The sequence below is a fragment of the Benincasa hispida genome, chromosome 9, assembly GCF_009727055.1.
Source record: "Benincasa hispida cultivar B227 chromosome 9, ASM972705v1, whole genome shotgun sequence".
Classification (NCBI taxonomy): Eukaryota; Viridiplantae; Streptophyta; class Magnoliopsida; order Cucurbitales; family Cucurbitaceae; genus Benincasa; species Benincasa hispida.
Window position 1 is genome coordinate 11,301,792 of NC_052357.1, and position 72,089 is coordinate 11,373,880.

Here is a 72,089-nt window from a genome sequence, read left to right on the forward strand (position 1 = left end):
TACAATGTATGGTTCGAAATATATCCGCGCCATAATAGCCTTGCCATTAGTGTCACTTATAAATATAATTGCCTCAATTGTTTATCTAATAATAATGAGCATATCTCAATTGACATAGTATTTACGTTATCAATTTTTAAATTGAGGTTTGATTTATCCACTCCACATATTATAAAATAATTATAATAGTAAATAAATAAAATAAAAATAGGTGCCCCAATAATCACAATAATTAAATGTTATGATTAAATATGAGAAATGATTGTAAGGGATAGTTGCAAATATAGCAATCAAATCTAAAGAGTGTACAGATATAACAAAATTTAGAGTTTACTTTTGAAGTCTATCGGTGATAGACCATATTGTTAGTATGGGTCTATCAGTGATAGATTTTACTTTATAGCAATTTTAAAAAAAATGTTGTTATATACTTAATTATTATCCCTAATAGTGTTATCTGATATAGCTATTCAATTTTTTATATATGTAATTTTCCGTTTCTTCTCCTTTTCATTTTTCACTGTTTTTCTGTTACTATTTTATTATCTCTCTCTTGTTTGTTATTGATCTCCTATCAGTGTGTGACAAATGGCATATATACATTAATAAATATTGGCACAGTGGCTCCAATCACTGTGGTCAAGCCTTTTCGTTTTTCATAGACCTTTCTTCTTCCTTTTTCTTTCTTACATGGTATCAGAGCTATAAGCATCCTCCTCCCCTTCGCTTCCATGGCATCAAGCTCAGGAACGTCAGAAGAAGACTCCACTCAGCCGGTGACGTCGATTCCAGGTATTCAATCGACCAACCCACCTCCAACTAATACCTCTATATCCTCACCGTCGTTCACTCCACCAGTTACTCAACGAATCCCACCCCCTCCTATTCGAAATCCAATCTTCCCTCCCCAATATGGTCCTCCACCACCACATTTTTATCCATAGTACACCGGTTTTCCTGCCCATCACTCTTTTCCAACTCAAGTACCACAGAATCCCTTCTCTACCCTCTCATCCCCGCAGTCACCGGTAGCAAACTTTCCTCATATGTCCCAATCCCTCACTGTCAAACTCAACGATTCCAACTACCTCCTCTAGAAAAACCAGCTTCTCAATTTGATCATTGGCTACGGCCTTGAAAACTTCATTGACGGCATCTATCCTCAACCTCCAAAGTATCTCGACCCTCAGCAAACACACATAAACCCTCACTTCTCTTATTGGCAGACATGCAACCGCACCATTATGAGCTGGTTCTACTCCTCACTGAATGAAGATAAAATGACGAAATCATTGGCTACGAATAAGCATTGGAAATTTGGGAAGCTCTTCGTACGGTCTACGAATCATCCTTAATAGCTCAAATCATGGGACTCAGATCTCAACTGCAAAGAATAAAGAAGGATGGCGTTACCGTGTCCCAGTACCTAGCTCAAATCAAAGACGTTTCTGATAAGTTTGCTGCCATCGGTGAACCTCTGTCTTAACGCGATCACCTCGGCTATATCCTTGAAGGACTAGGTAACAAATACAATCCTTTTGTAAATTCTATTCAAAATAGAACCGACCGCCCTTCTATTTTTTATGTTCGTAGCCTCCTCGTTGCATATGACTCTCGTTTGGAAAAACAAACTGCCATAGATCAGCTCCAACTTGTCCAAGCTAATGTCGTCCACCTTTCTCTTCACTCTAAGACTCGACATCCACAGTGGCAACAAAACAAAAGACCACCTTTCAGCCCCCCTCTCTCCCAGGTATTCTCCCCAATCTACCCTTTTCCCCTGTTACTGTTGATTATACTCCCACTCGACCCCCTGCTTGAAATCAACAATCATCTCCTAACCAACCACCCAACTTCTCCAATCGCCCTCAATGCCAAATTTGCAATAAACTCGATCATACAGCCTTAGCTTGTTACAACATTGACAACCCCAAATACAGGACTATTCACCCTCCCCAAGATAATCTCACTCAAACCGTTCCAACCATCACCCAACCTTTGTCCTATGTCACCTTATGCCCTACACCCAAAACCAACCATCCCGATGAAGGCTGGTACATGGATTCCGAAGCTACTCATCACATGACCCCCGATCTGTCCAACATACAACAGTCTTTCCATATTATGGCGGTGAACAAGTTGTGATAGGCAATGGTAAGTCCCTTCCTATTTCTCACACTGGCTCTTCCCGTTTCCTTTCCCCCCTCTCCAATACCCCTGTATATCTCCACTCTGGCCTTTACACTCATTCTATCTCTCGAAACCTTATTCGCATTGGTCGTTTATGTTATGACAATCATGCCTATGTCAAATTTTTCCATGACTCATTTGTTGTAAAGGATCTTCGAACCAAGAATCCACTCCTCCGAGGTACACTTGATCGTGGACTCTACTAACTCTCTATCAATCCAACTGTTCCAAATTCATCCAATTCCCCCTTCCATCCCATAGCTCTTGTTTCAACATTCACTGATGTCTCACTGTGGCATCGCCGCCTGGGGCACCCTTCCATTCCAATCATTCAATCAATTTTGTCTAAATGTAGTCTGAAGTACAAAAATAACACTACTATGTCTGTTTACGAACACTGTCAAATGGCCAAAAGCCATCGTTTACCATTTTATGCATCTACCTCTCGTCCCTCCTCCCCCTTTGAAATTGTGTATGCTGATGTATGGGGCCCTTCCCCTGTAAGTTCAGTGAATTCCTTCTGTTTATTGATGCTTTCTCTCGTTTCACTTGGATATACACACTAAAAGCAAAATCTGAAGTCCTCCTCTATTTCAATAAGTTTCAAGCTATGGTATCTAACCAATTTTCTACCCCAATAAAAGTAATTCAAACTGATGGAGGAGGTGAATTCTAAGCTCTCTCAGCTGTCCTAGACACCCTCGGCATCCTCCATCGTTTATCCTACCCCTACACCCCCTAACAAAATGGTAATGTTGAAAAAAAGAACCGACATGTTGTCGAGGTAGGATTGTCGATACTAGCTCACTCCTCTGTCCCACACACATTTTGGCTTTCCACACATCCACCTATCTTATAAACCGCACACCTACATCTGTTCTTGAAAATAATTCTCTCTATGAAGTCCTCTATAATAAACTCCCAAATTACCATCTTCTTAAAATTTTGTGTTGTACTTGTTTCCCCTTTTTTCGTCCGTTTAATGATAATAAGCTTCAATACTGATCCCACGGATGCATCTTCTTAGGTTACACTTATTTATACAAAGGCTATCTTTGTCTTCACCCAACCTCTGGTCACATCTATGTGTCTAGGCATGTTATATTCAATGAATCTGTTTTTTCCTTTGCTGCCAATTCTTAACATAAACTCCTTCACAATTGTCCTCCCCTTCAGTCATTTCCATTCTTGTCACAATCACCCATCCCTTCTCTTCCCCATTTAGTCCTTCTACTATCAGCCCTCATCACAATGATGTTCATCACCATGATTCCCCCCATCCATCTTCCATTCTCCCACTCTCCAACCCTTCCTCCCCCCTCCCCCCTCCCTACCAACCTACACACTGCCCTTGATATCCTTTCCCCTGCTTCTGCCACACACTCACCTAATTCCCCTATTCCCTTACCTCCACCAATACTAACCCCTACTTCTGCCACCTCAACTTACTCTCCTTCACCATCACCAACTGTCTCCAACATTCCCGACCTACCACACCCTCTCCCCCTCGCCACCAATGCCTATCCTATGATCACATGCTCCAAAATGGGTATCTTCAAACTAAAAGCATGGCTTTCTGTTGTCACTGACTTGGACAAGGCATAACCACACTCTTACAAGGAAGCTCTCCTTCATCCCAAATGGCGTCGTGCTATGCTTGAGGAGTATGAGGCACTCATTCACAACAACACATGGTCTTTGACACCTCTTCCCCAGGATTGTAAGGTCATTGGTAGTAAATGGGTGTTTCGACTTAAACAAAACCAGACAGGTGAGATTGATAGTTTTAAAGCCCGTTTAATCACTCAAGGGTTTAGCCAAGACTATGGTGTAGATTACTTTGAAACATTTAGCCCGGTTGTAAAGCCTACCACCATCACGATTGTCCTATCCATTGCCTTATCAAACAATTGGGTCATTTGACAACTTGACGTGTCCAATGCTTTTCTCAATGGTGACCTATCTGAAGAAGTATACATCAAGCAACCATCGGGCTTTATCAATGATCAATATCCGGATCATGTCCTGCTCCTTCAAAAAGCATTATATGGTTTCAAACAAAGCCCCCGTGCGTGGTTCTCTAAGCAGCACATGTTTGATGCAATGAAGTTTCTCAAATGCAAAATTTGATACGTCCATGTTCATCTTCCGCAGTAATCATTACTTAATCATCTTTCTTATCTATGTTGATGATATTTTTGTAACCGGCAACAACCCTTACCTCACTCAATACTTTATCAGATGTTTACATACTTAGATTGCACTCAAGGACCTTAGTGATCTCTTCTTCTTTCTTGGCATTCAGGTAACCCGCTCATCCAATCTTTTACACTTATCTCAAACCAAATACATTCACAGCCTGTTGGATCGTGCAAGCCTCTCCGACTGTAAGCCCATTCATTCCTTCATGGCCGTTAATACTACCTTTTCTCTCACTGATGGACTCCTTCTGGACAATCCCTCTGAATACAGAAGTTTGGTAGGAGCCCTCCAATACTGCACTCTAACCAGGCCTAATATCAGCTTCAGTGTCAACAAGCTATGCCAGTTCATGCACGCCCCGACTTCCTCACACCTTTAAGCAGCAAAAAGGCTTCTTCGTTACCTCAAAAGCACTACCAATCATGGTATCCTTCTGTCAAAATCCCCTATTTTAGCCTTAACCTGCTACACTATTGCTGATTGGGCCAGCTGCCCGGACGACCGACGAAGCACAAGTGGCTTCTGTTTCTTCTTAGGTTCAAGCCTCATCTCATGATGCTCCTCCAAGCAAAAGGTGGTCTCCCGATCCAGTGCTGAATCATAGTACCGTGGCCTCTCCAATGCTGCTTCGAAGTGCTCTGGATCCAATCAGTCCTAACTGAAATTGGCATTGGTCCAATCTCAATACCTCTTCTGCTTTGTGACAATCTGAGTGCCACCTACATGTCTGCCAACCCTGTATTACACAATCGCACCAAACACCTTGAGATTGACCTGCACTTCCTTAGAGAAAAGGTGGCTACTAAACAACTTTCGGTCAGATTTCTTCCCTCCGAAGACCAACTTGCAGACATCATGACCAAGGCCTTACCAAGTCCCCGCTTTCTCAGTCTCAAGACCAAGCTCACAGTTGCAGCAGCTCCTTGTTCGCTTGCGAGGGATGATAAAATAGTTATTTAATTTTTTATATATGTAATTTTCCGTTTCTTCTCCTTTTCATTTTTCACTGTTTTTCTATTACTATTTTATTGTCTCTCTCTTGTTTGTTATTGGTCTCCTATCAGTGTGTGACAAATGGCATATATACATTAATAAATATTGGTACAGTGGCTCCAATCACTGTGGTTGAGCCTTTCCGTTTTCCATAGACCTTTCTTCTTCTTTTTTTCTTTCTTACATTATCCAATGCAATTATCCTTTAAATAAATTACGTTCGATACTATTTATTTAGATATTTGGAAGAAAAAAATAGTAAAGCGTTTGCCAATGTAACCTACCTCAATTAATAAATATTTACTTTCAAATTAAATGAAACTCAACAATTAAGTTAGGCTACGTTTGGCATTACGTTAACTATGTCAAAATGTCCTTCAGAAAAAATCACTTTTTAAACCAAGTTAATTTCACGTTGACTTTAAAAACAATATCCTTTTAGCTTTTAGATTCTCATAAAATCAGGTAGAATTTTTAATTAATATTTAGTTTTCAATTTTATACTTTAAAAATAAATTTTATTTTATATATTTATCTATTTCTCACATAATCAAATCTATTTTCTATTTTTCCTCGAGTTAAATGCATCATTTTTTTTAAAAAGTACACCATATTCATTTTTTTAAAATAAACCTATTTTCTTTAATATTTAAAAATTAATCAGTAACAAAAAAAATTATCGTACTAAAAAATTATTTAAAATTTTAAATTACAAAAAAAAAAATTGATTATAAGTCTATTTTAATTATTATATCTAAAATAACATATTTTTGTTTTTATTTACTAAACATTCTAACCTACTTTTTCCAGTTTAATCTAAAATTTACCCAATATTATTTTATTTCAATTCATAGCTGATTTTTCTAAAAGCACAACTATCAACAATTATTTTAAAAGCTACAATATTCCTAAATGGAGCCTTAGATTTTTATAAAAAGAAAAAGAAAATAGTTTCTTTCTTTCTTTTTATTATTACAACAATATCACCTTGAAGAATGACATAATATTTATCTAGAAGTATACTCATTTTGACATTATCTTTCTATTTAAAACGATACCATATCACAAATTAACTTGAGTCAATGAGTTAAAATATCATGATTTAAAACTTCTATTATTAAATAAAAAACAAGAAATTATACTACCAAATTAATTTAAATACTGCAATCTCGATCATGCCCTTATCAAATGAGAATGTATATAATAATATTGTCTATACTAACTCTTGTTTGTCATAAACAAATATTTGAAAATTATATGATTTATGAATTAAAGTAAGGAATTTTCAAAAATATAAAAATAAGAAAAATTATTTACACAAAATAGTAAAATTTTAATCTTTTTTAATAGATGTTGATAAAAGTCTACGATAAAAATCGATAGAAATTTATTATTGATAACACTGATTGAAATTTATTAATAATTATCAATATTTTTTTACTATTTATATAAATAATTTGACATTTTTTTATCTGTTAAAATTTTATATAATATTTAATAACACGTTATAACATGAGTAAAATGTACTCTCATCAGACCCATCACTATCCAAATGCAAGTTGATCAATTGTAAAATTTGTTGTAAACGCAATGCTTCCACGTCTATATCCCCTCTGTCGTTTGCGGGTCCCACCTACTCCACTGTTTCAACCCTACACCTAAAAAAATTATTTTCAAACAAAATAAAAACAATAATTTCTCTTCTCTACTTTTAATATATATTGAATTTATTTTTTCTTTTAACAAAATTAGTGGAATAAAATTCCAGTGCAATAAAATACTATATATTATGAGTGTTTGTGGGTTAGATTGAGTTGGATTTAGGGATATTTTAGCCAACTCTATAGTTCGATTTGTTATTTTTTTAATTCAAATTAACCTTGTTAAATTATGAACCCGGAACAAGCTAACCCATAAAAAATGGGTTGGTTGGTTCAATTCCATTGGTTTCCTTAAAAAAAACTTGGAATCACCAATAAAAAAACACATAAGATTTCACAATTCACAAGAAAAATATCCAAAATCTATTATAACAAAATAAGTCTCCAAAATTCATAAGAAATACCATAATAGCATTTGAAACACTATTCGAAATTAAACAAAAACAAGTCATTTATTTAAAATTTTATTTTAAAAAAAGTAAAACGTAAATATGTAAAAGTCTAATTTAATTATTTTCATATATTAAATTAAGATTAATGACTCAATTTCAATTTATATAGTTAATTTTTTCTAAAGTGTAAATAAACTACTTCTAAGAGTTGTTGAAGAATAAATTATTCAAAAAAATATTGGAATTAAAATCAATATATGTATAAGTAATTGTGTTATAAGTAAGAAAAAAATATATTTTAAAGTTAATAATAAATTCGAGTTGGTTCGGGATGGTTTGGGTTATATTAGGTAAACCCATGAACCAGTCCAATTTATAAAATTTTCATTTATTTGAACCGCATCCAACCCAAATGAGTTGATAACCCAACCCAAACCGCACGGGTTGATTGGGTTGATCGGTGTTTTCGGTTATCAGGTTTTGTACACCCCTACTATATATTTCAAATATAATAAAATAGTTTTGAAAAAACCAATCATAAACTAGAAGTAGGGCCTAAATTTAAAATTTAGATTTAAATTCTACTTTTCCCTAATTTTGTTTTAGTTCATTTATATCTTTATACTTTTAAAATGTTTATTTAATTTCTATACATTAAATTTTGGTTTATTTTTTATCTCTACGTTTGTAACATGTTCATTTCAATCCTCATGCTTTCAATTTTGGCTCATTTTTATTATTAAATTTTCAAAAAGTGACCATTTTAATCATTTAATAATAAAATAAAAATCTAAATGAAGAAAAATAAATGATCACGTTTTAAAAGTATAAAAATAAAAATGAATCAATATTAAAAATATAAGGATTTGAATGAAACTTTTAAAATATATGAATCAAAATGAAACAAAAGTAGTATTTAAATCTAAAATTCAATTAAAGAAAAAAAAGAGTAGATAAACTAAATTTAGAAGTTTAAAAATGCAATAATTAAATTTAATTACGGAGCGAAATATACTCAAACTAAAAAAAGTGCTTATGTGGAGCATAAACGCAGCGTTTTGAAGTGGGTGCGGTGTTAGGTTGCTGTCTTACCAACTCCTGCGGTATGTATTTCTCTCCACAGAAAACCCGCATATGCAAAAGAAGGACACGTGTCGGTCGACCAAACGGCTTTTCTGGTGATTGTGGTAGGTGGATCACCGTGCCTCCCGTTTCCCCTCTCTCTTATTTATACGGTTCCTTCATTTGGTACGATCTTCAGGGCGATTTCATTTCTCCCTGAAAATACTGGTAATTCACTCCATTTTTCTCCTTCAATTTTCCCTTCCATTTTCTTCTTCATCATCAATTTCATTCCCACCCGATTCACCGATCGATCAAGATGATTATTACCGTGAAGGATTCGACTATGGTGACTCCGGCGGAGGAGACGCCGCATCGGAGCCTCTGGAATTCCAGCATCGATCTCGTGATTCCAAGTATGCACACGCCGAGTGTCTACTTCTACCGACCTACCGGCGCCTCTAATTTCTTCGACGCTCAAGTTCTAAAGGAAGGTCTAAGCAAGGCGCTGGTTCCGTTTTATCCAATGGCTGGACGGTTGAGACGCGATGAAGACGGTCGAATCGAGATCGACTGTAGTGCCGAAGGTGTGCTTTTTGTTGAGGCTGAGACCACGGCGGTTATTGATGATTTTGGTGATTTTGCGCCGACGTTGCAGCTCCGGCAGCTTATTCCGGCCGTCGATTACTCCGGTGGAATTGAGTCGTATCCGTTGCTGGTGTTACAGGTATACAATACAATCCTTGCCTGAAGTTTAATTTCTTTTTTTTATTGAAAATATTAAATTAGAATATTATTGATTAGTTTGGTGAGAGTTAAATAAAATGGTTGAGATAAAAGTAGTCTGCGGAGGTGTAGTTTGTGGTCTGTCCTCTCTTATTAAACTTCGGCAAGGACACTACTTTTCTTTTTTTTTCTTCTTCTTTCTTTCTTTCTTTCTTTCTTTTTTTTTTTTTTTTTTTTGGTTGTATTCTTTTTCATTTTTCCTCATTTTAATATTTTCTTGTCTAAATAGTTATAATTTTTTTCAAGCATGAATAGAAATCTTAGTTAAATAAATTATTTATAATACACTTGAAAAATAGTTAATTTAGAGATACCAATTATTATAATAATCACATTTTCTAAATATTATTTTGTAGTCTCTAATTAGATTTACTACGGTATTTACTATTTATTATCGTGTTTACTATTTTACATTCATTTTCTTTTTAATTCTTTGCTACAGTTTACTATTTTCTTTTCAAACCAAAATACTTTACCCCTCAAACACATACTATTATAATCCAAACTAAAATAATCTACACTCAAACACAAATAATTATAATCCAAACATAATAATCTAGAACTACAATAACTAACTCCTTACCCCGAATGTCCCCGAAGTTTGTGTCTTACTAAGTTATAGTTTAGTGACCATCCAAAATTTTAAATATTTACACATCTATTAAACATGAAAATGAAAGTTTAAATTTCCATTTATTTCTATAATATTGAATTTATCGAGAATGGTTCACATAAATTGAGAAGTTTAAGCATCGTTTGGTTTTGGATTTTCGATTCTTTTAAATTAAACATATTTACTCTCATTTTTTTTACCATGGTTTACATCTTCCTTTATGTAGAAAAGTTGAATTATTAGTCATATTCTAAAAATAAAATATCACATAAGCTATCTTTTTTTAAGTTTTCAAATTGATTTGATTTTTTTAAATTGATAACAAAACAAGAAATTTAGAAATAGAATAAGTGTTTATAAACTTAAATTTTAAAATTAAAAATCAAACGAGTATCTTAAGATTTCACTGGACAAAGAATTTAAAGTTTAAAGAACTTTTTAAAGACTTTTGAGAGTTTATAAACTAAATGGGCACAGTCATCAAAATTAGGGGGTAAATTTGTAATTTAACTAAAAAATGGTCATTATGTTTGCGGGCGTGAATAAAGGGTATTTTCTGTTGACTTAAAAGACAAAACAAAGAGAGAAGTTTCTATTGACTCGGTATAGAGTACAAGCTAGCTAATGATTTGTGAATAAATTAATTTGATTTTGTTTAAAAATTTTGCAATGAGTCGTCCACTGACAAGGATATTATATGGATGGAATGCTAAAATACAGATAAAGTTAGATCCAAGAAACCAAATAGCAAGACTTTTTGTTTTTAATTGTTGTAATGATTCAGTTTTTACAATTTTAAATTTGTTTTCATTTCCAAACTTTAACTAACATTTATTTCCATATGCCATGTTTGGTTCGATGGTATTGAATGAGGAGAGTCCATATGTTAACTATCGATTTCATGATTTATTGATTGTTGTCCCATGGCCACACAATTAATTAAACAACTCTTCATAGGAAACAACTTTACTCTTTTGTCCCAATGATTAGAGGTTAGAAGGAGATTATATTTTTTTTGTCTAATATGAGTTGAAAACCTATTCTAGTACTACAATAGTATCTATATCTATTTGTTATTTGTTCGCAATAAAATAAGTATTTAAAACTGATGCAGGGGGTTAAAATAAGCATAATTCAATAATAATTGATATTTACTTCTTTCTTTGAGGTCAAAGATTTCAAATCTTTATACTCCACTTATTTTTTAAAAATAATGGTGTTGGAGTGTGTAAATTATCATTTAATTACATGTTAAATGTAATTAAATCACATAAATCATAAGCGCACATAAATAGGTTAATAGATTATTTCAATAATAAAATTTACTTTTAGTTCAATTTGGTTTATCTCCTTTATTGACACGGAATCACGGCGGCTTTTATCACTACCCTTATAACTAAACCTTCCTTGATCATCAATTCCAATACATTCAATGACATAGATCAAGTATGGATGGATAGCATGGAAACTATATGCAAAGTGACTTAGATCATGTCTGTTTCCAACTGGTCCAAATTTCTTAGTGAGATCATTCTTAAAAACTTTATGCCAAACCGTATTTGCAAAACGTATTGTTAGAACTCCATAGATAACAATTATAAAAAACATGCATACCTGTCACGACAAGAGCTCTGACCTCAATTGTGACAACACATCAGAACTTGATTATGTAGCTAATTGATGCTAATAAGATTGATAATAAGCCCTTCAACTAACATTACATCATTAAATGGTGGAAGACATGGATAATTAAGTTCCCTTTCTCATTGATCTTACCACAATTACCATCTCCATAAAAGAAACCTTTCCTGAGTTGGTTCAACAAAAGAAAAGTTCTACAAGTTAATGAAAAGTGGATGTATAGTGTTGAAATTTTCCCCACACCAACTCCATTTAAGTATTAATTTTTTATTTTTTATTTTTTTTTAAAAAAAACTCTTGGAGGGAAAACTGATTTTTTTAACAAAATCAATTTATCACATAAACAAGGTATAATTTTTCAATTTTACCATTAAAGGTAAATAAGGTCAAAACAACCTAACGTGGTCCATTTAATTTTTTTTTTTTTTCCACTTGCGCAATTATTCATTTCATTATTAAATTTTTGTTGTCTCAAAAAGTCATATCCACATGATGATAACATGCGATATTCAGAACTAATTTCTTAAGCAAACTTACTACTACTTTTCTTCTAGAAATCAAAACACTACAATAAATTCCATTAAATGGTAGAATTTATGGTTTCGTACTATGAAATAATAAAATATTATATTATGTAATATACAAAATAGTGAAACTTCTATTTATTTCTGTGTCAATGTTAGCCAATTACCTTATCTTATAAATATAGGTGTTATCTGAGATATACTTAAAGTATTTTTCTTTTAGATTGATTATTCTAAATTTGTTTCCTTTTTGTTGTGATCAGGTGACACACTTCAAATGCGGCGGTGTTTCGCTCGGCGTTGGAATGCAGCACCATGTGGCGGACGGCTTCTCCGGTCTCCACTTCGTCAACACTTGGTCCGACATGTCGCGTGGCCTCGACCTCAAAGTCCAGCCTTACATCGACCGGACCCTCCTCCGCGCACGGGACCCACCTCAACCGACCTTCCGACACGTCGAATATGAACCGGCCCCATCCATGAAAAGCCCGGTCCAACCCGACCCGGAAGGAACCACAGTCTCCATTTTCAAATTCACCCGGGAGCAGCTTAATTTACTCAAAGCCAAATCCAAAGAAAACGGCAACACCACCAACTACAGCTCCTACGAGATGCTCTCCGGCCACGTATGGCGGTGCACGTGCAAGGCGCGTGACCTTCCAGAGGATCAAGACACTAAGCTCTACGTCGCCACCGATGGCCGTGCCCGGTTGCGCCCGCCGCTCCCTAACGGCTACTTCGGCAACGTCATTTTCACAGCGACGCCGCTCACCGTCGCCGGCGAACTAATGTCGAATCCGACGTGGTTCGCCGCTGGCAAGATCCACGACGCGTTGATTCGGATGGACAACGATTATTTGAGATCGGCTTTGGATTATCTCGAGGTTCAGCCGAACATATCGGCGTTGGTCCGTGGTGCTCATACTTACCGGTGCCCTAATTTGGGGATCACGAGCTGGGTCCGGCTGCCGATTCACGACGCCGATTTTGGGTGGGGCCGGCCGATTTTTATGGGCCCTGGCGGAATCGCATTCGAGGGATTGTCGTTTATAATCCCGAGTGCTTCCGACGATGGCAGCTTGTCGGTGGCGATTTCGCTGCAAAATCAACATATGAAGGTGTTTGAGAAGCTGTTCTTTGATATTTGAGGAAGTTGGGTGACGGAGTGTAACAGAGATCGGTGGTTTTTTTCCCGGCACGGCCGAGGAAGTTTGCCGGGATGGTCTTTTTTTTTCCTCTCCCCTATCTCCTTTATTTTTTTCGTACTTTTTACTTTTTACTTTTTCTTTTTCTATGTTCTTTTGGGCTTTTTCAGTTGTAGTTTAATCAAATATCGTTTCTTCCAGATACGTGTAGTTGTTTAATTGTAAAGACCTTCCAGTTAAGTAATGATATACCGTGAATGCAGATGTGGAATTAATTTAGTCCTTAAATTATAAAATTTGTATTTATTTAGTCTTTAAGTTAAATTTTCAAAAGTGTTTATTAGAGTGGATAATTCAATCAAAGAATTCTTAGATTCTTAGGGTGATTATTCAACTTCAAGTTTTGTGTTTAATATATTTAAATAGTTGAAAAAAAATTTAACTACTTTATCCATCTCGTATTTAATATAATTTTAAAATTTTAAATTGGTAAGATCAATGATTTAAAAGAAAATACATATTAAAGTGATGCTTGTTTTATTACAACATAATTGTCATTTAAGAATCCCATAAATTGACACAAATTTCAAAAATTATATTACAACAATAAAATAGAGAATAATAGAATCACTTCAAAACTCTAGAACTTACATATTTCAACAAGGTTATACGATAAGTAGTTGAGTGTACGTTAATAACCAAATAAGTCATTTTTTATTTGGTTATTTATCGTTTGGGTAATTTGGGTAATTTTTATAGAGAGATTTTGATTTTAGAAATTTTGTGAGATTTTATGCATTTTCTTGAAGTTTTGATTGATGTTTTGTTGTTGTGGTGTAAGATTTGGACAAATGAAAAAAAGGAATGTATACATAAAAAAAGAGAGAATTAAATAAAACTTCAAACAAATTAAACACTATACCAATGATAGGAACATTCATTTTTAAACTTTACTATTGTTATTATTTTGTACGGTTGGATACTGATGCAAGATTTGAAAGTTTAATGGGAAAATAACAAAAATAACCTTTTAAGTTTTTACATTACAAAATTAGCACTTTTTGAAAATTCGTTATAATAGTTTTTCTCGGTCCATTTTGCTCGAGATCGACCATCGAGATTTAGTTTTAAAAAATATATATTCTAACTTATGGATTGTTTTGGGCTTTTTCGGTACATTTCACCACCGAGATTCGTTAATTTTGTATGTAATCTTCCAAAATCTTATATGATTTCAAATTTCTCCAAATTTGGTTATCTTTACTAAATATTATATCAAATTATTTCGTGCTTTTTCAAATTTTTAGCATAATTTATGTTTTCACGATTGCATGAATTTCTAAAATTCCAAATGAGTTTTCCAATTATCAAAATAGATTTTCCAAATTGATTCAAGATGATTGCACCATGATTTTTAAATTTTAAGAAATATCAAATTTTGCGAAAATTAGATAAGATTTGGGATATATATTGAATCTCGGTCTTAATCCGGCACAAGATTCTATCGAGAAAACTCAAATATATCGAATTTCAATGTTAATTATGCTCGAGTTTCACCAAGAAAGCCCAAATATATAGAATATCAATGTTATTTTGTCTGGAATTAATACCAAGATCTAAATAATTACACGAATTTCTAAATTGATTTACTGTTATCTAAATAATTTACCAATTATCTTTTCAAATTTCTCCAAGTTGTGTAATATTTGGTAGTGTGATTTCTTAATTTTGGAAATATTTGAGAAGATTACATAACATTTGGAAAAGTTAGCAAATCTCGATGTGTAATTCTTGCGAGATGTATCGAGAAGGCTGAAACAATCAATAAGTTGGAAAAAATTATTTTTTTAACATATCTCAGTGGTCGATCTCGGGTGATGGACCGAGAAAAACGATTTTATCACTTTTTCAAAAAGCGTGCTATGCTAGTTTTATAAGTAAAAACTTAAACGTGTTATTTCTGATAATTTCCCAAGTTTAATGATACTTTTAAATGAGTGTTAACCGTTTATGTTAATATACAAACAATAGAGTATCTTTTAAGTTTTTTTTTTTGAAAAAAAAAATAAAATTTAACGTATTTTTTAAACTTTTGAAAGTTAGAAGAATATTTTTGAAAAATATTAACAATTTTCATGAAAAATTAATGGTAGAGATATTTTTCATACAAAGTACAAATATTAAGAATATATTTTGTAGTTTAGCTAAAATCTAAGGTTACTTTAGTAACCATTTTGTTTTTTATTTTTGTTTTTAAAAATCAAGCTTATTTATCTCGAAAATTCTTTTTTTTGTTATTTACTTTTTACCAATCATTTAAAAAATCAAGTCAGATTTTATAAACTAAAAAATAGCTTTTAAAAGTTATGTTTGTTTTTGGAATTTATCTAAAAGTTTTATCATTATACGTAATAAAGTTACAAATTATTGTAAAAAAATTGAGAAAAAATAGATTTAATCTTTTTTAAAAAAATTAGAAAAAAAAAAACAAACAAAAACAAAAACAAACAAACAAAAGGGTTACCGGACATAATAGTTTAAGTTTTTTTTTTTTTAACCATTTAATTTGAAACATATTTGGAGGGTGGAGACCGAATTTTGAAAGGCAAGGCAAGAGAGGTTTAATCCTTATCTATTTGAATAGGCATTTTTAACTTTTATGTTCTATATAACTTTCATGTCATAATAACCTTCAAGTATTTCGTATCTTGTTCTATGATTAATTTTGTATACAATATATTTTTTTAAAAAAAATTTAAAATTCACTTCCGAAAACATATGAGAAACTATTTTTACCATTCCAATTAAAAATTTCATTAAACCATTAAACAAATTTTTAATTTATTGAAGAATTCAAGTACTTGTGACGTCAAATGCTTATCCATTAATAATTTGATTAGGTAAAGAATTAAAGAAAAGAACTGTTTAACTAATGTTGATGCGAAAATATGAACATTAAAGAAAGAATTTGATGTTCTTATCCCAACAACTATCAATTTATTTAAATAAGAGAGGATGCAACTTATAAGACAAAATTTATACACGGAATATTGTGGAAGTTCAGAGAACCGGAGAACTCTCTTAGAGAATGAAGAAACTCTCGAACTAATAATTCGAATATGGAGAATTCACTTATTTCCCTTTAAATTATAGTGGTATATTTATAGGAGCAATTAACATTGATTCTCTCAGATAGAGTTTAAGAATCAATCTTGAATATTTTCTGATTTCCCTTGGGTCAATGCATGCCCCACGCACATCTTGCCAAGTTCAACCTCAATTGAGCAACTTCTCTTGGGCTTCGACCTAAATTCTCTCCTTTTCCTAGGCTCCTTTTGGTCATAGGGTGTTACTTCTGACCCAAACTTCACCTCGAGTCAATTTTACTCTTATCTACTAAATTATTCGCAAACAATATTATTGGTTTCCCGTGTGAGAGTCAAAATAATATATTAAAAATTAATGAAAAATAATTTAAAATATTTTCTTCCAATCAGAAAAGGAAAAAAAATAATAAACATGCTAGATTATTGTTTAATTTTCTCTCGAACAATATTATCATCATGATTCAAGCTGATTTTGAAAAGGAAAAGAACTATGGCCCAAACACTATTTGCATTTGAGGCCCACTACTTATAAAACGATTAAGGCCCAAAACCTTATTCACAGCCCAACTATAAATATATCACCGTTTCTAAATTATTAGAGATATGGCACATTTGATCGGTTAATTTTTAAATATTTTGATTTTTCCAAGTTTGTCCTTCTATATTCCTCTTTCTCTTCTTTCATTTCATTTCTTTCTTTTTCTTTTCTTTTCCCTGCCCTGTTCTCCTTTTTTTTCCTATTTCTTCTCCTCTCCTGCTGTGTGTTATTCGTCTCTTTTTCTCCAATTTTGTAGTTGTGTTTTTTCTATGGCTTACTTTTACTTTTTAATTTCTTTTTTTCTTAATTTTTTTTAATTTTAATTTTCTATCTTCAATTTTTTAATTGTTAATTTTCATCGCTTACTTTTACTTTTTAGTTAAAAAAAAGAATCAAGAAAGCTGCTAGGTTTCGAACCAAAGAATTGAAAGAAATTAGAAACGAAATGAGAAATGGGAACTAGAAACATACCTTTTTTTTTGTAAGACTTTAAAAGTATGAAATTTAACAGTAATAAACTTTTATCACTAACAACTTGTGATATCAGTAATAGACTTAGTCTATTGGTGATATGGTTCCTATCACTGATAAACTACGTGAATCAGTGATATAACATAGGTAGAGATTGGTAATATTTGTGTATCGATGATATCAATTATTAGTGATATCAATAATAGAACTTAGATAGATATCAATCATATTCATGAATCAGTAATATCGAGCTTAGTTAGATATCAATTATAGAAGTCTATTGGCGATAGAAAGTCTATCATTGATAGTCATGATAAAAGTTTTTTAGTAATAGCTACTGTTATCATCGATACACAAATATTACCAATCTCTACCTATGTTATATCACTGATTCACGTAGTTTATCAGTGATAGGAACCATATCACCAATAGACTAAGTCTATTACTGATATCACAAGTTGTTAGTGATAAAAGTTTATTACTGTTAAATTTCATACTTTTAAAGTCTATTGGCGATAGAAAGTCTATCATTGATAGTCATGATAAAAGTTTTTTAGTAATAGCTACTGATAGTTTTGAGTGTTAATCTTTCAAAATTGATAGTCACTAATGAAAGTCTATTAGTGATAACCACTAATATTTTCTATTATTGATAGCTTAATCTTTGATGACTTTTCTTTCAAATATAATAATCACTTGTAGAAGTCTATCATTGATAGCCAACTTAGTGAATTTAATTAATAAAGTTGAATCTCGAACTAGAGTGTAAGTGTGATGCCTAGAAGTTATCACTAATAGCATGTTATTAGTGATAGAAGCTAACAACGATAACATGTTATTTGATGGTAAAAGGAATGACATAAATTATCTCGGATAGCATGTTACGAATGATGGAAGTTATCGCCAATAACCACGATATAAGCGATATCAGTGATAGAAATTAGGTAATATCCATATATCAATGGTATTAATGATATAAAATGTTAAGATCTATTAGCATGCAACGGAAGCAAACAAAATTAACAAGCACTCTAATTACATTTAATTTGAGTTCTAAAAACGTGCTTAAATAGAAACTTCAGAAGAGAGTTTCTAAACTACATACCTTTGATGAATTCTCCCAATTTCAAGCTGCTCTTCACGTGATTCTAGTTTCAATTCAACAGTGAACCACCAAGAGATCTTCTCTACTATTCTCAGTCTTGAATTTGAGTGATGGAACTCAGATTAGAGTGAATATGTGAAGGGAAAAATGAGTTTTTAGATAATGAACAAAACTTTCTACAGAAAACCTTTTTCCATCAGCCAATCCCTCCTTCATCAGCAAAAATGGAGTGTTTTATATATGACCCACATGCAGGTCCTCAAGTTCAGCAACCTTGACATTTCAACTTGCTGAAGAAAATGAGAAATGTGCGTGTTTTATGGAGGAACACCTCATACTTCATAAAAAAAATGGGAAATTCCCACTTTTACATAATTTTCATTTTATTTATTTATTAATTTTAATTAATTCTCAATTAACTAAAATTAAATAATCATTTCAAATTCTGAATTTTTAATTAAAATGAAAAACAATTATAGATTTTAGTTAATTAAACAAGTTTAACTAATTAAATAATAATTTAATATAATTTAAAAAACATGAATTTTATTCATGAAATTAATATTTAAATTAATATTTAAATATTTAATCACACATAAATAAATTAAACGTTAGTTAATTATATCAAATATAATTATACAAACGTTAATCTTTGAAAGTTGTTAGTTTCTTTTCAAAGTAGATAGCTACTTATAGAAGTCTCTATCATTGATAGCTACTGATAGCTTAAGTATTAGTATTTCAAATTTGATTCTAATGAATGAAAGTGTATTAATGATCTCCACTGATAATTGTGATAGCAAATTGAAAGCTAATAATTCAGGTGTTGCCATTTCAAGGTTATATTAATATATCTCAAATTGAAAGTTATCACTGATAACAACTATCAGTTGAGAAAATCGAAAGATGAAGCGGAAATGGTGGATTGCACGTAGGCTTTTTAGTCATTTACCAATATGGCTATCATTAATAGTTGCTATTAGTGATATTTGATGCTAATTTTGGGTCATATCCCTAATATATATATCCTTGCATACATTTTTTATTATTTGGACTTGATTATTATTTGTGTAACCATCCCTAAAACTCAAACCCAAGCTCATACGAACAAACCTCATCCCTGAAAATATTATCTAGCAAATTTTTGTATACCAAGTAAAATACGTGTGAATTGTTGAAGTGTTATATTAAGGCATAGAAACATACCAATTGCAAAACAATATATCTACTATTTTTTTAGTACATAACAACCAAGTAACTTGGATAAAAGAGAAGTGCTGACTATAATCATTAGTGGTTGCATACTGTAGCCACATGTTTTTGTCCAACCTTATTTAAAATAGATTTAATTATTAATTTAATTTATCTTATTTTTTTAAATTTTAATTTGATTATTTTTCAATTTTTTATGTTAATTTTTATCTCTTTTTAATTTTTATTTTAGTTTGGTCAAAGTAACCAATTTAGTTAGGATAAAAAAAAAAAAGCAAATGTGAAAAAATTTTGAATTAGGTTTTAGTTGTCCAAAAGTTATTCTTCCTTTTCAAGGATAGGACAAGTTTGGTAAAATTTCAGAATTGAAATAAGAATCAATAAAAAGAAAATAACATTTACAATAAAGTTTTTAGGTTTTCTTCACAATATCAAGAATCCAACACACAAGAAAAACTCTAACTTAGTTGAAGTTTTATTGGTAGGGCCTTGGTCCCAAGGATCCAACTTCAAACAACAAAAGAGTTTAGTGTTTTAGATTTTAACCTTTCTTTTTTCTTTTTTTTTTTTTTTTTTCAAGCTCCCCTAAAGAAAAACTAAAATGTTAGATATTTGGTTTTTGTTCTTGTTTTTATTTCTCTATTTTCCTTTTTAATACAATTATTTCTTTATTGTCTTGTGAGTTCCTCTTTTATTTATTTATACATATTGCTTCACATCTTGTTGTTTATTTATTTATTATTTTTTGTAACTTATTGTTTGTTTTTACTTCTCTTTTCTTCTCCTTGTGAGTTTCTTTTTAGCAACAAAATAAGAGAGATGAAAAAATAATTAGGACCTGTTTAGGGGCCCAATATCCTATGTGGGAAGATGATATAGGCCTTATATCATCGTTTGACTCAATGATATATCTGTTGGGGTTGATGCCCTAAATCTTGTAGGGTGCTATGGTTTGTAAATGTTTTGTACAGACTCATTGTTTATTTAATGAAATGTATGATATTTTATATTTTTTAGTTGCATTAACCACAAACCAATAAACTAACATCCAAGGTTAACTTGTAGCTTAAACATGTATGTAGAGACATACGAATGGATCATGTTTAAGTGATAACCTAAACGATCTATAGTAGATGGATAAGGTCGAGTACCTTATCTTGGTGACACTACGAGTATGACCCGCTTTGTAGGTGTTACAATTGTTGTAAAGTACTACAAATGATCTGATCCTGATCATTCATGTATTAGACATGCGAGCAGGGATATTCTATACAAAGGAGTTTGTATAAGACCGGACCAAAAAATGTTTAGTCTCATTATATAATGTCGTTCATAATAGAGACTTATGGTTCACCAGGATAACCATAGATAACATGACCTGGATCCTGAGTGAGTTATGAACTCCTGTCTATGAGAGTAGCCATTTGATTTGTATGGGTGAGAGTGGCCAGATCGCCGTTTAATTGGGGAGCTGGGAACATAGCTACGCAAGATGGAAGTCACTCCTTCCTTGAGGTAGGGATAAGTAGATAAATTGTTCCCTTAAGGATTGATTTTGGGTCTTGAACAATGTGGCGCTACACCATCTCCTGGCCCGAGAGGGGTTTAGTGATAGTTAAACTATGATCTATTGTTTATTAGAGGGATCAGTGGTACTTAAGGAGTTAGATGTAACTACAGGGACAAAACGGTAATTTGGTCCAGCTGTACTTACGAGCAATTTGTGAAGGGTCATCTGGTTATATCCAATGGACATAGAAATATATTTGTAGTGGAGTATCCGACAGTCAACGGATGGTGAATAACGTAATTATAGAGTTTAATTAATTATTCATGTATTGTTGGAACTTCAAGCTACAGGTCCATGAGGTCCTCTTGGCAGCTCAATAAGATTTAGCTGAGAATCAGTTTTTGGATTAATATGAATTGTTCAAATTAATAGAGGGATATATTTACTATATTTGATACATCATAGCTTAATGGGAGGAAATAAATATTTGAATGAGATTCAAATATATTTTCTATGAATGAGATTCATAGTTGTTAAATTTAATATAAATATGATTTATATTAAATGCCATATAAATAGAGAAAAGAAACTATAATTTATGTTGTATATGATACAATATTAAACTATAGGTTATATGTTAGATTTGATATAACATATAATATAATATATAATATGATAAGTTAGTTATCATATTTATATTTATTATTATTATTATTTTAATAATATGGAAGGGAGCTCCATCTTTTCTCTCCACCCACATTTGTGGGGGTGGTTATTCTTTATGGCAAGAAGAATAAAAGAAAATCGTTTTCTTCTTCTTTATGAACGTCTTGCTGTTGAATGATTGAGAGAAGACAGAAGTGTGTTGTATCTTTGAGTGTTCATGAGAAAAGTTCTCAATCTTCTTCTTCCTCCACATTAACCTTTCCCTCTTAACCAAAATAGTCAAAGTCCACCGCTCCTGGGTTCTCATCCTGAGAATACCAAGGTTTCTATTGTGGTAGTGTCCGGGTTTTTGGTTCAAGGTTATCTTGAAGAAGGTCTTCAAGTTGTTCGTGTTTGTTCGAGGGAGAATCATGAAGAAAAGGTTATACAAAGATGATATTTCTTGAAACATTTTTCTTGTAAAGCTTGTTATAATTTAGTTTTAAATGCATGTCTAGTTGTTTTTTTACTGTAAATTTTGTATTCAATAACTTATGGAATCTGGTTAATCTACTTTCGCTCAAGGTTCTCTCATTAGAGTTCCTTCAATTGGTATCAGAGCCAGGTTGTAGGTTTCTGATTCCAAATTCCATTATTGTATTGAATTGTTTTACAATAATTGTGGGTTTTATAATCTGCATTCTGTTTATGTGATGAATGATTGTGGATGGCTTTGTTGATGGATGTTTCGAGATAGAACTCTCTGTTTAAGGCTTTCTTTAATTTACAAATTTGGTTTGTAAAGGCCCCTACGTTTTTAGGCATTATTATTACAATCGAGTCTGTAGTTTATAAGTTTTAAGTCTTTCATGTGTTTCGGAGGCTTCAAAGAAGGGTTACAAAGTGTTGTTTCGATGGAGAAGAAAAAATAGAGGTTCCAGATCGTGTAGCTACAACTAAACGATCGGATAGCTTTTGTTATATGACCGTGTAGAATTTGCTACACGATCGTGTAGCATTTGCTAAACGATCGCATAGCTAATGCTACACGATTGTGTAGAGTTTGCTACACGATCATCTGGCGTTTGCTATAAGATTTCATAGTCATGTTCATCACATAGTCATTAGCTACGCGATCGCATAGCCTTTCATGCTCATCATTTAGTTGCTCAACGCATGGTTCGTTTGCTACACGATCAGCTGCAAGGTGTTCTTTGAAAGGTGGTTCGGTTCAAGCGGTTCAAGACCCGGTTCACCTGTTCCGAACCGGTTGACTTAATTTTTGTAATAGTTAGCCTTTTGTTTTCTTTTTAGAGAGGTTCTATCCCGGTCCATCAACTTTTAGAATAAATATAAATGTGATGTATGTTTAATATTATATGTCATAATGTATGTCATATAGTTTTAAAACTCACCATAGGTTATGCATTTATGTTTATGCATCATTTTATATTATAATGTTATAATATATGAGTATGCATGATTTAAATTACATAAAGCATGCTCATGCATCATATAGTATAAATTTATAATATATGTATTCATGCATTATAGCATATCCTTGCATCATTTATATTATAAGTATTATAATATATGGTTGAATGGATATATAGAATGTATGCTATAGCATGATTCATTACTTAGTTATATAAATGTTGTATATTAGTAATGAATGAACATTGCATGAAGCATGACATTACCTTAGGTTAATTTATAAATGTTATAATTAATTAAAGTATGTCCAGCATGTAATGATTGGTTTTAATTGTTTCATTTATTTATAATTTTTATAACTGAATGAAATTAGAATTAAAATCAATAACAAAGAGTTGCATGCAAACCTTAGGCTATAATCATTTTTTTTAAATTGTTTTAAAATATGATTGATATAGACCTAAGATCACATTTCTAATGAGATTAGAAATCTAAGTTCAATCTTTTAATCGATTTAATAGGATTAAATTGATTCCTAATAAAAGATTAAATATGTGACAAATGTATCTATAAGGGACCTTCTGACTAAGGCGGGTTCTAACTAGACTAGGGTACTTAAGTCGATAAAAACGTCGCACCCTTACTTGGGAACTTACTTGGATAAGTGAATTAGATAGATTTGTTACATGCATGCAAATTTGATGGAAGTCTATTAAAGAGTTTAGTGGGACTTCAATCAAAATTGTTTAATCAACAAAGACAAAAGTTGTGTTGGGATTGATGTCCTAATTCTCCCAGAGTCTAGTTGTCTTGTAAAAGATACATATTGTTTAATGAATAAAATAAGTGTTATTTAATTCTAGCATTTACTCATATCCAATAAACAAAGTTTCTTGGTTATCTTATGTGAACTTAAACATGTCTATGTGATATACAAGTAGATCATGCCTTAAGTGATAACCTAAATAGGTTTGTAGTATAAGGATTAAGGTAGGATACCTGATCCTGGTGACACTATGGGTACGACCCACTATGTAAAGGTTTGCAAGTGTTGTAAACTACTACAGATAGTAGATCATGACCATTCATGTGAAGACGTGCGAGCGGGGGTGTCCTATACAAAGAGTTTGTATAAGACATGGACCACGAGATGACTAGACTCTGTATATAACATCGTTGATACTAGAGACTTGAATCTCACTTAAACGACCATAGGTGACACGACTTCAATCCTGAGTGTTTTGGGAACTCCCGCCTTTGAAGATGACCCTTTGATTAGTATGGGTAAGAGTAGCCAGATTGCCAACTCAACATGCCTACCTTTTTTAGGACTTGTCTGATCTAGGAGCTGGGAACTCAATCCACAAGATGAAATTCACTCCTTTCCCGAAGTAGAGATNTCAACATGCCTACCTTTTTTAGGACTTGTCTGATCTAGGAGCTGGGAACTCAATCCACAAGATGAAATTCACTCCTTTCCCGAAGTAGAGATAAGTAAAGAGTTTGCTCACTTAAGGGTTGATTCCGGGGCTTGAACATAATGGCCATAACTTCTATTTGGAAGATAAGACTCAGTCATAGTAGGACTATGACTTATGTTTATTAAAGGGATCAGTGGTACTTAAGGAGACAGATGTAACTACAGGGGCATAACAGTTATTGGCCTAGCTGTACTTACGAGCGATCTGTGAAAGGTTGTCGCATTGCTGATTGGTTAAGATGGACACATAATATATCTGTGGTAAGGAGAGTTTAGCTGTCGACCTTTAGTGGAGTGCCTGGCAGTTAACAGATGGTGGATCCTGTGGCTAAAGAGTTTAGTTAGTCATTCACGTACCGTTGGAGCCTTCGATTTACAGGTCCGTAAGGTCCCCTTGGTAGCTCAATGGATTCAGTTGAGGATCAATTTTGGTTGTTGATTTGAAATCTTAAAATTGACAAGAGGTATTTTGATTATATATGATATAATCGGTATGATGTATAAGATACATCTAGTGGAGGATTGATGTAAATGAGATTTACATTAAGTACCATGGAATAGAAAAAGAACTATAGTTTATATGTTTCATGAGATGAAATATTAAAACTATAGGTTATAAATATAATATGATAAGTTGGTTATCATTTATATCTATAATAATATTAATTATTGGATAATTAATTCTTTTTCTTTAATAACCAATTGAGTGGGTGGTTATTGGATTCATGGTAACCGTGAGATAAAATTAAAATGATTTTCCTAATTTTAGTAAGATTTACAAACTGTTGAAAAATTTTCATAAAAGTTCTTTGAGATTTCTCTCGGTGAAAAAGGATCTCACAGAGTCGTCAAGTAAACACAGATTTACTAAACGATGGGTAGGGCGAGATGAACGATCGTGCAATTGCGAGCTAAACGATCATACAGTATTTACTACAGGATCGCATAGCTTGTGCTAGACGATCGCTTGCCCAAAGTAAACGATCGTGTAGTGTCTGTAGGCGACAGACCGAGTTAAACGATGAGCTAAACGATCACATAGCTTTTGCTAGACGATCGCATAGCTTTATCTAAATAGTCGGCTACCAGCAAACAGTCGGCTACCAACAACACGATCGTCTACAGAGTGGTAGCAAACGAACAAGCAAGAGCGGGGACGACACCACCACTTAGAGCCCTTGGTATTCTCAGATTGAGAATCCAAAAAGTGGTCTTTGTTGGAATTGGTAGAGGAAAGAGGAACGGGATGATCGTGTAGAATGATAAGTAAGTGGGAGAGGCTATTGTATAGCGAATGCTTATCGTTTAGAGAAAGCTACACGATCATGTAGGTTTTACTGAGCGATCATCTAGTATTTGGTAAGCGATAATTTAGAAAACTCAGAACGCTAAACGATCGTTTAGAAAAGCTGAGCGATCGTTTAGAGAATATGTGCGATCGTTTAGACGCGGGGTGTGCGATCGTTTAAGCGATAAGGCACTATCGTATAGGCTCTCAGCTAAGTGATCAATACGTTTCCATACCTTGAGCGAATTTTTCGAACCCTTTGCAAAATGAAAACAATTTTCATTTTATTCTTTAGTTACAATAACCGAATAAGATTTTCCCACCAAAGCATGATTGAGGAGAAGTTTCCGACCAATTATCACATAATTAACCAATTACTTAATAAATGAATATAATCATATTATATTCTTAACCTATAGTTTGATATCATATATCTACTATAGTAATTTATCCTCCACTTGATATAAATCATATTTATATCTAATTTCTTAAAAAAAAAAAAACAATTGTATCTCATACATTTAGTCAATTATATCATATATAATTAACCAGTTCAATTATATCATATATAATCGAACTCCCTCTTGTCAATTTGAACATTTCAAACTGACCTAAAAACTGTTCTCAACTTTATCCAGGCTACCTAGGGGACCTTATGGATCAGTGACTCGAAGCTCCAACGATATGTGAATAGGTGACTAAACTCTTTACCCACGAGATCCACCATCCATTAACTGTCAGGCATTCCACTAAAGACCAGCAGCTGAACTCTTCTTACCACAGATATATTTATGTGTCCATCGGATATAACCAATCATGAGTACGACGACCCTTTCAATAAAAAATAAATTGCTGTAAGTACAGCTAGACTATTACCGTTTTGCCCATATAGTTACATCACACTTCTTAAGTACCACTGATCTCTCTAATCATAGTCCTACTATATGTGAACACCTCTCGTGACATGAGAAGGTGTATGGCGCCACATCGTTCAAGTCCCTGGATTCGCCCTTAAGAGAGCAATCTATCTACTTACCCTTGCTTCGGGGAGAAGTGATTCTATCTTGTGAAGCTGAGTTCCCAACTCCCAAATCAGACGAATCCTCAAAGTGGTAGATTTGAGTCGGTGCTCTGACCACTCACACCCATGCAAATCAAAGGACAACCCTCAATGGCAGGAGTTCCCAACTCACTCAAGATTGAGGTCGTGTTACCTATGGTCATTCTAGTGAAGTGAAGTCTCAGTCATGAACGGAGTTATATAACGAGACGTTAACACTTCGAGGTCAGGTCTTATACAAACTCTTCATATAGGATACCCCCGCTCGCATATCCCTTACACGAATGATCAGGATCAGATCATTTGTAACAAGTCACAACACTTGTAACTATTCCACAAAGCTGGCCGCGTCCGTAGTGTTACCAGGATAAGGATTCCCTCCTATATCCATTTTGATTGTCACTTAAGACATGATCTACTTGTATGTCACTACATATATGCTTAAGTTACATAAAGACAACTAGAGATATTTATTGGTTTGTGGTAAAATAAAAAAATCTAAATGTGCAAAGTCAAGAAGTGAAGTAAATATCATATATATTATGTATCACAAGCGTTTTTACAAAGTTGTTTACAAACTACAGGACATGAGACTTTAAGGCACAAACCCTAACAAATGAGACAAGCCCACTAAATATAATAAAGGACCAAAATGTATTAGGTTAGTAAAAACCATAACAATTCTCCACCTTTCTACATAATACATTAGTAAGAAAAATATAAGACCTTTCTTAATAACATAGTTCACAAAGAACCAACTGTGAGAGCTTTTAAACAACTCTCAAGTTGATGTGTAGGTAGAGTCTTTGTCAAGGCATCAGCTGCATTTTCAGAGGATGAAATTTTCTCAATCCTTACTCTCCCTTCTGCAATTACATCTCTTATGAAATGGAATCTAACATCTGTATGCTTGGTTCTTTCATGGTAGGTTTGATTCTTTGACAAAAAATTGCACTCTGACTATTATAAAAAATCACCAAATCATCCTTCAAACAAATATGAAATTCTTCAGCTAACTCATTAAGCCAGATAGCTTCTTTAAATGCTTCAGTTAGAGCCATGGATTTGTTGGATTTTATGTCCTAAAACTCGTAGTTTGTAATATCATATTCTTGTTCAATAAAGCAGTTATTGAAAATCTTTAGTAAATTTAAATTCTATATTCATGAATCCAATAAACTAAGGTTTCAATGCTATTAAGTTTAAGTTTGAACTTTATGTAGTGACATAAATGTGAATCAAGTTCAAATATATATAGCCAAAATGGTCTATAGTATATGAATAAGGTTGGGCGCCTTATTCTGGGGACACTATGGATGCGGCCCATTTTATAGTTAGTACAAATGATGTGATCCTAAACTGTTCATGTGGAGACATGAAAATGAGGGCATCCTATGTAAAGAGTTTACATAAGACTGAACCATGAAATAGTCATTTTTACATTCTAAATGTCTTTTAATATATAAAACTGACTATTTCGTTAATTGATGACCTAGGTAACTTAATCTTAATCCTGAGCTAACTATGAACTCCTGTTCACTTGGAATTATCCTTAGATCTGCATAGGTGAGGGCAGCTCATTATCACTGACCCAATAAGCTTCCCATTTCAGGGGTAAGATAAGATGGATAGTTGAGAACATAGGGTGCAAGATAGAATTCACTCCTACCCGTTATAGGGATAGTAGATAGGTTGTTCCCTTTAGTACTGAATTCAGGTCTTGAACAAGGGGCCCCACCCTCTCATTGGCCCGAGAGGGGTTCGATTTAGAGGTTGGACCTTAAACCAATTGTTCATTAGAGGATCAGTGGAACTTAAGGAATAAGATATAGTCTCAGAGGTAAAACGGTTTTTATGACCCAGCCGAGATTACGAACAACTTGTGAAGGATTAGCTTACTAATCATGGTTATATCAAATGGACACAAATATATCTATAGTGAGGGGAGTGCAACTACGGGACTATAGTAGAATGACCCGTTAGTTAACGAATGTTGATTAGCTCCGTCTAAAGAGTTTAGCCAGCTAATCTCAGATCGTTGGAGCCCATGATCTATAGGTTCATTAGGTTCTCCTACTAGCTCATATGGAATAAACTTAGAACAGAATGATAGAATAATTCGAATTATTCAAATTAGGTGAAGAGAGAGAAACCGACAAGCATATGTGATATAGTGGTCGTTTTTTCAATTTAGAGATACAGCTTTAATATTTAAATGTGATTTAAATATCAAGAATATGAATACGTTCATATTCGGAAGCTCGGAAATAATAGAAATGGTCAAAGATGTAAAAAGTCAAAGAGTTGACTTTTGACTTTGAAAAATCAAACTTTGACCGACCTTATATTCAAATATGATTTGAATTTCGAGAAAATGAATGCGGATTCATGCTCGGGAGGTCAAAATTAGTCAACACGGAAAAAATCATAAAAATTCAAAATGTTGACTTTTTGGTCAAAATTTGACTTTTACTAAATGACTATTTTGCCCTTTGACTAAATTTAGTGGGAAAATCCAAACTTTTGTTGGATAATTCCACTAACAAAATAGTGGGCTAGGTGTTGGCTTATTAGAGACAATAAGCCCACTTAGATAGTAGATTCTAGGTGTTGGTTTATGTGAAGTTTTTTCATGCAATTTTGCATGGTATTTTTCTATAAATATGGGCTTGTGTTTTTGGATTAAAGACTTTTAGAGATTTTGAAAAATTAGTTTTTAAAATTGGGCTGAAAAAAAATCAAACCCAACCCAATTTCACTATACTTTTTCCATCTCTTTTTCTCTCTCTCGGGTTCTTCTTCCATTAGGTCCCACAACCCGGTTCTAAGTCCAGAGATTAGTAGGTCAGCTCTAGTGGTGGTCCGTTCATGTCCGGGTGGAGATAGACAAGTTTCGGGAGCTTCAAAGGTATTATTTCAAAATAACCCTAATTAATTCTTTTAGGGTTACATGTTTATTTTGGGCAATTAAAGTAAACTCGATTCTTATTTCCGCTGCGCATGTTGATTTTTCCATCAGTATTCAACTTCTGTAGTTGATAAGGCAACTACTGATTGTAAGGATGATTTCTAGCTCATTGTGTTTCCAAAGAACTTGAAAACTAAACCAGACAATGATCTTCTCTTGTCTTTATCAGTTGTATAATCTATATCCACAAAACCTGTGAGAACCTCTTGATTACTTAAGTGTTTAGTATATAACAACCCATATGAAATGGTTCCTTACATATCTCAGAATCCACTTGACTGCTTGCCAATGATAACTCCCTGGATCAGCCATATATCTACTAACAACACTTAAATAATGAGTTTGGTCTGGTACAGACCATAAGATACATGAGACTTCTACAGTATTTCCAGATGGTACAACTTGCATTTGATCTCTTTCATCATCAGATTTGGGGGCATGCTCAAATGATGACTTAAAATGAGATGCAAGAGGTGTTGTAACTGATTTAGACTTTCATTCTAAATCTTGTTAGCATCTTATGGTAGTATGCTTCTTGAGAAAGTCTTATAGTACCAACATCTCTATCTCTATCAATTGTTATCCCTAGTATTTTCTTTGTAGGTCCAAGATCTTTCATGTCAAAGCCTCTTTCAAGTCATTTTTCAGCTTATTCACCTCTTGTCTAGCTATGCTTGCTACTAGCATATCATCAACATATAACAATAAAAAAACATAATGTCTTCCTATTTCATGTCTAAAGTACATACAATGATCTAGCATACTTCTTTTAAAACCACATGACAGCATAAAAGAATCAAACTTAAGATACCATTGCCTAGGTGCTTGCTTTAAACCATATAAGGATTTCTTAAGAAGACATACCTTCTTTTCGGTTCCTACTTTTATAAATCTAGGTGGCTGATACATATAGATAGTTTCAGACAAGTCTTTATGTAAGAATGTTGTTTTGACATCCAGCTGGTCCTATTCCATGTTATACTCAGTAACCAGTGATAATAGCATTCTGATGAAGGTGTGTCTCACTACAGGTGAAAAAATTTCATTGTAGCCTACCCCTTCTTTTTTATTAAACTCTTTAGCAACAAGCCTTGCTTTATACCTTGATCAATCTTTATTTTGAATGTCATGTTTGAGCTTGTATATCCATTTACATCTAATGGTTTGTTCACCAATTCCCAAGTTTTGTTATGATCAAAGAATCCATCTCTTATTGCATTGTTCACTGCCATTTAAGTTTTTCTTTACAATTTATTGCTTCTTTGAAGGTTAGTGGTTCATTATCAGCCTCTTCCAGCTTAGTACAGAATGCATAGTGAACTATATCAGCATCTGCATACCTGGAAGGTGGCCTAATCTGTCTTCTCGGTCTGTCTCTAGCAAGGGTATATGACTGAAGATCATCTCCTTGAGAAGTTTCTGCTTGAATTGTCTCCACCTGAGAGTTATCTTCTGCATTTTTCTAATTTTTAGATTCATTTGAAGTGTGGCTCGGTATTTCAAACTCAATATAAGTTTCAGATGCTGCCTCTAGCTCTTGTGCGGTCTTATTCTCTTTGTTGGTCAATGTCATCTTGGTTTCATCAAAAGTTACATCCCTACTAATGATGCATTTCTCTTATCCTTATTTTACACACCATAGTTTATAGCCTTTTACACCTTTAGGGTAACCCAGAAAAAGATACTTCTTATCACGATTGTCTAACTTTCCCTCTTTGGAATGTGCATATGCAACACACCCAAAAATCCTCAAGTTAGATAAGTCTAGTGGATGTCCTATCCATTTTTCCATGGGAGTTTTAAACTCTATAACTAAAGAAGGACTTTAAATAACAAGGTAAGTAGTTGTTGCCAATGCTTCCCCCCAAAAATTCCTTGGTAGGTAAGCATTTGACATGAGACATCTTACCTTTTCTAACAATATACGATTCATCCTTTTGGCCAGCCCATTTTGCTAAGGTGTTCCTTTCACTGTAAGGTGTCTCTAAGTTCACAGGAGCTTGAATTCATTGCTAAAAAATTCCAGGCCATTATTAGTCCTCAATGACTTTAACTTATTGTCTGTTTGATTTTCAACTAGATTCTTTCATTCAAAAAAGTTCCTATAGGTTTCAGCTTTGCTTTTCAACAGATAGGTCCAAACCCTTCTTGAATAGTCATCAACAATGGAGAGGAAAAAACGTGCCTCTTCCATGGTAGGAGTTTTTTCTGGACCCTATAAATCAGCATGCACATATTCTAAGACAGATTTAGATATGTGCAACCCTTTACTGAATGAAACTCTGGTTGACTTGCCATACATGCAATACTCACATATACTAGGCTGATTTCTGAAGTTGTTCCCAGCAAGCCTTACTTGAAAAGATGTTTTAAACCATTCTCACTGATATGCCCCAACCTTTGATGCCATATTCTTGCTTCAATGTGATGTTTTTGTGAAGCAACTGATGAGGCACCAATGATTGTATTTCCCTCTAAAACATATAGTCCATATTGAAGTTTTCCTCTAAGTTTCATCATCGCTCCTTTTATGACTTTTAAGGTACCATTCTCAAGTTTACAAGAGTATCCTGTAATGTCAAAAACTCCAAGAGAAAGAAGATTTCTCTTTAAATCAGGGACATACCTTACTGAAGTGAGCTTCCTGATCTGTCCATCAAACATCTTCATCAGCACTGTTCCAAACTTCATTCTTGATGATTTCCTTGAAGAACCTTTCCCCCATTAATCTCCTTGAACTGTTGAAACCAATCCTGGTTGAAAAGAACATCCGGAGTCAAGAATCCATTATGATTTGAACTTGCCATCCGAAATAGTTAGAACTTCAGCTTCTTGGTAGTTCTCTCACATTGACATTTTGAGTATCATCCTCTTTTCTATTTTCATTTTTCCTTTTATTTTTCAGCTCAAAATAATTCCTCCTAATGTGACCTTCCTTATGGCAATAGAAGCACTTCTTCATTTTTCCTTGAGACTTTGATCTACCACGGTTTGAATTTTTATTGGATTTATTTTCTAACCTTTTCCTTGTCATCAAGGATTCAAGTTCTTTTCTGTTAGCCTTCCTTAGTTCTAAGTCTCTTGATCTTAAGGCATTTAACACAATATCCATCGAGAGACTGTCCCTGCCATACTTAATAGCCATTTTAATTTCATTATAAGAATCAGGCAGAGAATTCAACAATATTATGGTCTTATTCTCATCAGACATAGTTTCACCAATAATGCTAAGATCCAACAAAACTCGATTATACTCATCTAGATTATATTCTAGATCTTTAGTGGGATCCATTTTAAAATCAAAGAACATTTCCTTGATATACGGTTTACTAGTAAGTGATTTCGTCAAATAAATTGCATCAAGTTATTTTTGTACCTCGATTGTAGTATTTGCATCATTCACCTGTCTCAAAAGTTGTCTGCAAGATACAAAATGATAGTGTTGTAGGCTATTTCCTTCATCTCAATAATTTCTTCTGGCTTCATGGTTGTCGACAGGTTTATCTGCTCATCCAGATCTTTTGCCACTTTCTATTGAACAAGTAGGGCATTCGTCTTCTTCTTCCACAGAACGAAATTGCCCTTTCCATCGAATCTCTCAATCTGAAACTTAGTTGCCATGGGCTCTAGTTTTAACTTCTCTCCAGGCGTTCGAGTACCAAAAGCTCTAATACCAAACTGTTGACCTGAGCTATACTAACTAACGTTTTAGCTCAGTGATGTAGCAGCAGAAGTACTCGAATGCAAATAAAAGAAAAAGAGAAAAAAGAACAAACAACACAAAAATTATAGTGGTTCAATCTCAAGGTGAGATTTACATCCACTGTGAAAGGTAGAATCTTCTTTACTGATACTCATAACAGAATTACAGAGGAATTCTTTTTGGAAGAGGAAATATAAAGTTCGTTATTACAGCAACAAGAAGAAAACACTTAAATAGCCAGTGCTTCAGAGTTTGCATACTCATACTCGATCCTCGATAGCATCTTACTCGATGCTTGATCGTTCACTTACTCACTTACTCATTGCTCACTGCTCACCGAAAGCTTGCACGTTTACAAGCTTACTCGATTACTTGATACATGCTTATTCGCTTCCTTGATGCTCCCTTGAATACTCGTTCAACCTGCCATTTAATTACATCAGGGGAAACATTTCAGTTGGGATCACTTTACGCACGAATTCAAGTGACATACCTCAACCAATCAACCAATCCCATGTAGTCTTCTGTAACAGATTTAGTGGAGGAATATTCTTCTTCCAGCTCATTCACAAACAGCTTGAAGATTGGCCTAAAAACAACAATAACAATACATTTTCCCTGTAGACTACAAAGAGTATACCAAGCCCAATAAGAAGCTAAATTAATGTGTTGAAATAAGACAAACCCATTGAATATAATAAAAGGCCAATATGTATTAGGCTAGTAAAAACCACAACAAACCTAAAGGAACGTCGACCCTACCTTGCCTCTGAGTGTCGTGACCTTGCAGAAGCTAACAAATGGCGTCAGAAAATCATGCGTGAGATTGGTCGTAACGTTTGCCGAAATCCAAAATGAAGGCCTTGGTGAGCACCGGTGGCGTGATCTCAATGATGAGATTAACAAGCTCATTAGAGTGAAGTCACATTGGGAGCATCTTATAATTGAGCTAGGTGGCCCCATTCATACCAAACATTCAGCCAAAATGACTGATTTAGAGGGCAAAAATCTGTTTTCCTAGAATTTTCCATGCTTATGCAATGCATCACAACTTCTGTGATCGACAAGCAAAGCATATGTTGTATTCAACCAGAGTGATAACAAAGATCGAGGTATAAAATGAACCGTATGTTGTTCAGATCTCTATATATTTTGCTTTAAACATCTCTTAGAGGTGCAATCAATGCTAATGAATGACGCAAAACTTTAGATAAGAGGTTGCTAGAATTTTCCAAATTCATGTACTTGGATGGAATGCTTAGGAGCCGCTTTCTCTTAAGAGTTATTTACAATTAGATGATACAGATATTCAGGTTCTTTGTATTTCTATTTTGTTTCTTTCAAGTTTAGAAATGAGGGCTTTTAAATTAGCTCTATTTACTTCAACGAACACTTTGAGCAAGCTGTCCATCTCTCAAACTATATAATATTTGTTAGATCGACAATACGTACAATTTAAAATGAATTTTCTGGTGTGCTTCAAGTTCTTAAACCTTGATTCGTCTAGGTATAAATAATAAATTTATACCCAACATCTAATAGGGTCTACATTTTCAAATTTGTTCTCGGGACTATATATTTGATGTTTTTAAAAAATTCACGAACTGATGGGACTATCCTATTCAACAAGTCAATCTATTAAACATAAAATTCAGTGCTTATCGACCTAATAGGTGCAAAATCTTAGGTCATCCAAATCAATTTTTTTTAATAAAAAAAACATCCAACATTCAGTGACATTAGACGTACGTCTTATATTGAAAGACCCTTTTTTTTTTGGTTAAAGAACACATTTGATTTCTAAATTTTTTTTATGAAATTAATAATTTAATCCTAAAACGATATTTGATGATGATTTTGTCTTGTGCTTTTAATTTGTAACGATTTAACTTCTATACTTTAAAATTTATAACAATTTAATATCTCGTAAAAATCTTAACAAAATTAAGTGTCAAAGTTATGTAATAGTTCTTTTTGTTTATAGTTAAAAAAAAAAAAATTGATCTCCAACTAATTTATTGATTTGAATAGAAAATGATAAAGTATGAATGTCTCAATAGAAACTGAGTTGTTACAAATTATAAAATATAGAAACTAAATTACTACTTATCAAAATTCATGGATTAAATTGTTGTAAATTTATAAGTAGGACTAAATCAATGCCAACTAAAAATCTAAAGATTTGGTAACCATTTTGTTTTGTTTTTGTTTATGAAAATTAAGCTTATATCATCTACGACTTTTTAAAAGCTATTTTTTTTAGTTCTTAAAATTGGAAAAAGTTCACAAAATGACCTAAAAACAAATAACTTTTCTACGAATGACCTTTTCCTAAAAAAATTTCTACCACGGACCTTTTTCTCCCAATTTTAAAAATCCTTCTGACCGTTTGGTATCCGCATGTCTCTATATATACTTTACAACAATAGAACATTTCCTTCATTTCCTTGTCAAACCATTTCTCTTCAAAGAATTTTCTCTCGAATTTACTCCTGTTTTCTCTTCGAACTTCAACTGAGCACTCATCGTAGGTGTCTCGTCAATCGTCTCTGCACACTTGTCACTGTCGTCGTGATCTGAAAGATATGAGACTATTCTCCTTGAAGAATGCATGTTAATATTCGAGGTTTGACTATCTTTTAGGGTTTAATCGCGTATTCGTTTGTAATCGATTGTTGAGAGAATACTAAGCGATCGGATAGAGAATACTAAGCAAGTGTTTAGAGAATATTTAGCACACGTCTAGATATTACTAAGCTATTGGATAGAGATTACTAAGCAATCAAATAAAGATTACCAAGCAATCAAATAGAGATTATTAAGCGATCGAATAGAGATTACTAAGCGATCAGATATAACATACTAAGCAATCATTTAGATATTTGTTGTGTGATCGTTTAGGTTTATATCGTGCGATCATTTAGCAATCTTTTATGTTATCGTTTAGATATTCATTGTGTGATCATTTATGTTTATATCGTGTGATCGTTTAGTTATCTGTTATACGATCGTCTAGTTAACTATTAAGTGATCGTTTAGATATTTATTGTGTGATTGTTTAACTATCTGTTATGCGATCGTTTAGCTAATCGTTTAGATATTTATTGTGTGATTATTTAGGTTTATATCGTGTGATCGTTTAGCTATCTGTTATGCGATCGTTTAGCTAATTGTTACGTGATTGTTTAGATATCTGTTACGCGATAATTGAGATATCTATTATGCGATCGTTTAATTTTTGTTATGCGATTGTTTACTAATTGTTGTAATGTACACGCTTGTCAGATTGGTAAGATGGACGTCTTTGCTAAGAAATATTTTCCTACTACAGTCTCTTGCCAAGTCCACAAAACTACCTCTGTGATTAAGAATAGATTGACAGAAGAACAAATGAGATTGTATAGGAAAACTGCCTTTGATCCACTATTGGATATAGATCTTGTTTTTAATGGACAACTTTTGCACCACTTTCTGTTAAGGGAGGTAGCAGATGCGAACCCAGACGTTATATCATTCAACATTCTAGGGAAGAAGATAACATTCTCCCAAGACGATTTTAACCTGATAACTAGGTTGTGGCTGACCAGGGAAATAGTATAAGGAGAAACAAGGAGTGAAAGGTTGCGAAAACTCATTCTTGGATTGAAGGACCCAAATGAAAAGGATAATTATTGCAAGGATGTGGAGACTGCATTCGAGAAGTTCAATTTTACTAATGATGAAGATGTTGTCAAGGTTTCATTGGCACTATTCATCGAAACGATAATGATTAGAAAAGACAAGAAAATCCAATTCGATGTGGATATATTTGGGATTGTCGATGACCTTGAAGTCTTTGTACATGACAACTGGTCTTCTCTCTTTTATAAACGTACATTGAATAGCATGAAGACTATCATGCGGAGGAAGAAGGAGGCATATGATTCAAAGAAAGCAGAAAATGATCAACGTGTCTTATATTACTATATAAAGGGATTCACACTTGCATTCCAGGTATGTACTTTTGTTTCTGATTCACTTTAATATACATTGAACCTGTGTGTTATGTACGTGTAACAAGGTTCCCATATCGTAGGTTTGGACTTATGAAATTTTATCCACATCAAGTAAGTTCATAGCTACCAAAGTCAGTAAGGTTGTAATTCCTAGAATTCTTAGATGGACTTATTCTCGTGTTCCATCTTACCAATCATTGAGAAATAACGTTTCCAGCCAAAAAAAGTAACTGGTTGCTTCTGACTTGCTCATTTGTTTATAGTTTCATGCATTTTAACTTGCTCAATTGTTTATGTACAGACTATTGTTCTGTCGAGACTTGTACCTAGCATAGAGGAGATGAGGTACAAGGAGAACCTATTGAAGGACTTAATGTGGTTCATGTTGTTGGAGAAAGAAGGATCGAAGGGGTTGAACACTCCACCGATACTCACTAGTTCTCTAGGGGCATGAAGAGCATGAATCCCATGTAGATCAACCTGTAAATGTGCAACATATAGAGCTTTGAAGGGCAAGAGGCAGCAGAAGTCCTCAAGACATCGTCATTCCAAATCCTACAAGGTCCTTAGGGAGGAAATTAAAGAAGTTCGCAAAGATTTGGCAAACTTGACTACCATGGTCTGCCAGATGGGGGATACATTTACTATCCAACATCATCTGATGGGCCAACAACTGAACGAAATAAAGATGATAGTCCATCTTCTGAATGAGGTATGTATTTCTGTATAGTCGTTTAGATATTCTCAAATGGTAACGATCGTTTACATAGTCTTAAATGATTGTTTAGAAAATATAGACGATCGTTTAGGATTATTAAACAATCGTTTAGATATTCTTCTTCCACCTCATTCACCTTTAAAATCTTCTCAACCCCAATCTCATAAAACTCAATCACCTGTAGTGGGATTGAAACCGACTACTAGTGTTATCAATCCCAACCCCTTGGCCCCTGTACCTAACTTGCCTATAAGGATCATTAGTTCCTATGACTCATGCTTCCCAATCCCAGATGTTCTATGGAATGCAAACAAAAAATGGAAAAGTCATGCTAAAACAAAAAATGAGGAGTGGATAGTAGTATATACCTTTACGACCAAGGATTTCTTCAAAACACTTGAGTAGAACACGTGTGCTTGGAGACGTGAATATTTCTATACACGATCTTCAAGATAATTCTACATGATCATTTAGAATTTACAGTATTTATAATTATATTTTTCTTTGTTGGACAAGACTATGGATCTTCTATTCATGCACGTGCATTAGAAGTTGCACTCAAAACTTGACCTGTGTAAGTACCGATTCACGATAAGAAAATTTCACATATTTGTTGAAACTACTCTTCACTCAACCGTATATTTACATCTTGCCTTTCCCAGGGTACTTTGATAAACCCAGACGGAATTGCTTCTAAGATTCGGTCAGAATGTCTTGAAATGAAGGATGGCAATGTGGCAGGGTGGTTGGATCGTGAAGCACACATGAGGTTTTGGACGGACTCTCACTTCTTCATTGACTACGTGCTTGGACAATATGAAGAATACAAGCCAGCATGGATGAATGTTGACTCGTATTTGGGCCAATCAACATCAAACAACACTGGCTTATGCTTGCCATTGATTTGGAAAGGTGCACAATCTTTGTATTTGACTCCATGCCTAACTACATCAATATCGATGTAGTTAATGGTTATCTTTAGCTCGTAGCTAGAGCAATATCTTCGTTGATTTCTATCCAATTTAACATTTAACATAGGAGGTTCAAGTACGGGCAATGGGAAGTGAAGAGATCGAAGTTGACCCTCCAAGAGGGCAGGTCTTTAGACTGTGGTATTTTTTGTGCTAAATTTATAGAATACTATGCAACTGTTGTTGATAAGGCTAGCTTAGCACAGACTAATATGGCATTGTATAGGAAACAATATGTTGCCCGGTTGTGGGAAAATAAATATTTATGGTAGTAGAATTCAAATTGCACTATACATTTAACTAAGTAATCGCCCAAAACTAACTAAACGATCACCCATATTTGAGTAAACGATCACACATAATAACTACAATAACGCATACAAATAAAAAAGTGATCGCATACAAATAATAAAGTGATTGCATAGAAATAACTAAGATAACGCATAGATCAAAGTAAACGATTGCACATAATAACTAAGCGATCACCCACAAAGGACTAAGCAATCACCCATAAATAACTAAGTGACTGTATATAAATAATTAAATGATAATCCAAGAATAACTAAACGATTGGCCATTTATAACTATATGTTTGGCATACAAAGTACATATCGTTTAGTCTAGATGGGCCAATGCCAAGTGTTATTAATGTTTGTTTACACATTTTCTTGTTATGTCCTCCCTGACCACATCATGTACACCTATGTATTTGACATGGCTCCTCTCCAGTAGAAGGTATCCTAACGGTTTGACATCGACCGACACTTGTTACCTTTCGTGGTGATAAAATTTCAAAGTCTTCAAAATCTGGTCTCTGACTCTATTCTTGTCTATATCCAACTAGGAAGATTTGTTCGACGTAAGCAGCAAGCACACATTTAATTGTAAACCATTTTGCACATAATGTTTAGACAATAATGTTTCTCAGGGTCGTTGCAGATATTGCATGGGAGCATAGGATCTCAATGCAATTAAACTCCATACAAGTACATGTCCGTGAACGAAGATCAACCAACCCCCCAAATATCCATCGTCCACATTAATTATATGCATGTTAACCGCGGAAACACGATATGTCTTATACATCAATTCTGATTCCTTAAGAATACTCATTGCGTAATCAGTTACAATGTGTGTGCATGCTATTGCATGTGTACGTCGGACATGAACTAACCTTATAGGCACTCACGGATATGCTCCAATAGCTTCGTGATTGGTAGTTCTCATGCATCTTTCAACACTCCATTGAAGCATTCTACTATATTTGTCGTCATCTTGTCATACCTGTAATGGATTTGATAAACCCTTATTTTGATCCAACATCTTCAAGATATATCGTCACATCAGGATATTTATGGAGCTTAGCCCAATACATTTGAAACTTAGACATTCTATAAGCTTTCGCCACTAGGTAGAATTGTGAGATTATATCCTTATTCTTAAATTTATCAATCAAATTGTTTTGAATATGATATATACATAAGGCATAATGCATCAGGCAATATACTTGAGACAACTTTTGCAATTGAAATGTGATGATCTGATATAATCACTAAATTCGGAATGTCTCCTATTGAAGCCTTCAAATGAGTCATGAACCAAGGCCATGATGCATCGTTCTCGCCATCTAAACGCTAAAGGCGATAGGATATATGTTATTATTGCCTAAAATACATGTTGCTATTAACAACACACCTTTGTATTCCTCGTGCAAATGGGTCCCATCAACAACATTTACTGAGTGGATACAGTTCAAAAAATCCCTAATACACGGGTCAAGTTCCATGAAGACGTAAGTATTGTTCATCCTCTACTTCAACCTCAAAGATCGTACCTGGATTTGCAAGCTTAAGTGTCTTGCCATATGCCTTAACAATTGCATATGATCCTTCTGGCGACCCTTGTGCGAACACCAATCGATATTCTCTAGCACGATAAACAATTGTGTATATATTGTAATGAATGATTGTGACAGCGATCGTTTATATTGTAATTCATGAACGATAAGTCTGCCCGTCTAGTCATTCATGAACGATCATTTATATTGTAATGGACGATTGTGTATCTACTATATGATCGTTCATTTGATGTTAAACAACACTTACTATGAAAGCGATTTGGGACAAAAAATATTGAATATCACTTAGATTCTCTCCCTTTTTGAATCGATGAAAGCAATCGACGAAGATGTTGGACAGAAATTCTGAGATAACACTCTGATAGAACAATGGGAGATTTTTGTGGGGAGTTTGACAGAAAGTAAATACTAAGAGTGTTGGGAATAAATGTTTCGATGAATGTTGATGTTGCATTGAATACATATTGAATGCTTGAGAAATGGTTGAAGGAAGAAGATGGAAGGCTAGGCTCTCTAAAATTGGGGGTAATTTTAGAATTTCACATGGACAAAGATCGGTGGTAGAAAAATTTTTAGATCATTGGTAAAAAAAATTTTGGTTTTTGGATCATTTTGTGAAATTTTTTCAAATTTTAGCTTAGTTTTTTAAACTATTGATAATTAGTAGATAACAAAAGAAGAAATACTTTTTTTAGTTCTCAAAATTTGACTTATTTTTTAAACCATTGGTGATTAATAAATAACAAAATAAAAAATTTGAAAGTGATAGTTAGTATTCATAGGTTTAATTTTAAAAAAACAAAAACAAAAAACAAAATGATCACCAAAAGCCTAAATTATTATTGAAAAAGTTGAGACAAAAGCAACTTTTAACCTTGTTTTAAATCTAGTTCACGAAAGAATCTTTCTATAGGAGGAAAGGAATAAATTCATATCCTCGACGTGTATGTCTTACGGAAGGCAAAAGCGCACCGTGAAAATTTGATTCCCAAGAATTTCTGGAATTTGGATGGGTAAGGATGTGTAACAATTGCCTAAAAATCAACCACCTTTGAAACATTGTGACTATTCTCACTGAGCATGATTAGACAAACGGAGGTCTTCAACAACAAAACCCTGTTACTCTGGTTTAGCCCAATAAATCGGTGATAGATCAAGCAAAGTGGTGCCCAAATAAAAACAAAAGGTTATACCAAAAATCACAATTATGCAAACAAAGGAACAAGGGGGTTCTGCAACATTATGGGGAAGAAAATAGGCCCTGCAGTTTAATCAGTTGTACAGAAGATAAATGAATGACCACTTGGTACACCTCCCCATGTTTTCTTTTTCTAAAAGGAATGAGGGGGAAACTCCAGCCTCAATTGTAGACCATATACTTGGGGGTTGCACTGAACTTTTGATATCCCTTGATCACCTTGTTCACTGCATCAAGGAAGTCCTTCTCTGTCACGGTCTTCCTTCGAGCTCGGATGGCATACATTCCAGCTTCCGTGCAGACACTCCTAATATCGGCCCCTAAAAGAAAAGAGATCGTATTTAGAAAAATAAATATGTTTAATACAATCCCGGAGACTACGTGAGTAAGATGGAAATGTATAAAAAAAAGTTGAGGTAAGGATATGTAGACCTAAGTTCAGAATTCGGTGACCTTTAAAGGAGACGGGATCAAGAAACACAGGCATTCGGTGAAACCAAGAAATGAGAAGGGTAGGATTAACATTTAAAAGTATTCCTACTTGTTTGGCCCTTAAATTACAAGGTTTGAAAATTCACGTAGATACAGTTACTTAGCTTCTATGTGCCCTACAATGAAATGATGATAATTGAAGGTTCACATATGATTTCTAGTACTACAGACACCCTCTTTTATCCGAAATGTTCCTTAAGATTCCATTAAAAACACAACATGAAAAAAGGTAAGGCTGCAAGTCTCAAGTCTTAACCTGTAGAATTCGGGCAAAGCCTAGCCAAGAGTTCAAACCGGATGTCCCTCTCACAATTCATGGTCCTTGTATGGATTTTAAAAATCTGTGTCCTGCTCTCCAAATCAGGAAGTCCAAACTCAACCTTGCGATCAAGCCTTCCAGGTCGTAACAGAGCTGGATCGAGTGTATCAGGCCTGAAAGTGAGAGAAGAAAATTAGCTATTGTTAGTTTCACGAGCATGTCATTAATTTTAAAACTAGGACCTGCATTTCCCCATTTATTTTGCAACTAAGAACCATATTGACAAGCAGATGACAAATACAGACAACCCCTGTAGCGAGTTTTAAGACATTACTGTCAAATGACCAGCGCCACGAATAAAATGACTAACCTATTTGTTGCCATCAGAACTTTGATGTTACCACGTGCATCAAAGCCATCTAGTTGATTCACAATTTCAAGCATAGTACGTTGGACCTCATTGTCACCACCAACACCATCATCAAAACGAGCACCTCCTATGGCATCAACTTCATCGAAAAACACTATGCAAGCCTTTTTGGAGCGTGCCATCTAGAGTGCACAAAAACATGTAAGTAATAATGCAAAACTCAAAAGTATGAACACTATTTATTTATTACAAGATCTAAAAAGAACTACTGAATATAAAATAACAGCCAACCTGAAATAGTTCTCTGACCATCCGAGCCCCCTCACCAACGTATTTTTGAACAAGTTCACTTCCAATAACACGAATGAAACAGGCATCTGTTCTGTTAGCTACAGCACGTGCTAGAAGTGTTTTGCCTGTTCCAGGGGGACCATAGCAAAGAACTCCTTTTGGAGGATCAATTCCAAGCTTTACAAATTTCTCAGGATGAAGCATAGGCAACTCAACAACCTACATGTAACATTTTCAAATACAAAACACAAAAGTAAAAAACTTAAATTTCTAAGAATTATTAAAATCATGAAAATCTGGTTAAAGACAAATGCAAAATTGCAAAAGCAAAAATTTATGCACACCTCTCGCATTTTCTCTATCTGCTCCTTACATCCACCAACATCGTTGTAGGTCACGTCAGGTTTTTCTTCTACCGTCATCATGGTCACACTTGGATCAATTTTGGGAGGCAAAGGAATTTGAATCTGATATTTATTTCTATCAACACTGTAAGGGCAGAATAAATGTCAACGGTTATAGGCTAACACCATATTTGCATGTAGAAAAATGAGAAAAGGCCACCAAAAGCAGGAAAAAAATATTTGAAAGAAGCAGATGCATCACATATTGTACCATCCCTAAACGGTATCGAGTGACTTATAACAGTGAGGAATGATGATGATCATTCCTAAATCAAGCAACATAAATGTGGCACATCATAACCATGCATATATGATAAAATAAGCTACTGTCATGAGTTAGATATCATCCTAAACTTTTGACAATGGATAGTTGAAGTTTAAGTATAAGACAATGGACAGGATGGTAAAGAACTGAACACCGTCAGATTAAACCAATACACAAAACAAGGAGAACAATAAGTAGAGAACATCCAAAACCTACCCTACACGCATGCCTTCTTCTATGTCTGTTGGCGAAACTTTGTCACCGAGTCCAACAACAAACTACATAATGAAGTATAAAAGAAGTTAGAGAACCACTGCAGATTTGATGAATAATTATAGATAATACACTCTTAAAGTCTAAAGTACAATTGAAAATCATGAAGTTCAACCATAAATAAGTAAGTCCCTCTTTTTCCCTTTCCTCCCCAACCACCACTCTTAGAACCAATGCCTGACTGACTTAAGAGTGCATCATCATATACACAAAGCTGATAACAAACCTTGGCAATTTGCTTAACATTAATAACATATTTGGCATCTTCAGAATTTGGATTGATGATCTTTGTGCATCTCGCCACCTGATTGACAACACATTTTGCTGCATCAGAGTAAATACCTCCAAAAAAAAAAAAAAAAAGTAATCCAAACCTCATTGAAATCAGACCTGAAGAGGCTGCTCTTCCTGCATCATTTGCTTATCAGATACAAGATCCCACTGGCTTGGAGCTGCTAAACCGGTGTCAGACTCCTTAATACCTGTGATGCCATCCATATAGATATTTAATTTCACCGATAAACTGATTATTCATGTATATAAAGCAACATATACATGCTGGTTTCTAATATAGAACGTGAAGCGACTCATACCACATAAATCATTGACCTTCTTTGCCATATCCTTGATTTCTTTCTCTACCTTCTTGATATAGGTTGAGTAAGGTCCCAACCCCTGCAAAAGAGGATGACGGTAAGCAAAACCGAGGATACAACAAAACTACGCTCTAAGATAGGCCAAAAAAACTGAAAAAATAAGAATATGACATCCACTCTCTAAAAAATGCGCCTCGTCGCGAGACCCACTGCACATAGTTTCTTGAATAGAAAGAGAATCGAGATTCAGAGAACCCTAACTATATGGACAAGCTGCCCCGAACGTTTTAGCTTGCTCAGTAGTGCATAAACTATCACATTCCCTGCAGATGGCAGCCCCCCATGAATTCCCACATTATCCAGACATTTCAACCAAAGGACCAAACGAAATGAGGAAATCCTCTCCTAAACATGAATTTACTTAAAATTTAAAATTCCCCCAGGTGAAGGAACGCCAACAGTAGAAACCGGGTTGACAAATCATCAAAACTAATCGCATGGTTCGTTTAAAGCACTTAATTAGCTAAGAACCCACATCATACGCAACGAGATTATACTAAAGTAGCTGGATCTAATCCGATGAGGAGATGAGAACATAAAAATGATGCACAAATCAGGAAACAGACAGTAAAATAGAGCACGAATTTAGGGTTTATAAAGTAGAAAAGGGCTCTGATAGATGAACATACATAAGTCTTGAGAAGAGCAATATCGTCCTCATCGAGAGGGCGAGGATTCTTCTCGTCCTTGATCTCATCCTCGGGGTCCGGCGCCATCAGAGTGAAACTTTAGACTTGGAACTCCGAAGTAGAATTCTGCAACTTTGTGATTTTCTTGCGGACGAAGACAACCAATGAAGAAAGGCAGAAGCTCGAAATGTACCATTGCCTCTCTTAGACCTCTTTATAATGGGTGGGTTCTTGGCCTCTGGATTGGGCCGGCCCAATTGGACACCGTCGTTTCTTTCTTTTTTTCTTTTTTCTTTTTTTTTTTCCCTTTTTAATTTATTAAATCTAGATCAAAATAATAGCAAAACTAGCATACTACAAAAAGATTAAAATATGGCATAACTCGAATAAGAACATTTGAAGACAAAAAGACAAAAAAAAAAAAAAACTAATTGGCATCTCTCAACTCCGCATTATTGAGGATAAAGACAGCAGAGCACACCTCAAAAAAACAGATGACAAAATCAGCCTACCTGGGAGAACAGTCAGCAGCTGATTTGGCCAACCATTTTCTGTTATGTAATTAGTCTAATTCACCTATAGGCATGTGCCATGTGTACTATGTTTAATTTATTATTTTGCCCTCTTTGTCCTAGCATTTGTATATTAAAAGGTGTAGGTAAATGTAGGGCTGTTGTATAAGGAAAATATTTTCGATTGACTATTGGATAAAGAATAGAGTCGTCGACCTAAGGTCTGGTTTTTGTTGCATTCACTCTGTCTATGCTCTTTGTTTTCTTCTTCTTTTTCTTTTCAACCTTTTCTACTCAAGCTTGACTTGGTATCAGAGCCACATTATGGCCAACGCCAATCTCAATACAAGCCTCTCCTTTAACCCGTCAAACACTACCTTCAGCAGCCCACCCCTAAATCAACTCCTTAACCAAATCACCTCTATCAAGCTCGCTAGGAACAATTTCTTGTTGTGGAAGAATCTGGCTCTACCGATTCTAAGGAGTTATCGTCTTGAAGGTCATCTCACTGGCCAAAAACAATGTCCACCAATGTATCTTCAACCAGCAGGTGGAGATGCGAATGTATCAAAGGTTGCCTTGTTCAGCGAAACTGCTGTTGGACTCTCCACGTCCGATGGATGCTCAAGTGGAAGTGCAGGAGGTTCAAGTTCAACCTTAGTTACTAAAATCAACCCTCAGTTTGAAGCCTAGATGGCAGTCGACCAGCTGCTACTTGGATGGCTATACAATTCCATGACCCCTGAAATTATTGTGCAAGTCATGGGATGTGAGAGTGTTAGAGCGTTGTGAGATAGCATCGACAAGCTTTTTGGTGTCCAATCACGTGCCGAAGAAGACTATCAATCTACTCGAAAGGGAAATTTAAAAATGGAGGAATATTTACGAGTTATGAAGAAAAATTCTGATAATCTTGAACAAGCGGGCAATCCCGTTCCTACTAGGGCTTTGGTGTCACAGGTTCTTCTTGGATTAGATGAGAAATACAATGCTATTGTAGCAATCATTCATAGCAAAGAAAATGTGTCATGGTTAGATATGCAATCAGAGTTACTTCTGTTTGAAAAAAGGTTAGATCATCAAGCTATACACAAAGTGACAACTGGATTCAATCATAATGCCTCTGTTAATTTGACAAACACAAGAGGCTCTCCCTTTAACTCAGCTCCAAGACCTCAAGAAAACAATAACAACAACATTGGGGGAAATCAGAGAGGAAATGGAGGCAACTGAGGTCGAGGCAGGGGAAGAGGAAATAAACCGACCTGCCAAGTCTGTGGTCGAGTCGATCACATGGCCTATTATTGCTATGGTCGATACAACAAAGAACTTGCACCACCACATTTCTCATAGAACAGGAGAGGCCATGTAAATTCTCAGCAAATCAAAGTGCCCATTCAACAAAATCAGTCTGCTCTTGTAACTTCCCATGCTCCTCAACCATATACAGTTGGTCCTGAAATCCTAACTGGCCTAAGCTGGTATGCAGACAGTGGTGCATCAAGCCATGTGACAGCCGACTATACTAATCTGGGGAACTCGAATGAGTTTGAAGGTAAGGAATCTATTATAGTTATAAATAGTGACAGTCTTAAGATCTCTCATATAGATGATACATCACTTGTGAATGAACATGTTAAGTTGAACTTGAAAGATGTTTTGTGTGTACCTAAAATTACCAAGAATCTTGTGAGTGTGTTCAAACTTACTAAGGATAACAATATACTTATTAAGTTTCACAATGGTTTCTTTCTCATTAAGGACAAGAACACGAGACTAATCATACTGAAGGGGCAGCTTAGAGATGGTCTGTACCAACTTGAGGATGTTAAAGTTTGTTCGAGAGGAAGTTCCACTGAAGAGTCCGATCAAAAGGATCCAATGCACATAAATAATCACCTGTCTATTTTAAATTTGTCAAAGTTGAGTCAGTCCCCTAGGATGAGAGTGTCCAAAAATGTATGGCACAAGCGGCTTGGTCATCCTGCTTTAAGAACTTTGGAACTTGTCATTAAACAATGTAATCTCCCTACTACTATTAATGATAAAGTTCAATTTTGTGACTTTTGTCAATATGGAAAATCTCATGCACTTGCATTTCCAAATTCTAAATCAAGATATACTGCCATGTTTGATTTAGTTCATACTGATCTATGGGGGTCTGCACCTATCTTATCTTCTGAAGGCTATCACTATTATACTATATTTGTAGATGATTATAGTAGGTTCAATTGGATTTACCCCTTGCGGTTAAAAAGTGATACTGTGGCAGCCTACCTACACTTCACCAACATGGTTAAACAATAGTATAATAGAGCTATTAAAGTACTTCAGTCAGACAATGGGGGTGAGTTTGTAAAAGTGCATCAGGTATATGGAAGAGAAGGTACTCTCTCGAGATTTTCGTGTCCCTATACATTGGCACAAAATGGCAGGGCTGAATGGAAACATAGAGATATTGTTGAAAAGGGACTGACTATACTAGCTCAAGCCTTCATTCCACTTTCTTATTGGTGGGAAGCCTTTGCCTATGCTACCTACCTCATAAATGGTATGCCAACTTCGATTCTACAAGGTAAGTCTCCCGTTGAAGTGTTGACTGGTACATATTTAGCTTTTGAAGAGTTGAATGTGTTTGGGTGTGCTTGTTTTCCTTGTTTAAGACCGTATAATAACCATAAATTGAGCTATCGCACGAATAAATGTGTCTATCTTAGGCCGAGTCTTCAGCATAAAAGGTATAAGTGTCTTAACATGTCTGGGAGGATTTTTGTTTCTAGAAATGTGATTTTTAATGAAGATGCTTTTCAGTATCATTTTACAGATACTACAACAATACCAACACAGCAGACTACTTCCTCACACCTACTTGTCGCCCCTCTGTCTTGGTTACCTACTGCCCCTAACTAACCGCCCACTACCCCTACTCCATCACCCACAGTCCCTGTCCCATCGTCCACTGTCCATCCTTCCTCGTCTACTATCCATGCTCCCTGCACTATTGTCCCTGCTCCGTCTCCTCACCCATGTGTCACTGCCCCTATATCAGTATGCACATCTATTTCTCCCAATCTATCGATTCTTGTCCCAGCTGAAAATATCCATCAACCAGCAACTTCTACAACCACTTATATGCCCTCCCCATAGCACATACTACCTTCCAACCAGCCGAGTGACCAAACACCATTATCTCCATCCCCACTGCCCTCTGCTATACCAGATACAACCAGCCCATCCCTACTTCCTACAGTTGCACCATCACTTGTTACTACTCACCTACCACCTCCAATCCCTCTCCCCACCCATCCTATGATAACTAGAGGCAAGGCTAGAATCTTCAAACCTCGGGTACTCACCATTCAGTCGAAGAAAGATTGGACAATTACTGAGCCTACATGGGTAACTGATGCACTCAATAGACCTTAGTGGAAAGGTGCAATGGATGAAGAGTATGCAACCCTGATGAAAAGTGGTACATGGTGCTTTATTCCTTATTCCCTACCTCTGAATGTTGTAGGTGCCAAGTGGGTCTTTAAAATAAAAGACATCCTGATGGCATGATTCAACGTTACAAGGCACGGTTGGTAGCTAAAGGATTCCATCAGACTCCAGGTGTGGATTTTTTTGAAATATTTAGCCTAGTTGTCAAAGCTTCCACCATCCATGTAGTGCTCACTCTTGCGGTTGCCTATGGATGGAAAATGAGACAGCTTGATTTCAACAACGCTTTTCTGAATGGCAAGCTACATAAGGATGTTTAAATGAGCCAGCCGCCCGGGTATGTTGACCCTTAATATCCTCAACATGTGTGCAAGCTGAACAAGACTATTTATGACCTCAAACAAGCCCCTCGGGCTTGGAACAACACTCTTAAGAATGAACTTTTGTCTTGGGGTTTTAAGAATGCAAGGTTAGATACTTCTCTCTTCATTTTCAGACAAGGACCTACTGTAATTATTAGTATATGTGGATGATGTGATTCTGATTGGCAATGATCCCGCTCTTATACAACAGTTGGTTACTCTGCTAGATACCCGTTTTGCTCTTAAGAACCTCGATCCTCTTCATTATTTCCTTGGTGTACAGATCAAGTACTTAGACCAAGGAATCATACTTAGCCAAGAAAAATATGTTGAAGATCTTCTACACAAGCTCAACATGTCTGACCTCAAGGCTGCCCCTTCACCAAGCGTAATGAACAAACAATTATCTCTCAGCAGTGGCACTCCCCTTACCGACCCTTTCTTATACGTAGCACCATCGGGGCCCTTCAATATCTCACAAACACTCGGCCGGACAACTTTCATGGTAAACCAGCTTAGTCAATTCCTAAAATGTCCTACCGACACCCATTGGACTGTTGTAAAACGACTCCTTCAGTATCTTAGTGGCACCAAGCACTATGGCATCTGCATACAACCAACCTCTGATCTGTTTATTTCAGCCTTCTCTGATGCTGACTGGGCAGCAAACATAGATGATCGGAAGTCTGCCGCTGCTTACTGTGTTTTTATTGGCGGCACACTTGTATCTTGGTCATCGAAAAAGCAGTCAGTTGTAGCCCGTTCCAGCACTGAGTCGGAGTATAGGGCACTTGCTTATGCTTCAGTGGAGATAATATGGATCCAACAACTTCTTGGGGAGATCGGAGTTCCCCAACGTAGCAAACCAATATTGTGGTGTGATAACTTGAGTGCAGGTGCGTTGGCAGTTAATCTGGTGTTCCACGCCAGAATGAAGCATATTGAGATTGACATCCACTTTGTTCGTGATTGGGTTCTCCAAGGTCTTCTAGATGTTCGGTATGTTCCTTCTATTGATCAAGTAGCTGACTGTCTTACTAAAACTCTTACACATAGTCATTTCTTTACTTTATGACGCAAACTCGGCGTAGTTGAACTACCGCCTCGTTTGAGGGGGGATATTGAGGATAAAGACAGCAGGGCACACCTCAGCAAAGCAGATGACAAAATCAGCCTACCTTGAAGAGTAGTCAGCAGCTGATTTGGCCAACCATTTTCTGTTATGTAATTAGTCTAATTCACCTATGGCATGTGCCATGTGTACTATGTTTAATTTATTATTTTGCCCTCTTTGTCCTAGGGTTTGTATATTAAAAGGTGTAGGTAAATGTAGGGCTATTGTATAAGGAAAATATTTTCGATTGACTATTGGATAAAGAATAGAGTCGCCGACCTAAGGTCAGGTTTTTGTTGCATTCACTCTGTATGTGCTCTCTGTTTTCTTCTTCTTTTTCTTTTCAACCTTTTCAGCTCAAGCTTGACTCGCATGTGTATTAACTATACATTTATCACATATGGACGAGGATTTATTAATTATAGATGTTTGATAAGGATATACTATGATATGTCCATGGAGATAAAATGAGAATCGTGTAAAAATGTCTAAATATACATGCATAAACTTGTAAAAAAAAAAAAAATCATATTTGAAAATGATCTTCCTATGTGGCGGCTTTTAAAATGACAACCAATTTTGTCAATCACTGTAAATTTCTTTGAAGAATAATTTTAGATAGAATCAAATTATCTTAGCTAAAGTGTAATTTAGTTGTGGACTTTGTTTGGTTGATTGATATATCAGATAAAAATACAACATTAATATAATAATTTTAAATTGTAACAGGGAAATTGTTGTAACTATCATTTCACCAAAACATAATTGTTTTTTTTTTCTTTTTGGGGGGAAATAACCAAAACACAATTGTTGTAACCATTATTTCATCAAAACATGACCTATTTGCTTAATACTTTATTTGATAATAGTCTAATAGTTTGTTTGGTAAGTTTGATGCGTCTATATGTAAAATAAGGCACCAATCTAAGCATAATCCAACACATGACAATAACAAATCAATACACTAATTATCATTCTAAAGCCATAATTTTAATCTTTATAATAATTTCAAACCACGCACAAGACAGTCAGCGATTGCCATTCAAGCAATAATTTCATCACATTGGGTCATGTAAATGAGGTATATGTTTAAAAGACATTTAGAATTAGAACTTATAAAATTAAGTTCGTTAAAAACATGTTATTTATTAAAGGCCCTTTTACGCCTTAGAAGTTGGAATTTATCAGAGGATCAATCATTATCTGGACTCTATATTACAACTTTCTTCATTCATCATATGCAAACGAGACAATGTCTTCCAAACAAGTTCAAGACCACTTTTATAGGCCATCCTTCAGGCTCTACATATACATAATGGAAATTTCCCAAGAACAGCATACGTGCGTGCCCATAAAATCTACTTCAGAGTTCAGACGCATTAACATCACCAAATATTTCCCAGAGTTCGACGACTAAGCACTCAGAAGTCCCGGTCTGGGAACAGAACAGGGGCAATCAAAGACCAGATGAACAATGCTGCAGTAGCCCAACCAGTCACAATCCGAACCCACACGGATGCCCAACCGACATCAACCAATTTGCCGCTTCCGCCAACAGAGGTGGTCCATCCAGTCAGGAGCATTGCTGAGTACATACTAGCAAGAGAGAAGATGATGTGGAAAAATGAATATGAATATGTAACTGGCTTTGCCTTCTCTTTTTCCTCGTGCCCATCCGACTTCTCCAATGGAAGCAATGGCTTTCCTGCCCAATTGATAGAGAATAAAAAATGTCATACATAATAAGCCTGATATATGAGAGGCTACAAACAGAATCGAGAGAAAAAATCTCCCTCCAAACTTGAGATGGAGGTTGCCTGCCCAGTTAAAGGACAGGTCTCACAAGAGATTTCAACAGTCACCTATAAGATTAATACACGAGAGGCTACAGACAAAAGTCATGAAAACTTAAAAAAGTGCTATAATGTCTAGAAGATGGAAGTACACCCAATCGCATCTTGCTTACTGTAAAATTAGTACCATGCACAATTCTTAGGACGTAATTAGAAGAAACCTCCAAACTATGAGTTTAAAAAAGAAACCATCCAAAGTTCAATATTTGCCAGTTTCGTGGAAGAACGTGAACCCAATGGGGGATGGGTACTCCATTAAGACAATTGAAATAAACACACTTAACATAAATAACCATTGCATAATTGTGTGTTCCAGAACTGTAAAACCCATAAAATAATAATAATTGTAAAATATATTAGCTGACTCTTACCTGCACGGGGTGAACTTGGAGGGGAAAGCAAGGTTGTAGAAGAACCAGCACGAACAGCAGAATAGACTACCGATAGAACAGTCGTGAGAAGACCTAAGGCTAGAGTGCCTGTAGAAACAGCTTTGGAATGGTTGTGGAGACCATTGCATTCATAGTCTCTTGGTTCACTGGCAAGTCCACTGTAACAGAGATATATGCAGTATAGCGAGATGACTGATGCAGGTAAAACACTGCCACCAACCTGTTTTTCCATCAAGATGAAAGTCATAAGAGACAGAGAAAATCTAGGTCCTTAGTATTAGAAAGGAAAAAGGGAGGGAGACCGTCATACTCAAAGATAACACCAAAACAATAAAAAAATATATATAGTGCAGGTGTGCCATATTTTCTAAATTAAGATATACTGTTACAATAGGTTATCACTGTCCAGTACAAGGGCATTATTATGTCAACAAATACTGTAGTAGGTTGCCAAATATCAATAGACAAACAATGCAATTAGTGTCATAGTACAATAACTTGGTTATTGGCCAAATATATTATCAACTGTATGAAGAGCTTTTTAATTACAGCCTCCCATCAATTGAGGCAAAATGAGAAGACATTAATTCTAATTTGTAGGACAGGGAGAGAAGCAAGATGAAGAGGGAGGTAAATACTTACTGAAGGGTGTAGTGCAACAACTGTGAAAACAAATGCAAAAATTAGGGTCATCACAATAAAGAAGGTGTTCAGCCCACAATCATGCCCTGATGGTGTGAACCAATGGAAGAGAAATCCAGACGAGACAAATGTTGCCACATAACAGAAAAGTGAAACAACAAATAAGGCAATGTACCTAAAAAGGAAGGGAAAACTCAAATGTTAGTCAAAAAACCTAGAAAGAGGAACACGAGAAAAGAGAATACGAAGACACAAGAGAAGAAACTAGAATTCAACAAACCAGAACTGCTCATCATATCCAACCCAGGTGTCATTCCATCTGTGAACAAAATCCAGCAAAAGAACAACTTGAACGAGGAGAAACAATCCTGAGCCAAATTTTGATATAGACTCTGCAAACGTAAAATATGTTAATGTCATTTTAAAGAAAGGAAAAGGAAAAGGAAAAGGATCTTAAATCAAACCAACAGAAACTGAACAATCTTTGAAAAACGTCATTCTAATTTCTGACATGCTGAAATAATTTCTTACCATAAAAGGAAATAATCTCATTGGGAATGAAAAACATTAGTACCACAAGAAGGAACCAACAAATAACTTTCACCATCCATCCACCATGGTGAATACTATCCCGGGGATCCCTTTGACTTTTTACACCAACCATCATTATGGATAGAATGGTGAAGAATAGAAAATTTCCCAGGCTAACTCGCAAGACTGCGTCAGTTTGAAACCAATCCCTGCTAGGTGTTTCATGGAAAGTATTAATCCCTGAAAGAAAAAAAAAAAAAAAAACTGTTATAACACTTGAAAGTATAAAAAAACCAGCTACATGATTTCTTTGGAGACAGAAGGAAGGTCATTTAAAATTGACTATATTTCATTATTATCCCATAATGGTTCTGAGTAGCACGTACCTCTTAGTACAGTTAATTAACAAACCACAAATTTGATAGTTAGAAGTGACAAAAAAAAAAAAAAAAAAAAAAAAAGCTTCCAAATGGGTAATTACAAATGCTCTTATCTAAAAACAGCCGATTAACCACAAACAGTTTACACTAAATGATTCTAGAATAATGAGAATATATCTACATCATAAGTAATTTGTAATAAAGCAGAAACAAAAAATGTATCATGAAAGTGATCCCATCTCTGATCTCCCAATATGGCATCATTAGACGATTCACAACAATATGTGGTTTAATGAATGGAGCTAAGAGCTATAGATGTAATAAAAAATATAAAATTCGTGTAAGGTGTTGAATAGACTATAATAGCGACGGATGATTCCAACCAATCACATCGCCAATTTCTTATGAACCCTAGAGATTCATTCCTTCTGAGGATGTACGAGATATTTGTTTATTTTTATGCTAAACGAAAGTTTCTAGCATTCCATAGCCGTCATGTGGCTAGAACAGAAATACATTACTCTACCATCAACACTAGCTTGTACAGCAAATCCATAGACATTTATAACAAAGGGAAAGATCATGACTCACAAGGGATCTTCTCCAGAAGGGGAGCAGCGACTTCTCTGAGAATCCAAGAAACAATCAAAGAGAGTGCGAAGAGGCCACAGTATGCAATCCTTGCAGACCTTCGGCTAATACTCGAAACAACCGTCCGACATGCATCACATGCGCAAGCTGCACAGCACGACGCAAGGCAAGAAGCTGCCCACATCTTTTTTCCTCACACAGCCACCAGTTTAAAAGCTTATCTGCCAAGGAGCCCGCGTCAATAGAAGGACAAATTGTAATACTCTCAGCAATTTTATCAATATGTAAAGAAAGAGAAGCCCTAAACTATATAATTAACTTACAACCCAATGAAAAAGGACGACCAATCCAAATTAAACCTAATTCTCCATAATCAAACAACTATTTAGCGCCAGAAAAATGTTCAAGATAATCGTATTAAAAAAATCATATAATCAGCCGTGCAAATCCAATAAGAAATCCTCTGATCAACCTTATACCAAAACCGAAATCATCTTATTCGATTTTGCCAAGATCATTGAAACCTAAAGGGTTTTTCTTTGCTGAGAACAAGTGCGGAAGCACAAAAAATCCGTAAATACAAGAAAAATGATCGCAGAGTTACCTCGGAAGAGATTTGGAGGAGAAAATTCCCAGGAGCAATCACCAAGCAACCGGAACAATCGTATGAGAGATCAAGATTCGAGACTGACTTCGGTTTTGTAGTTCGTTGTTGGTTTCCTTTTCCTACTTTCATTCCAATTGATCCTTTACGCCGCTCTTATCTTAGGTTGGTGACTCGACCGGGTTCGCATCAAAAGCCGTGGATATGCCGATCCATTTCTTAATACTTTTTTATCAACCCGGTCTATTATTTTTATTATTTTTTAAAAAACCCGCTCTTAGTTTACAAGGTTCCTTATTTGGCTCGATAATATATTTTTGTTGTGAACTTGAGAAGTACAATAGCAACACGGATATCAATAAAGTATAATATTAAAATAAATATAAATAAAATAAATCAACAAAATATAAAATAAGAAATTTCTCTAAATTCTCTACTTTCTTCAATTTTTATGGAATTTGGCCAATGTGTCTTCCAAAACCCACAAAATGCCACTATTTGTAAGCAATTTGGCAAGTACGAAGTGGATTACAGGATGTAATCTTGAGACACATGGACAACACATGAGGTAGTGGATAAGTGACACATGGCCAATGTATACTAATAATGGACATCTACATTACACCTAATTTAACATATTTATAATACTCCCCCCTTAGATGCCCATTATATATTAAATATGTCTCATTCAAACTTTACTAGGAAAAAACTCACTTGGAAAAAGATCCTAAAAAAGAATACATATTTCATATAATCTGTTACTCTTAAAAAATATATTTACTCTCCTCCATAAAAACATCACTTAAGATCTCTGAGTCGCTGCATTCCAATATTGTGCACCAGTTTTTCAAAGGTTGCGATAGGTACTATCATTGTAAATAAGCCTGTCACGTTATCTTTCGAACAAATTTGTTGTACAGTGGTATCGTCATTTTCTTCAAGATCATAAATGTATAAAAGTTTCTGTGAATTATGTTTTGTTCTATCTCCTTTAATATATTCTCCTTTGATTTGAGATATGCATGTCATGTTTGTGGGAACCATTGAAGGTCCTCAAGAAATGGGATCAAACCCAAAAACCCAAATTTACAAAATATGAACTTCAGGCAAACATACAGAAAAAATATGCATTTAAGATTAAAAAAAATACAACATGCTCAAAAAATAAGAAGAGAATAGGGAAGAGGAGACTTACCCTTGAATAACGTTTTCTTCACATATCCTCTTCTCTGTAAAATCATGAACTTGAAAAAACTTAATTTTCCAAATGGCCACAACCAAAATGGTTTCACATGTATTCTCTGGGATGAGAATTCAGAAGTGTGTGGGCTCTAGCCTTTTGGTGAGGGAAATAATTAAATGAAAGAGGAAATTGAGAGATTGGGGAAGCAGATGAGAAGTTATAGAACCTTTCTTTTTCAGTACTCGAGGAAAAAAAAGATGAAATCAATCCCCTAAATTGTCTTTCCCACTCTTTAGAGAGAAAAAAGGGGGAGGGAGTCAACTCCCTCCCTAAAATTGTTTCTAAAAATATAAATAATAAATAAAATTAATTTTAATAAAAATTTAAATGTATATTTATATGATAACTACTTTATCATATAATATATATTGAACTATATATTATATCAATATATAACATATAACCGATAGTTTAATATTGTATCACATAGAATATAACTTATAGATAAATTCTCTCAACTAGGGTTGGCAACAGGGGCGGGGCCTCCCCGCTCTCGTCTTTGATGGGGGATTTTATCCCCATCTCTGCCTCATCCCTGCCATTTCAAGGTTGGGAAGGGACGGGTCCCCATCAGGAAAATGCGTCCCACGAGGACCCATTCCTCGTTTTCCTTTTTATTTTCCTATGGGGATTTTATTTTATTTTGTAATTTTATCTTTGGTTTGAGCTTGGGCACTTTAGTTGGGCTTAGATTGAGTTAAATTAAAGACCAAGCTAAATGTAAAAAGTTAAATACCTAATATATATAAAAAGAGAGAAAAAATATTTAAAAATCTAATTATATATATAAAAAATATTTAAAAACCTAATCGGGGCGGGGTCGGAGTTAGGGACGGGGTGGGGATACTGTCCCCTCCTACCCCATCCCCGGTTTGGGGACCTTAAGAAGGTCCCCGGTCAAATCGGGGATTCCTCGCCTTGATTGGGGTGGGGACCCGACCTCGGCGGAGAATTTTGCCAACCCTATTATCAACAATGATATTTAATATAAATCTCATTTTTATTAGATTTAATTATATGAACCCAATTCACATAATTAATATTTGAATCATATTCAAATATTTAATTTCTTTCAAATAAACTTTATATTATAATATATCAAATACATTACAGTAATTATATCATATATAATTAACTTAAAATAATTATATCACACATAATTAATTTCCTCAATTAATTTGAACAATTCAAATTAATCCAAAATTGATTCTCATAAATACTCCATTGAGCTATAGAGAGGACCTCTTGAACCTATAGCTTGAAGCTCCAACGATACGTGAATAATTAATTAAACTCTTTAATTAAATTTTTCACCATCTGTTAACTGTTGGACACTCCACTAAAAACTGACAATTGCACTATCCGCACTACAAATATATTTTTGTGTCTATTGGATATAACCAATCAACAGTACAGTGACCCTTCACAAATTGCTCGTAAGTACAGCTAGACCAAAATTACCGTTTTGCCCCTATAGTTACATCTAATTCCTTAAGTACCACTGATCCTTCTAATAAACAATAAATCATAGTCAAACTATGACCAAACCCCTCTTAGGCCAGGAGAAGGTGTGGCACCACATTGTTCAAGCCCCGGAATCAGTCCTTAAGGGAGCAATTTATCTACTTTTTCCAACCTCAGGGAATGAGTGAATTTCGTCTTGTTTAGCTATGTTCCTAACTCCAAAATCAGACAAATCCCCAAAATGGTAGGCTTATTGAGTCGGTGGTCTGGCAACTCTCACCCATACAAATCAAATGACCACCTGAAGGATCTCTTAATGAAGAGTTCCATGAGCGCGTTCGGATCGCTCTAATTTCACCGTGACCAAAATACACCATATACATTCAAACGCACAGTTATGTAAACAAATAGTAATTAGCGACATGATTTGAATAAGAAATAACAAGGGAGAGAGTTCTCATACTAGCTGGAGACGTTGTTCAAGCTATGGAACTCAACGTAGTAGAAGACCTCTACTCGATCAACCAACGCCCAGCAGATGCGTCGACTACAGCAGCATGAACAACCACAAACAAACGAAGGTAGCGGGGACGACACCACCAAAAAAAGAGCCCTAGGTATTCTTAGAGTGAGAACCCAAAGCGTGGTCCTCGGTGAGTTTGGTAGAGGTAGGAGGAAGAGCTGATCGTGTAGGCGATAAGCAAGTGGGAGAGAATGAGAAACTATCACATAGCTAGATGCTTACCGCTTAACAGAAACTACACGATTGTGTAGATTTTACTGAACAATCGTTTAGAAAACAATAGGCGATCATTTAGTAAACACGACACACTATACCATCGTTTAGGAAAGCTAACTGATCCTTTAAGACTTAGTGTGCGATCGTTTAAGCGCGAGGTATGCGATCGTTTAGGTGCTGAGCGACTATCTTATAGGTTCTTGAGTTTAAGCGATCAATTACGTTTTCACACCAATGCAAAACTTTCCGATTTTTTTTCGAACCATTCAAAATGAAACAAATTTCATTTTTATTCATCGGTTACAATAACCGACGCTGTTCCCACTAACGCACGTCTGAACGAGATTTTGGGTTAATTATCATATAATAAACCAATTAAATTATTAATAAATATAATCATATTATACTTTTACCCTATAGTTTTATATCACATATCTACTATAGTAATTTCTCCTCTACTTGATATAAATCATATTTATATCTAATTTCCTCCAAAATACTGTATCTCATACAGTTAGCCAATTATATCATATATAATCGAACTTCCTCTTGTCAATTTGAACATTTCAAATTAACCCAAACACTGATTCTCGACTTTATCCAAGATACCCAGGGGACCTAATGGACCTGTGGCCCAAAGCTCCAACGGTCCGTGAATAGTTGACTAAACTCTTTAGCTACAAGATCCACCATCCGTTAATTGTCAGGCATTCCACTAAAGACCAACAACTGAACTCTTCTTACCAGAGATATATTTCTATGTCTATCGGATATAACCAATCATGAGTACGATGACCCTTCACAGATGCTCATAAGTACAGTTGGGCCAAATTACCGTTTTGCCCCTATAGTTACATCTCACTCCTTAAGTACCACTGATTCCTCTAATGAATAATACAACATAGTCCAACTATGTGTGAACACCTATCGAGCCAAGAGAAGATGTGTGACGCCACATCGTTCAAGCCCTGGAATCAACCCTTAAGGGAGCTATCTATCTACTTATCCCTGCCTCGAGGAAGGAGTGAATTCATCTTGTGTAACTGAGTTCCCAGCTCTCAAATCAGATGAATCCCTAAAATGGTAGGTTTGAATTGGCGACCTGGCCACTCGCATTCATACAAATCAAAGGACCGCCCTCAATGGCAGGAGTTCCCAACTCAACAGGATTGAGGTCATGTTACCTATGGTCATCCTAGTGAAGTGAAGTCTCTGTCATGAACAGTGTTATATAATGAGACGTTAACACTTCATGGTTAGGTCTTATACAAACTCTTTGTATAGGACGCCCCCGTTCGCATGTCCCCAACACGAATGGTCAGGATCAGATCATATGTGACAAGTCACAACACTTGTGACCATTCCACAAAGCGGGCCGCATCCGCAGCATTAGCAGGATAAGGTTTCCCTTCTATATCCATATACTATAGACCATTTTGGTTATCACTCAAGACATGATCCACTTGTATGTCATCACATACATGTTTGAGTTACATACAGATAACCAGGGATTTTAAGCTTATTGGTTTGTGGTAAAGCAAATAAAACAAGCAACTGAGCAAAATACAAGATGTGAAGTAAAATATCATATATTATACAACATAAGCGTTTGTACAATCTGTTTACAAACTAGAGGACACGAGACTTTAGGGCATCAACCTCAACAATCTTCCACTCGTCCTAAAGCGAAGTGGGTGTACAATAAACTAGTACAAAACAATAAACTAGGGCATAAAAGCCCAGTACAAGTAACGACTTGATCCTGTAGACCCATGCTCCGTAGGTGACCCTCAAACACTGTAGCCATGAGAGCCTTCGTAAATAGGTCAGCAACAATAAAATGACCTGGGATAGACTAATACCTACTGACTATGCCCACAGCATAGCTGATGTCTAGACGAGTACAGAGCATCGCGTACATCAAACTGCCAACGACAGATGCATATGGGACCCGTCTCATCTCTTTAACCTCTCGAGGCATCTTAGGACACATGTTCTAAGACAAAGTGACTCCATGCCTGAATGGGAGTAGGCCCCTCTTGGAGTCTTACATCGAGTACTTGAGTAACATCTTGTCAATGTACGATGCTTGAGACAGTGCTAGCACTGTTCTTACAATCTCGAAAGATCTGTATACCTAGAACAAACTGAGCCTCTCCTAAATCTTTCACTTGGAATTGGGTCGCTAGCCAGTTCTTAACTGCAGTCAGTAGACCTACATCATTCCCAATGAGTAGGATATCGTCTATGTACAATACTAAAAAGACTACTGAAGCGTTGATGATCTTCTTGTAAACACAAGGTTCATCAACGTTTTGGTAAAAGCCATACGACTTGATCGCAGTATCAAATCGTATGTTCCAAGATCGAGACGCCTGTTTCAGTCCATAAATGGACCGATTTAGTTTGCAAAGCTTTTGCTCTTCAGGAGGATGTGGATCAACTTTTACATGGCAATAGGCGAGAAAGTCTCCTCATAGTCAACTCCCTCTACCTGGGTATAACCCTTTGCCAGAAGTCGAGCCTTGAAGGTCTGTACCTTCCCATCAACACCTCGTTTGCGCTTGTAGATCCATTTACAACCTAGGTCGAATCCCATCAGGCTGATCTACAAGATCCCATACTGAGTTAGAGTACATTATCTTGAGATCCATGGCCTTGACCCATTCATCTGGATCAACATCCTCCATTGCCTTCCGATAAGACAACGAATCCTCAACGCCGCCATCTACTACCATAGCAAAGATTTTCGTGAAACCTAGATAGCGAACGGGTGGGTTCACAACCATCCCATTAAGTCGAGGTTCCCTCAACTCTTGAGGTGGAACCGATCTACTAGATGAACTCCCATCAACAACTCTTGCTGATGTAGCAGGCTCTTCAACAACTCTTGTTGAAGTTTCAGTAGTTTCATTGGAAAGCTCACACAACACGACTTTGCTTCGTGGACTGTGCTCCTTTATATAATCCTCCTCCAGGAAAGTAGTGTTTGTTGAAACAAACACCCTATTTTTCGTTGAATCATAACAATAACCCCCTTGTGTACCTTTGGGGTAGCTTATAAAGAGGCATAACCTCGACTGTGGTTCCAACTTCTTGGAATTAACCTCAAGTACATGTGTAGGGCAACCGAAAATGCGAAAGTGATGTAAACTAGCTTTATGCCTGTTCCACAACTTTAGAGGTGTTATTACAACACTCTTGGAGGGAACACGGTTGAGTATGTATACTGCAGTTTCCATTGCGAAACCCCAAAACGAGTTTTGTAAGGAAGCGTAACTCATCATCGAGCGAACCATGTCTAACAAGGTCCTATTTCTTCTCTCCGCTACACCATTTTGCTGAGGTGTACCCAACGCTAAGAGTTGGGAAACGACTTCATGTTCTATTAAATAGTCCTAGAATGTCAAGTCCAAAAACTCTCCACCTCGATCCGATCAAAGTGTTTTAATCCGTTTATCCAATGCATTTTCAACTTTAGCCTTGAACTCTTTGAACTTTTCAAAGGATTCAGACTTCCGTTACATAAGATAAACATACCCGTACCTGGAGTAATAATCAGTAAAACTGGTAAAATACTCATAGCCACCTCGAGCTCGCACATTCATAGGACCACAAAGGTCAGAATGTACTAACTCAAGAGGCTTCTTAACTCTATAACCTTTTTCAGTAAAAGGTTGTTTAGTCATCTTACCCTTAAGGAAAGATTCGCACACTAGTAAATGAAGTCCATTCTTCACCAATCTCTCAATCCTAGTGAGATTGATGTGCCCTAAACAAAGATGCCAAAGTTGGGCATTTTCTTTTAGAGAAATACGTCGATGTTTTGATTGAGTTACGACAGTTCTAAACAATTCAGTATTATAGAGGGAATTAATGGCTAACGGCCTTAGCACATATAAATTTGATTCCAGATTTGCTGTGCAAATAAAAAAACCATCTTTATGAATAAACACTTATCCACATTAAAAGAGACAGTATATTTACATTGCAATAAACACTTTACATAAATGAGGTTCCTTTTTAGTTTGGGAACAATATATACATCATTCAAAATAAGAAACCTATTATGTAAAGCTAACTGGAGCCCTCCCACTACCACAACTGAGACAATGTGCCCGATGCCTACTCGCATCGTCATCTCACTAGACTCTAGCTGTCGCCAAGTTCTAATCCCCTGAAAAGAAGAACAAAAATGGTTAGTGGCGCTCGAATCAATTATCCAGGCAGAATCGTCATTCTCCACTAAATAAGTTTCAAGTACAAGTAAATCATATTTACCTTGGCCTTAGCTTCTTTCTTTTCTTTCAGATACCGAGGACAGTTCCTCTTCCAATGTCCATCTTGGTTGCAGTGGAAACACTTTCCCTTAGCAATCGGTGGATGCCTCCTTGGGACGACAGGTGGTGGGTTAGCAGGCGCCTTCCTTTTTCCCTTACTACCCTTCTTCTTCTTCCCCTTTCCAGAGTTAGAAGTAGAAGGTGCAGACTTCGTTCCTAAGGTCGAACCTCTATGGAACGTCCTGCATAAGCTGTTTAGACGGTTGTCCAAACATCCCCCGCAGGGACTCCATGATCTCACATGCTGAGACCATAGGCTCATGTTTCTTGGCCAAAACTTCAGAAAGGCTTACCAAGATGTAGGCTCGAGTCTTCTAATTCGCCTTTGTCCATCGTTCGTATCCGTCCCGAACATTTCGAGCGACATTCGGAGCTGGAATAGGAGGACAACCTTTCATGAGAGCGAACATGAGATCCTCGATGATCAGGATCGTCGTGATCATGTGTTTCCATATTGCGAAATTATCACCAGTAAATTTTTCAACGCTTAACAATGCCAACGTGGCTGTTGCCATTTTGAAAAAGTTGCTGAAAATAAGAATAAAATTTTATTAGATTTTGCTAAACCCTTTTAAACCAATTAGTTTTGCAAAAATAGTTTCAAGTACCCTAAGTTATAGACTTCTATTTTGCAATGATGCCCCAGTGAGGCAGGATAAACGTCACCGGTGGGGTGATCAGTTGCCCCTTCGCTGGGATGAGACATTCTCAACCATTAGGTAGAACCAACTCTTGGAACTGAACCTAACAGCCACCATTTTTCGGTCCAGAACTGTTAACCTTTAACAATTTCGTATAAGTGTGGCCCCTCGCTTTCGGTGCCAGAGTCCCGCCCTAATGAACCCACCATAAGGAAGAAGTAGATTAGGACAAGAGACTAAGTTACCTTATCCTCTTACAGAAGATCAAATAAAGAAACGTGCAAAACTATCATCCTTTAGGGGGACACACCCAGGGTGCCTCAAGGCGATGCGTAGTAACTTTATTCAACCTAATGAGGGAGACCAAGGGATATACTGTCGCACTTCCCGCTCCCACTTACTATGAACACTCTCTCCATCCACCTTGATATTGACCTACCTAAACACCATCCGTTAGGGGGATACGCCAAAGGTGCCACGAGGCCGAGGGTAGATCTCACGGTGTGGACTATTTAGGAGAAACGTGAAAGGTTTAAGTGAAGCATCTTATGCCCCAAGTACCTCCCACTTAATGTTCTACCTAGGGGTCATTAACCTAGATAATCCGGCTACTGATTTTAGTCTAAATCGTCTTTTTAAACTTTTCTCATAAACAATGTTTGTTTATGAAAAATGAACAAGTTAAAGTAGTCACATTTAAACACTTTAATGGGCTGTCCTTAACTTACATGCATGCATCAAATCTATCTAATTCTCCTTTCCAGGTAAGTTCTCAGTTAGGGGTATTACGTTTCCATCAACTTAAATACCCCAGCCTAGACAGAACCTGCCTTAGACAAAAGGTCCTTTATAGATAGATTTACTACACTTTAACCTTTTATTAGCCAATTTAATCCTATTAAACTGATTAAAAGATTAAAGCCTTAGGGTTGCTAATCATATTAGAACCGTGATCTTAGGTCTATGTGATCCAAGTTTTAAACACTTTAAAACCATAAATTAAACCTAAGTGAGCATGCATGTCTTTCTTATTTCTTTTAGTTCTAATTTCTCTTTAACTTTTAAAAAGAAACAACTAAAACTATTACGCACAATAAGGTGTTTATAACATTTATAAAGTAACCTATGTGTCATGCTTCATGCAATTTTTGTTCATTACTATACATAACTTTTATACAACGTGTAACAACCAAGCAAACATGTTATCATTCACCCTTGTACTATAACAATTATAATATAAAGATGATGCATGTCGATGCTGTTTATGCATGCATAAATATAACTCTTATATTATATGATGCATGAGCATGCTCTTACATTATTAAATCATGCTTCTCTAAATTATAACAATTACAATAAAGAGATGATGCATGACCATTGCATAATCTAAGGTGGGATTTACTATATGTGCATACCATATGACATATTAAAAAACATACATCGCATATAATAAATAAAGGATTAATGGACCGAGATGAGCCTTTACAAAAAAAATCAGAATGAAATAACCCTATCTATTACATTTTTCATCGAGAAAATCGGTTCATAGGTGAAACGGGTCTTGAACCGCCAGGAGGACTCCATCGTGTAGTAAATACCGTAGGTAAACGATCGTTCAGCGCGCAGTAGACGATAGAAGCAAAATTAAACGATCATGTAGACGACAACAAGGCCGCGAAGCTTGATCGTCTATGTGATCACTTAATGCAGTGACAGGTAAATGATTTACCTTGCGTTACTAAGTGATCGTTTAGTCAGTTACTAAGTGATGAAGCTTGCTGACCTAAACAATCATTTAATGCGTGTGCATGTTAAACGATACGCGAGCATCTCATCGTCTACACGACCCGATACTCTGCAATTGCGTACCCGATCGTCAATACGATGCGATCAACCTTGATCGCATGCCCTATCGTTTAACCGATGCGATAAAAAACAATCGTGTACCCCATCGTCTACACGATGCGATCAACAACGATCGCGTACTCCATCCCTTCTTCCTCGAAGAACCGCAATGCTTGCTCCGATTTTCTTCACAAACGACTCAAAACTTCAAACAGACTTTGAATACAGACTCAATAACGATTATTAATGCCCAAAAACACAGGGGTCTTTACAAACAACCGTAGATGTAAAAGAATTAAATCAAACCGAGGCTAATCATCCACGAAAACATCTATTAATCCCGCACATCCACAGGAATTTAACAATTAAACAGTGTAGAAATGCACCCACCATGAACGTATTCATTTCGTTGCAACATATGAAATTGGAGTATCATAACCTGGCTCTGATACCAATTGAAGGATCTCTTAATGAAAAGTTCCATGAGAGCGTTTAGATCGCTCCAATTTCACCGTGATTGAAATACACCATATACATTCAAACACATAGTTATGCAAACAAACAGTAATTAACGGCATGCTTTGAACAAGAAATAACAAAGGAAAGAGTTCTCATACCAGTTGAAGATGCTCTTCAAGCTATGGAATTTAACGCAGTGGAAGACCTCTACCCGATCAACCAACACCCAGTAGATGCGTCGACTACAGCAGCACGAACAACTGCAAATAAATGAACGCAACGGGGACGACACCACCAGAAAAGAGCCCTAGTATTTTCGGAGTGAGAACCCAAAGCATGGTCTTCGGTAAGTTTGGTAGAGGTAGGAGGAAAAACTAATCATGTAGGCGATAAGCAAGTGGGAGAGAATGAGAAACTATCGCATAGCTAGATGCTTATTGCTTAGAAGAAACTACACGATTGTGTAGATTTTACTGAACGATTGTTTAGAAAACAGTAGGCGATCGTTTAGCAAACACGACACACTATACCATCATTTAGGAAAGCTAACTGATCGTCTAGGACTTGTTGCGATCGTTTAGGCGCGAGGTATGCGATCGTTTAGGTGCTGAGCGACTATCGTATAGGCTCTCAAGTTTAAGCGGTCGATTACGTTTTCACACCAACGCAAGCACTTCCGATCTTTTTCCGAACCATTCAAAATGAAACAAATTTCATTTTTATTCATCGGTTACAATAACCGACCCTGTTCCCACTAAGGCACGTCCGAACGAGATTTTGGGTTAATTATCATATAATTAACCAATTAAATTATTAATAAATATAATCATATTATATTTTTACCCTATAGTTTTATATCACATATCTACTATAGTAATTTCTCCTCTACTTGATATAAATCATATTTATATCTAATTTCCTCCAAAATAATGTATCTCATTCATTTAACCAATTATATCATATATAATTAACTAGTCCAATTATATCATATATAATCGAACTTCCTCTTGTCAATTTGAACATTTCAAATTAACCCAAACACTGATTCTCGACTTTATCCAAGCTACCCAAGGGACCTAATGGACCTGTGGCTCGAAGCTTCAACGATCCGTGAATAGCTGACTAAACTCTTTAGCTACGAGATCCACCATCCGTTAACTGTTAGACATTCCACTAAAGACCAACAACTGAACTCTTCTTACTAGAGATATATTTCTATGTCTATCGGATATAATCAATAATGAGTACGATGACCCTTCACAGATACTCGTAAGTACAATTGGGCCAAATTACCGTTTTGCCCCTGTAGTTACATCTCACTCCTTAAGTACCACTGATTCCTTTAATGAACAATACAACATAGTCCAACTATGTGTGAACACCTATGAAGCCAAGAGAAGATGTGTGACGCTACATCGTTCAAGCCCTGGAATTAGCCCTTAAGGGAGCTATCTATCTACTTACCCCTGCCTCGAGGAAGGAGTGAATTCATCTTGTGTAGCTGAGTTCCCAGCTCCCAAATCAGACGAATCCTCAAAATGGTAGGTTTGATTCGGCTACCTGGCCACTCGCACCCATACAAATCAAAGGACCGCCCTCAATGGCAGGAGTTCCCAACTTACTCAGGATTGAGGTCATGTTACCTATGGTCATCCTAGTGAAGTGAAGTCTATGTCATGAACGATGTTATATAACAAGACGTTAACACTTCGTGGTCAGGTCTTATACAAACTCTTTGTAATAGGACGGCCCCGCTCGCATGTCCCCAACACAAATGATCAGGATCAGACCATCTGTGACAAGTTACAAGACTTGTGACCATTCCACAAAGCGGGCCGCATCTGCAACGTTACCAGGATAAGGTTTCCCTCCTATATCCATATACTACAGACCATTTTGGTTATCACTCAAGACATGATCCACTTGTATGTCACCACATATATGTTTGAGTTACATACAAATCACCAGGGATTTTAAGTTTATTGGTTTGTGGTAAAGCAAATAAAACAAGCAACTGAGCAAAATATAAGATGTGAAGTAAAATATCATATATTATACAACACAAACGTTCTTACAATTTGTTTACAAACTAGAGGACACGAGACTTTAGAGCATCAGCCCTAACACCACCTTCATAGGCAAGAGTTCACAACACTCAAGATTTAGGTCATGTCACCTATGGTCATCCTGGTGAAATGTAAGTCTCTATTATAAACGACATTATATAATGAGACTAGTCATTTTGTGGTTCGGTCTTATACAAACTCTTTTGTATAGAATATCCTCGCCACATGTATCCACATGAATGATCTGAATAAGATCATTTGTAGCACTTTACAATAATTGTAACATTTACAAAGCGGACCACACTCGTAGTGTCACCAGGATAAGGTATCGAGCCTTATCTATTTACTACAGACCATCTAGGTTATCACTTAAACACAATCCACCTGTATGTTTCTACATACATGTTTAAGCTACAAGATAGCCTTAGATGTTAGTTTATTATTTTATGGATTAATGCAACTAAATGCCGAATAAAACATTACATATTTTATAAAATAAGTAAGATGTTTGTACAATACAATTACAAACAATAGGACCCTATGAGATTTAGGGTATCAACCCCAACAATGTTGTCTTCGTATAATATTGTTGGAAGATTTTTACTAGAAAACAAATCATATATTCTACGAATGTGTCGAGTCATTGATCTTAGCCATACACATTCTCGATTAGCTTCGTGAATTACAATAATTTTAGCGTGATTTGAGGAAGTGGCTATCATGGTCTATTTCACCGTTCGCCATTATATGTAGTTCCTCCACATGTGAATAGATAAACAGTTTGAAATATAGCTTTGTGTTGATAAGATTAATATTTATAGTCTGCATAACTAACTAGATCAAAATTTGATTTATTTGAATAAAACAAACTCGTGTTGATCGTTCCTTGAAGATAACGAACTATATGTTTAATTCTGTTGCAATGTATTTTCATTGGAGAAGAATTATATCTTGCTATAAATTTACTGAAAATGCAATATCTGGTCATGTATTATTAGAAAGATACATAAGTGCACCAATTGCACTAAGATATGGTTCTTCAGTACCAAGAAGTTCTTCATTATCGTTTCGAGGTTGGAATATACCTTTCTTCACATGTAGTGAACAAACTTCCATTGGAATGTTTAATGGATGTGTTTTGTCCATATAGAACATTTTTCAGAAAAAAATCATGTATAAGTTGACTGATGAACAAATATCCTATCTGGTAAATGCTCAATTTGTAAGCCAACAAAATTTTGTTTCTTTGAGATCTTTCATCTCAAATTCTTTCTCAAGATATTCTATTGCTTTTAAAAGCTCTTCAAGAGTTCCAATTATATTTAAATCATCAGCATATATAGTTAAAGAGAAACCCAAGATCCTTTTTACTGGTTGAATCATCAGCATATACCAAGATTAGCATATACAATCATCAGCATATACCTTAATACAATTCCCAAAAATTAAAAGAAAATCTCACAATATTACCTCTTGAAGGCTAAATACACAAGTTGAACACAAAAAAAAAAAAAAAAACACAAAAATAACTCTAGGACAATTTAGGAGCAAAGAGGACAAGAATTTGAGAGTAAAGAGAATTGAGAGCTTAAGACTTGATAGCTTTTGGTGTGTCAATGAAGAGTAAAATCAAGTTGAATTTATAGGCGAGGGGGATAAATTTTGGCCATTGGATATGATTGCAAATGAAGGGTGGAGATTGAATAAAAATAGAAAAGGAAAGGATTTGTAATTAAGAGAGGAATTAAAAAGGAAAGGATTTGTAATTAAGAGAGGAATTGAAAAATTGGAATTATTGAGATTTAGAAAATAAAAAAGAATTTGAAAGATGACAATTTAGGAAGGAAATCAAATTTGAAAAGGCTGAAATTTGGTGAGAATTTGAGAAAATTGGATCAGGAAATTAAAGAAAAATAAAAGAATAAAAAAATAGCTGGATGATATGGGTACCACGCGCACAGGGGAGGAGATTGAGCGTCACGCGCCGTATTCTGTGAAGAAACCGCAGGCACGTACGGTGCATATGCACGTGAAGCTGGGTGACCGCCACTTGTCATTATCTCATTCGTCCACGGTTGCCACATCACTGCCACATCAGCAAAAAGTGATCGGTTGGAGCGCCACATCATCCACCGCGTCAACTGCCTCGTCATCAATATTGACCGTTTGTGTGTCACGTCAGCCGCCACGTCGGATGCCACGTCAGCAAGGTGCCACGTGTCATTTCCACGTTGGATTTCCTCTCCGATCTTCTTTTGCTTATAACCTTCTCGTTTGAACTCCGATTTGAGCGATTCAAATTGCGTTGGAATCGTCTTCCCGAGCTCTACAAGATAGGGACTCTAAAACACTGAAAATGTTAGTACAAAAAAAATCTGAGTTTGTTATCATCAAAATACTTGGTTTGATTGAAGCCCTAAAGCTAACAATCTCCCATTTTTTATGATGACAATCCACCATAATACTAAAAATACTTCTCCCCCTTTTGTTATAAAAAAAAAAGATAAAAAAGTGATCTTTCTCCCTCTTAATCATACAAACAATGCTCCCCTCAATAAATTATAACACATAAATTCATAGAAATATGAATAATGCTCCCCCTATCAAACATAATTAGGCAATTCTAATAATACCAAGTGCAAGTCTATTTTTACAAAAGGCTTCTTTATTTAATGCCTTTGTAAGAATATCTGCTACCTGGTTCTCAGTATTAACATAATTAATGACAATATTCTTATTTTGCACATGCTCTCGAAGAAAT

At 35.4% G+C, this 72,089-nt stretch overlaps 3 protein-coding genes across 3 annotated transcripts; 1 reads left to right on the plus strand and 2 right to left on the minus strand.

Annotated features, from left to right (window-relative positions):
• The first annotated feature begins 8,684 nt into the window (after positions 1-8,684).
• On the plus strand, positions 8,685-13,500 carry LOC120086649 (shikimate O-hydroxycinnamoyltransferase). Its single transcript, XM_039043386.1, has 2 exons — positions 8,685-9,227; positions 12,328-13,500. The coding sequence occupies exons 1-2, from the start codon at positions 8,820-8,822 to the stop codon at positions 13,210-13,212; spliced, it is 1,293 nt and encodes a 430-aa protein (XP_038899314.1). The 5' UTR covers positions 8,685-8,819; the 3' UTR covers positions 13,213-13,500.
• A 28,856-nt stretch (positions 13,501-42,356) lies between these two features.
• On the minus strand, positions 42,357-46,196 carry LOC120087144 (26S proteasome regulatory subunit 7). Its single transcript, XM_039044046.1, has 10 exons — positions 46,110-46,196; positions 45,418-45,499; positions 45,215-45,306; positions 45,051-45,128; positions 44,768-44,829; positions 44,227-44,371; positions 43,883-44,101; positions 43,592-43,773; positions 43,219-43,394; positions 42,357-42,790 (listed from the first exon to the last, which is right to left on the minus strand). The coding sequence occupies exons 1-10, from the start codon at positions 46,194-46,196 to the stop codon at positions 42,633-42,635; spliced, it is 1,281 nt and encodes a 426-aa protein (XP_038899974.1). The 3' UTR covers positions 42,357-42,632.
• Positions 46,197-52,659: 6,463 nt separating this feature from the next.
• LOC120086686 (probable serine incorporator) lies at positions 52,660-56,690 on the minus strand. Its single transcript, XM_039043449.1, has 7 exons — positions 56,532-56,690; positions 55,928-56,148; positions 54,957-55,196; positions 54,706-54,817; positions 54,426-54,600; positions 53,763-54,003; positions 52,660-53,243 (listed from the first exon to the last, which is right to left on the minus strand). Exons 2-7 carry the CDS (start codon positions 56,109-56,111, stop codon positions 52,960-52,962), a joined length of 1,236 nt encoding a protein of 411 aa, XP_038899377.1. The 5' UTR covers positions 56,112-56,148; positions 56,532-56,690; the 3' UTR covers positions 52,660-52,959.
• Positions 56,691-72,089: the final 15,399 nt, after the last annotated feature.

Bases quoted from the DNA above. Each gene is read 5' to 3' on its own strand.
- LOC120086649 (XM_039043386.1), top strand. From the start codon at position 8,820: ATGATTATTACCGTGAAGGATTCGACTATGGTGACTCCGGCGGAGGAG. The intron at 9,228-12,327 runs GTATACAATACA...TGTTGTGATCAG, and splicing joins ATCCGTTGCTGGTGTTACAG to GTGACACACTTCAAATGCGG.
- LOC120087144 (XM_039044046.1), bottom strand. From the start codon at position 46,196: ATGGCGCCGGACCCCGAGGATGAGATCAAGGACGAGAAGAATCCTCGC. The intron at 45,500-46,109 runs GTATGTTCATCT...CCTCTTTTGCAG, and splicing joins TTGCTCTTCTCAAGACTTAT to GGGTTGGGACCTTACTCAAC. The intron at 45,307-45,417 runs GTATGAGTCGCT...ATGGCATCACAG, and splicing joins GAAGGTCAATGATTTATGTG to GTATTAAGGAGTCTGACACC.
- LOC120086686 (XM_039043449.1), bottom strand. From the start codon at position 56,111: ATGTGGGCAGCTTCTTGCCTTGCGTCGTGCTGTGCAGCTTGCGCATGT. The intron at 54,601-54,705 runs GTTTGTTGAATT...CTTCCTTTTTAG, and splicing joins GGATATGATGAGCAGTTCTG to GTACATTGCCTTATTTGTTG. The intron at 53,244-53,762 runs GTAAGAGTCAGC...TCAATTGGGCAG, and splicing joins TCCAAGTTCACCCCGTGCAG to GAAAGCCATTGCTTCCATTG.